Raw genomic sequence first — 72089 nt, forward strand, 5'->3', positions numbered from 1 at the left:
TTGCGTTTGATATAAAGCGAATTATAAAACATAAAGAATGAAATGTGAAAGGAATACACAAGACTGAACAAGAGCAGTGCCAGAGGCAGTCAAGGATCTACTTACAGTCACACTTCCAAGTTTCACAGCATCCATCCGAGACTTTTGTGAGCTGTTGTCTTGGGCATTGGGGAATTGTCAGTTCTGGGCAAAACACTGGAGTCATCTTTATTGTCCCATTTTCACAGACCTTAGTGAAACAGTCTTCTGTCCACATGTCATTGCAAAACCAGCTTATTTTCCTCTTCAGGTCTTTACACTCACACACTAGTTTGATAAACACAAAATAAATCAAGGAGCAAGGACAGTGGTTGTATTACAGAACCAAAACATGATTCCGTTAATTCATTGAAATTCAAAATAACTATATAAAATAAATATAGTAAACGTGTAATGAATACATGGGGTTGTCCTATTTAAAAAAACAACTCAGAGATTTGAAACTACTCTCTCCTTATCTGTTGGAGCTGGGGTGTGGGTTTTTTTTTTACCGTCAATAGTTGTAGAAGACGCAGTTGTTTCAGGAGTAGTTGACATTGTAGAAGGCACAAATGTTTCAGCAGTCATTGATGTTGTTGTAGAAGGCACAGTTGTTTCAGCAGTAGTAAATGTTGTTGTAGAAGGCACAGATGTTTCAGCAGTAGTTGACGTTGTAGAAGGCACAGATGTTTCAGCAGTAGTGAATGTTGTTGTAGAAGGCACAGATGTTTCAGCAGTCATTGATGTTGTTGTAGAAGGCACAGTTGTTTCAGCAGTAGTGAATGTTGTAGAAGGCACAGATGTTTCAGCAGTAGTGAATGTTGTTGTAGAAGGCACAGATGTTTCAGCAGTAGTTGACGTTGTAGAAGGCACAGATGTTTCAGCAGTAGTGAATGTTGTTGTAGAAGGCACAGATGTTTCAGCAGTAGTTGACGTTGTAGAAGGCACAGATGTTTCAGCAGTAGTGAATGTTGTTGTTGAAGGCACAGATGTTTCAGCAGTAGTTGACGTTGTAGAAGACACAGATGTTTCAGCAGTAGTGAATGTTGTTGTAGAAGGCACAGATGTTTCAGCAGTCATTGATGTTGTTGTAGAAGGCCCAGATGTTTCAGCAGTGGTTGACGTTGTAGAAGGCACAGTTGTTTCAGCAGTAGTGAATGTTGTTGAAGGCACAGATGTTTCAGCAGTAGTGAATGTTGTTGAAGGCACAGATGTTTCAGCAGTAGTGAATGTTGTTGTAGAAGGCCCAGATGTTTCAGCAGTAGTGAATGTTGTTGTAGAAGGCACAGATGTTTCAGCAGTAGTGAATGTTGTTGTAGAAGGCCCAGATGTTTCAGCAGTGGTTGACGTTGTAGAAGGCACAGTTGTTTCAGCAGTAGTGAATGTTGTTGAAGGCACAGATGTTTCAGCAGTAGTTGACGTTGTAGAAGGCACAGATGTTTCAGCAGTAGTTTGTGGTGGTGTTGTTGTTGTTGTTGTTGTAGAAGGCACAGTTGTTTCAGCAGTAGTGAATGTTGTTGTAGAAGGCACAGATGTTTCAGCAGTAGTGAATGTTGTTGTAGAAGGCACAGATGTTTCAGCAGTAGTGAATGTTGTTGTAGAAGGCACAGATGTTTCAGCAGTAGTGAATGTTGTTGTAGAAGGCACAGATGTTTCAGCAGTAGTGAATGTTGTTGTAGAAGGCCCAGATGTTTCAGCAGTGGTTGACGTTGTAGAAGGCACAGTTGTTTCAGCAGTAGTGAATGTTGTTGAAGGCACAGATGTTTCAGCAGTAGTGAATGTTGTAGAAGGCACAGATGTTTCAGCAGTAGTTTGTGGTGTTGTTGTTGTTGTTGGTATTGTAGAAGGCACAGTTGTGTCAGCAGTAGTTGATGTTGTAGAAGGCACAGATGTTTCAGCAGTAGTTGATGTTGTAGAAGGCACAGTTGTTTCAGCAGTAGTTGATGTTGTAGAAGGCACAGTTGTTTCAGCAGTAGTTGATGTTGTAGAAGGCACAGTTGTTTCAGCAGTAGTTGATGTTGTAGAAGGCACAGTTGTTTCAGCAGAAGTTGATGTTGTAGAAGGCACAGTTTTTTCAGCAGTAGTTTGTGGTGTTGTTGTTGTTGTTGTTGTTGTTGGTGTTGGTGTTGTAGAAGGCACAGTTGTTTCAGCAGTAGTTAGTGGTGTTGTTGTTGTTGTTGGTGTTGGTGTTGTAGAAGGCACAGTTTTTTCAGCAGTAGTTTGTGGTGTTGTTGTTGTTGTTGGTGGTGTTGGTGTTGTAGAAGGCACAGTTGTTTCAGCAGTAGTTAGTGGTGTTGTTGTTGTTGTTGGTGTTGGTGTTGGTGTTGTAGAGGGCACAGTTGTTTCAGCAGTAGTTAGTGGTGTTGTTGTTGTTGTTGTTGGTGTTGTAGAAGGCACAGTTGTTTCAGCAGTAGTTTGTGGTGTTGTTGTTGTTGTTGTTGGTGTTGGTGTTGTAGAAGGCACAGTTGTTTCAACAGTAGTTAGTGGTGTTGTTGTTGTTGTTGTTGTTGGTGGTGTTGTAGAAGGCACAGTTGTTTCAGCAGTAGTTAGTGTTGTCGTGGGAGTTGTGGTAGTCGTAGTTGGGGTGGGCACTGGTAAAAAATGGAATGAATTAGGGTCTGGTGTATTTTAAAACAGGTCCCATGAATACAAAGCAACACAAACCAAACAGCCTTGAAATGTATTTCATAAATCTGTAAACCGAGAAATAGGCACATGTCAATGCGAATCATTTGTACTTACAACAGTGAATTGCGCCATCTATACATAGGCTGTCAAGAATGATAAAAAAAAGATGTTATTTCCTCTTGACAATACTACACATAATACAAACTGCACAATGTTTACTATTACTGTTATCTGATTATGTATGTATTAAGGCATTAAATGGCCATTCTTACCATGATCTAGAATCTATCAGTACCACAGTATCCGGCTGAATGACAGTGTCATTGAAATAACAGGTGCAGTTTTTCAATTTGGTGCATTCACCAACATTTTCATCATAGTATGGTGTATCCTTTGAACATCTTGGGTAACAACCTATTCCAAGACAAAAAGATTTGTTAAACTGTTGATAAATGGATAATAGCTTTTGAAAGCATTGATATGGTTAAAACATTTACCATTGGTTTACATTAAGATTTGTTTTGCTCTTTACAAATATCACTAGTATATCAAACAAAAAATAAGCTAGTTGGCATACTTAAATAAAAGTCTGTCTACCTTCCAGCTTGTGAGTTAAGCTGCTTCTTCCACAGGTGACCATCTGACCACAGGCTTCATAGTGCCAGATACATTGGCTCTTCTCATTGTAGTAGTCACAATAGACAGCTATGTTAGAAATAGTCACAGATTGAATTATTACAGATTAAGTTATAGGTTATATTTTGCAAACATTCAATAATGACAAGTACTGAATGTGACATAATATTTTAAAAGAACAACGAGTAAAACTAGAAATGATACATCCTACTGATCTTTGAAATTGTTCTAATGTTCGTCCTTATTTGCAAGTGTTTGGCTACAAATGCTCATAACTTACGACACAAATCAGGTGTTCTCCAGTTTACACACACATCGTGGTCACTGCAGGCCTCTGCATAGGCTGCCACAGCAGTGCAGAATCCCAGAAACTTCCCTTCAAACTCACAAGAGCAGGACTCCTGCACACATGCATGGAAGTAGGGCTCTGGATCCACCTATACATTTTAGGGCATTGTCACAAGAGCAAATATTAATCCCATTAATCAAAATAGACACACAGTATGATATGTCAATAGGATATTACTTTATTGATCCAGGACTTCCAAATAGACTTCCAAATATTCGCATATATATACAATATACATATTCAAGACCTGAAATAAAAACCCTTACATTGGAGTTAGAGATATAATTATTACATACTTTGTAATGGCATTCTTTGAAAATATCTCCAGTAATAATCATACAGCGTCGTTCAGCCCAGGCTGCGCAGTAAGAGTTGCGTTCGCACGGAAATATTTCAGTTGTCACATCAGAGCAAGGAGGAGCTGCAGCCTTCCAGCTGTTGCCAAACACCACAGGACTGGACATCACTAAATACAAATTAAAAGTTGTATTTTGACCACTGTTCTAAAAGTAGTTTGGTACAGAAGAGGATTAGGGCCACTAAAAAAAAATTGAATTTTTTTTTTCAGAGCCAGAATTCTGAGAAAAAAGTCAGAAACATTTTTTTTTTAGTGGCCCAAATCATCTTCTGTGAATGTGCTTTAAAAGATGAGAAAATTTATTATTTTTTACCCTCTGAGCCGATTATCTGTAGGTCATTCATCTCATTGGAGTCAAAATTCCCACAGAGGCCGCATACCTTGTTCTGTTGGAGAGGTGGATAAAAAAAAAATACATTACATTCAATAAATAAAGGAAACCTTGAAGTATGATTCTATGAATAATGGTTAATGCTTAAATAAGGTGTTCCTATCTTTTCAATAAAAGTCATGAACGTTAAAAATAGGGGTGCCTCTAGGGTCTGTTATTTTCACAGCAATAAGGCATGTGACACTTCGCAGGACACTGAGAGGAAGTGCTGTCAGATGTGACCCAATTAGGGAGGTTTTCAACAGTCATTGCAAAATTTGCACATTTGATGCAATGCTGTGATTTTGTCAGTCGTTGGGGGGTCCCTCCTATTGACCTAAGGCCCCAAGCAGTTGCCTAACTTGCCTGTTGACAAGCAGGTCTGTTCAAAACCAGAACTTATTATATTTATAGAAGCTTGTTGAACGAATGAAATACCAAGGTAAGCGATCATACACATGTTGAACAGAAAATGTAATACTTCTTTTTTACAATATTTTTAACAAGAAAGAGTATTAAAAGAGTAAAGGTTGTGTGTTATGATAAATATATATAAATGAAAGTACTTCACAATCTCCATATCTCACCTTCCAGTATGCACTCAGCTTTACAGTAATTCGGGTGTGTTTGTCCCAGATGAGAGTGATCCCTTTGCTAGGAACTGAGATTATGATGTAAAGTCCCACAGTGTGTATGGAGTAAAGAAAGCCTTCCTGAGTTCCACTAACATGATGTTGTCGGGTCACCCTCATGTCGCTCAGCGTCAAGGTGACTTTGCCCTTAGCAGCACAGCACAGGGACAAGGTTAATTGCATATGAAGATATTAAGTAAATAGCCTTGTTTCACTCCTAAGCATTCAATGACTGCTTTACGCATGTGAAAAGTTGTTGATTTGTAGACATTTTAGACAAAAACACAGCAGAAATCAAGTATATCCTTTGTAAATGTCTCTTTGAGTAATTTTTCCTAATATGAGGGACAGATGCCCATAAAGAAAAAGTTGATTAAAGATATAGAGTTCAATATCATTTAGACATTTTTAAAACGTATAGCAAAACAGTCATCCACCTGCAGGTCAATTTTGATGGAGCGAGAGCAGGTGAGCGCCTCATCACAACAAGGCACACTCTCTACTCTCACAGAGAAGGTACCATTTCTCTTTCCGCAGTCATCCTGAAGGGAAAACAATATTTTATTTCAAAAACATGTAATAGAAAAAAGGCAAACCATAGCCAATTTATGTGGATACCCTTATATGGATGTAGCACATCCTTTGAAGGAAATGCATTGGAAACCTACAATGTGGATGAAAGAATTATGAGCATGGATTTAATTCCAACTTTTATTTTACCTCTACAAGTGTGTACTCGCAATTTCCATCAAAGCGGTACCATTTGGAGTCAAAGGTCTGGTAGTGGCCATTTCCATAAACCTGACACGTCCCAGAACAAGGCTGATCTTTGCAGTGCCACTGACCCTGACGACAGATGCTGTAAAACATGTTGATTTAAACCTCATATCAAGCTTTGCAATTTCTTTTTTTGTCTGAATTGCAGAACAAATGCAGGTATTACCATGTTTTGCAGTTTGTTTTGACACTTTGTCCTTCACTGAATACTTTGCTGCTATACACACAAGTGCATTTATCCAGAGAAACACAGTTTCCACGGTGATCCTCATACTGGTCATTAGGGCAGTAACAGCCACTCTCACAGGTCATACTGCCCTCCTAGAAACAACATTAAAAGAAAAGTCCTTTAGCTGAAGGTCTGTGAAATCACAATATAAAATCTTATGACAAAATGTTAAAGTAACTGATGCAGTAAGAGAAACTAAAGTAAATGACACAGTGCAGTTGATGCTGCCCTCATAGCGTTAGAAACAAAGCTTATATAATTTACCTTTAAACAGGAAGTAAGCTCCTGCTTCAACACTATAATTACAACCCTATCAATCATATGATCTCTTCACCTACCATCGGCTTGCTGAGACTGTCACAGGTTTTCTGAGCTGTTTTTATTCGGTCCTCTGAGCAGTGAACACAAACTTTCCCATTTCTGCACCCTGACGTAAACAATCATTGAGGACAAATCACATTGCGTTTTCCAAAATTGTAAACATTGTCGAGTACTTCCTTTGTTTTAAGTGTTACATTCCAAAGTTGTACAAATGTTGTGACTAAAATTCCGCTATTAATGGAGAATGAACAACATAGCAAATGGAACAGAAATAGAACATTAAACTGGCATATTATGAAATGGAAATGATCAAAGCAAAGAGATTTTACCACAGTCCTTGGAGCAGTGCAGCTTTCCATTGTTACAGGAGCTGCAAACAACAAAGTGCTTGGTTTGGGATTTGACGTTTTTGGACATCACTGAATACAAATTAAAAGTTTTATTTTGACCACTGTCCTAAAAGTAGTTTGGTACAGCTTGTGAGGTGAGTTTGGGATTTGACACTTTAATGATGTACAGTATATGTTGAGGAGTTGTCACACATTAGAGAAAGGGGGAAATATTCATTTAAAAGAGGGGATACATTTGTTTCTACTCTTCAATAAAAATAATTTAAAAAGTTATACGTTAGAAATTGTCATTAAGCCAGTATTAAAGGCTTTTCATACTCGGATGATTGACTCACCACATTCGTCCGTCGATAATGACAGACCCAGGTGGGATTGAACCACCATTCAAATGGCAGTGACATTCTTCCTTTGGGGTGCAGGTATGTCCTTGGTTCAGATGAGTTCCCTCTGGGCAGCCACAGCCCTCAACAAGTGCTTCACCCAGCTCACAGCGAGGGTCAGGGCCAGACAGGGAACCGCATGTACGGTTGCAGGCAGGGATGTTGTAGGAAAATTCTTGGTTGTTTTGACATTCAACAGCTGCAACAGAACATTGACATGTGAAGTAGCTACACCACAATAACAAAACAGCACTTTTTAAAGTAGAAAGTAGAAGTAATATTAGGCATATTTATACATGTAAATGTCATGTTAAAACCTATTGATATTAACACAAAGTGTCTTAAAGGTTTTTAAGTATCATTTTATAAATATTACAAAACAATAATATTACATCTTGCTAATTACCAACAAAAATGATTTGGACTTTTTTTTGCTCTATTTGGTCTTTCAAAATATATTGTAACAGTGCAGAGAGGACAAAACCTTTTGAACTTACTGCAGTTGGTATCTTTCCTCCAGTCACCAACTTCAACACCCAGGCTGGCACAGGCTTTAACATAACTGCCCAGAGCGACACACAAGCACTGCTGCAGACTGCTACCACAGTTACAGGTTCTTAGGATGCAGGCCTAAATTAAAAAGCAGCTTCATGTTTACAGGAGCTGTGATAAATGTATTATTGACAGACAATTGCTGGTAAGCATCTTCAAGTCTAATTTATCATTATTATTATGACAAAACAATGACATATCTCATATCATGCAAAAGATTTCTTACCTTATAGAAGTGATCAGTTGGGATATGAGCATGGCACTTAGAAAAAATTCCATTTGGTAAGTTCAACGCGGAACACTTGTCATCAGCAAATATCTCTAAAAAAACACACAAGATGATGAATTATGTTTTTAAAACCTTTTACAGTGGGAGGCATCATATGAGCAAATTATAAATTTGTGTACTTGAATGTAGCTAGAAAAGCCTATGTATGTGAATCACAGTCACAGAGAGGCTGTAAAAGGCTGAGTGTGGGGAAGCCCTTTCAATTCTTGTTATGTCAGGACAAACATTAAAACATCTGCTCAGGAACCCTCAGTCTGATCTCAATAAATTTAATTCTTTAAATACACGTGAGTGTTTTCTGGTTTATATAATAATCATAAGATAGAAAGTGACTGTTTCATCTGATTTCGATTTTGATACGAACTTTAATGTATGAATTAGAAAAGAGCTGCTTTAAATGAATTTTTAAGCTGGAGCGGTACTGCCATCCAGTGGTTATGATCTGGCATGTGCAGATATGTTATAACCACATTAATTGTTATTGGCTATAGAATGTGTAACATAAGTATACAATCTCTGCATGTTTTGATATACGAGTGTCAGTGTTGCAGATTTTTAAATGCATTGTTTTCTTGAATTACAGATTGAACAAGTGTAATATTGTCTTAATTGTTAGCGATTATTCTCAGATTATTGAAAGTCAGAATGCTCATTTTTAGTTGAGGTATGGTGACATTATAAGTTTTTATTCTTTGTTTTATTAAAGGATAATTCACCTGTTGTAACAGGAATCTGTATTGACATTGGGTCAGGTCATATATGTCGTATAAATGTGAAATAAATTTTGAAGTTGGAGCCTTCTTCAAAAGGCAGAAAATGTCTTTTTGGCTCATGTGGATGAAAGACAACTCCCAGAAAGGGAGGCCACTCAAACTGAAGCAAGGCTTCTGTATTTACAGTCTGTCTACAACACATGAGTAGCTAATTTTGCAAGTGTTTTCATGTTTTTAGGTCAGGACGTGACTAAAGGAACAAGTCTTGTCAGATGCTAACCAACCATGTCTCCCAATGCCCCAATTCCTGATTAGGAATATCAAACATCTATCCTCATAATCTAAATGAAATTCAACAACAATGTAGGAGGATACATCAACAATTATGTATAAGCTAATATATATTATATTAATGATAATATTGTCAGAATTGGTACCGTAGTCTGTTTTGATGCAGGAGGAGGGTATGTTAACTGCACAAGCACCAACACTCCAAGATTGAGCAAAGAGTTGAGGTGAGTTCTCTGCAATTCCGCTGCTGGTTGTGAAGTCATCTGTAGTGTCATTGTTGTTATTGCCACAGAGACCTGAAAGTCCAAAAAAATACGACAAAAGATTCTGCATTGTGTTGATTTCTATTCTTAGGAGCTTGTGAAATTATACTAAAAGTAAATGCAATTCTATTCCTGGTATCCTAACCTGACATCTGGTCCATGTGGTTTCCCGTTGGCGTGATGTATAGCTGGATTTCAGGAAACATCTGGACTTGAATGTTAATTCCTAAGGTTGTGTGCACCTGGACATACATTGATGATTGCCAGAAAACCAGAGCATGATCTGACAGGGGGCAGAGGTAGGTAAGTAATAGCTTACTAGCTTAACAGACTTTCACATTCAAGATGCGTACACAGATGCAGCAGCCTGTAATTCTAGTTTGTATTTACCCGTCTGATGAAGCTCAGGGATCTCCTCTTCTCCAACTTTTACCATGTTGTGTGAGAATGTATACGTTTCCTGCAAATTAGAGGAAATTCATTATCAAATTCTGGAAACTTCTCCTGCTTTCGACTTGTGATATAGTGTATAATGTTTTAAATTGAGCTGAGACAATGCTCATACCTGAAATATGTGCAGTTTAGCGGTTTTCAAAGAGGGTGCTTTTGCTGAAAACTCAATAACAATTGTCCAGTTGAGACCCTTTAAAATGATTTTAAAAGAGCCATCAATATCAAGAAAAGACAAAAAGGATTAACTGTGAATTCTGGGGTATGGTGAAAACTCACTTGTGAGGCCACATATGTACATTTACCAGGCAGGACATATTGTTTGCCATCAAATGTTGTCACAAAATGCCCTTCAATTAAACATCTGGAAGGGCACCCATTTTCGGAGCATTGCCATTTCCCATTGGCACATGCACTGTGAAGAGAAATTAAAAAGGAGTTCCTGGATATTCCCTAGTAAGAATATTTCCATTTACAATAGATACTTACCATGACTGGCACTTAGTGCTGCGTAGCTCTCCAGATGTGTAGCTTTTGCCAGCAAACTCACAGGGACAACTGGACACACTTACACACTGGAAGCCTTCTGTGTGATCATTGAGTACCTTACCTACAAGATAAATTAGAAAAACTGAATTAACAACCGAGTCAGATAAGTAAAGTGGCAAGTTTTCAGAGACAGATAATACTCACTCTTCGGACAGACACATGAGCTGGTGAGATCTTGGTAGGAAGTTGTTGGATTTGGGTTGGTGCAGGTTGGAACAAAGGCCGCACCCTCTTCTACATATTCCAAGTCTCCCGGACAATTTGGTTTTTCTAGATAAACCACCAGAAACATAACATAGCATCGTTTATCTATCAAATCTGAGCTATCAAAAAGGTCAAACAATGTATTGCGCTTAAAAATCTAGTTTTAAAATGCACATACCACATTGAGTAACAGCTCTCCAAATGTTCCAGATATAGCTGGCGTTTCCACAATGGGTGGCTATTTCTTTGAAGAAAGCACAGCTGATGCATTTGTTTTTTTCAAAGCCATAAATGTTGTCTTCACAGAGCTGCATATAACGAAGCAACTCTTCTTGAAGACAATCCAATGTGAAGGAAAGGAAATTTCGGCACTCCTTCAAAAGTAATCAGAAAACCACTTCAACATCTGGATCTTTGTATCCACTTTGAATTCAAAATATGAATAAATAAAAAACACTATCTTCAATACATTATACCATATTTGTCTTCTAAATCAGATCATTGTTTGGATATAAGTCTAGACAGGGCAACAGGCTTATAGAAAATACACCATGATCAACAACATACAGTTTGTTGGGTTTAATTGGTAACATTCAGCTTTTGCAATTGTGAACTTACTGTATTCATAGCAGAGTCAGTATCTCTGATTTGACATGTATCATCAGCAATGACGCTCTCCGTGATAGACTGCCGTTTGTTGCCTGTTTCCATTTGACAAAGTGTCAAAAATCAACAGAGGACTCACACTTTTCAAGAATAAGTTATTTCCAACAAACAAGTTAAGATGAAACAACTGACTGACACTCCATCTAGACCCTGACCCTTTGTTTTTTTTTCCTTTCATTATTTCATTTGTTTCTTACCCTTGTCTCTGTTTTCCTGATTCTGCTCTTCATGGTTCCCGTTGAGTGTGTCAGCTCCGCCCTGAATGACCTCACCTGTGTCTTGTTGTCTCCTACTTGTTTGTGTATTTAATCCCTGTGTGCCCTCTCTCATGTTGCCCGTTTGACACGTTTTCTTCAGTGTTACCTCATCCTAAAATGTTTCTGAGTTAGTATTTTGTGTATAACCCTCTCTTTTTCTGGCTTTTCTGAATTTGTTTGCTGGTGTTTCTGACTGCCTGTGAATCCAACCAGACTGAAAAGATCCTCCACTGAAATCTTGCAATTGAATCCATGTTTGAGTGTGTCTTTGATTGATCCTTTAAGAAACACCTACATGTGTTTGATAATCCAACTTAATTAAATTTAAAATGTTATTTCTCATGCACTCTTTTACACATAGTTGTTTTTTTTATTTGAAATATTTAAGGCTTATAAAATGTTCATACCTCGTACACTGGATTTGCCACACAATCCAGTCATGTCGATGCTCAGCTCTTGATCTAGCTCCACCTTAATAAAATGTAGGACTTTAGTGCTCTAAATGGCCACACTACATGTGAATGTATAAATGAACTTAAAATAGTCTGTCTTGTTAAACCTAATGCAGGTAGTCAATTTAGAAAAGTAAGTGGTGATTTCTCACCCACAGAGTGTCTATTCCTCCAAGTACATTGTGCCAGGTGACAGACAGGGGAAGCAGTGAGCTTCTCAGTTTGGTATAGATGCCGTACTGAAAGATGTGTTGATAGGTGTGATCATATGGAAGAGAAACCCTGTAAACACATAAACATAGACAAAAGTTCAAACAGATACAAAAATAGGAGCTGTAATTTTCTACTTAAGTATTATGTATTCTTTTTTTCTTCAGTAAATTGAACAAAACTTTCTTTCTACTTTGATCAATCCTCAATCTCCTTACTCAAGTTCATACATAAATTAGAATTATAAGAGAAAATGATAAAACCAGTGAAGTATGAAACAGCTCCAAGTCACCTTGCAGAATGTTAAAAAAAACTCAGTATGTTTTTTTTAACCAAAGAGACTAACCATTAAAATACAGTTTCTAAGACTCAGAAGCTAATAATCAACCAATATCAATGACATAGCAAACAAACGGTGTTGCTGTGCACCCATGCCATTAGAGTGAATGAGTTGTATATATTTGTATGTATTTGAACAAAACATTTCCTGCTGCATTTTTACAGTTACTACAGTTAACGTGACATTGTTTTGTTTTTCTGTATTTCTGCAAACATGTATCAGGATATGCTGAGGTAAGACTCAAACCTATTCTTCTCCACCCAAATGCTTCCATTCCGCACAACAGTCCTGATTTTGTTGATGATGATCTCCACCTGGACCACAAGCCCGCTGTCATCTCTCAGTATTGTGATATCACATTCCACCCGGTTGTGGGTGAAGCGGGTGAGGGTGAAGGGACAGTTGGACCGCACATAGAAATCTGAACCGTAAAAAGGCTGGACCACCCCACTGCCAAACGTCCTGCAAGTGTCTGATCATAAAAAAAATGATCAGGCATTCAAAACAGTACTTGCAGTCTAATTCAAGTTAGTAATGAATGTAATGTAACATACTGTATATATATATATATATGTGTGTGTGTGTGTGTGTGTGTGTGTGTGTGTGTGTGTGTGTGTGTGTGTGTGTGTGTGTGTGTGTGCGTGTTTTAATGATGCTGAATTTAAGGATTTTTATATTTTATCAAATGTAACCTTTTATGGCAAAGTCGTAAAAAAAATCACTGTCATGCAGGTTGAAAATCAAAGTAGGAAGACCCCATTGCATAAACCAAAATAACTTATTTAAACAATAGAAAAGATTAAATCACTTCTTACATCCAAAACTAACAAACTACAGGAACATACACCAGCACATACCAAATAAGACAATGAACTGACAAATAGGGCAAGAAACACAGACTAAATAGACATGGGGCAATCAAACACAGGTGAGACTAATAAGACACAGGTGAACACAATGAGGGCAATCAACACTGGAGGGAAACTCACAGACAGGAATTAAGACAAAACTTAGAACTACAAAGTAAAGCATGGAACACTGAAGGCCCACAGAACATAACAAGACACACGAGAACATAGAGAAACACAAGTATACAAAGTTACACAATATCAAACTACAAAAACACAAGGGGACCAAAACTACTAAAACAAGAAATAAACATCTCAACTCTTAAAATATACAACTAAACAAGACCAAATCACGACACTTTGTATAAACCTGCCTTGCAATTATTCCAAGAAGAGCTATTGTTTCAAGTTTTTGAAATAAAATCTTTAAAACAAATTTTTCAATTTTAATTGTAATAAATGATACTTACATTTCTGACTTTCTGCTGTTACAACTGATTCCACTGTCCCTAAAACTAGAGGAGAAACTGTAAGTTAAACATTTAAGAAAATGAAAATTGGAAAAAAAGAGTTTGGATATGGTAGGGAAAAGGTATTTCCATTTCAATTCTATTAAAACGTACAAAAGTATGTACCTTAAAAGTTTTTAAGAGTACCAAAAATATCCATAATTAAAAATAGCATGTTTCAGGATAATGCAGAGAACTATATATCTAATGATTGTATGTATAAGTAGCACTTTATAGAAGTAAATAATTAGTGTGAATTATAAAAAAAAAGAAGAAGAAAGGAATTTAAGATCCCAGATTACTGTAACACAGGTAAAAAAAAACATTCATAAAAAAATGTAATGGAAATTTAAATAATTACCGTCAAATGTGAAGTTTATTACAAAAATTGTGTCAACAATAACTTAATAAAACATTGATCCGAGTTACTCATCATAATTTATCGATGTTGATAAACAGCACAAGTAAAAACTAGTTAAACACCATTACAATACAATACAATGTATTCTGCAATATCCTTGCAGAATAAAGGAATAAATGGAAAGGCAAGAGTTTATAATACCTGAGGCCAAAGAAAAGCACACAGCTAGAAGTTGTGGCTGTAAAGTCATGCTGCCTGGTGCCCTGTTGTGCAGCAGAGCTGGTGAAACAAGGAGGAACTGCACAAACAACCCTCTACATGGCTTTTATATGCTGTGTCCTTGCACACACACACCAACCACAAACAGATGTGTGTGTGTGTGTGTGTATGTGTGTGTGTGTGTGTGTGTGTGTGTGTGTGTGTGTGGTGGGGGGGGGGGGGGGGGGGGGGTGTTGGACTGGTGTGGCATTCAGAGACATGCACATCAACACATGACCTTGACGCTGTTCAAATAAAAATACCAGGAAACTAGAAATAAAAAACTAAAATCCTTCAACTAAATGGTAATCAGGCATAAACATATAGAAATGATTACACAGATCAAATCATCTCCTACTTCTCAGGTTACATTTAAAGTTATGAATGTGCAGGATTTCAAGGCAACAATTCCCATGATATATACTCAAGTGGTAAATTGTGAGTGTGAAATGGAGATCTTAATCTTCGGGGCTTGGTAACTGTCCAAACACAGTCGGTAAGTAACTGCAAAAGAGGAGTTTGAAACTTGAGCTGGTTCTTTTATTCTTTTAAACATGTTTCCTTCCCCATATAACGACACCTGGTCAATAGCAGGGTCACCAACATAATGGGCAAAATATTCAGTCACTTCTTTGAACAAAAAGGGATGCCTACCTTTAGTAAATATTAGGAAAGCAGACAACGTTAACAGAGGACAAGTTGACCAATGATACAATGAAAAGTGAGTCTAGGGAAATGGCCAAGGTGCATGAACCAGGATCTAGTCAGTTAATTTTCAATTTGAGCTGAGGGAAAGTACCTCAAGATGTCTTGTGCAACTACTCAGATTTCTTTTCCTGCAAAGATTAGTCTACTTAAAGCAGCAGATCGAGGCAAACCCTAAGATTAAATCAGTGAGGTGATCAAAAGAATTAAGAGGCTTATCAACATACCAGCAGTCAAAATGAAACTTGATATTTCCCCTCTTACAACCCCTTCTTTATTACTTACCGAAAATGAATTGTTTGTAGAATTTTTTAACAGGAGTATTTTTACTTCATATAACTTAACCTTAAACTCCCATTTTTATGACAAAAATAAATCTTAAACAAGTTGAGGAAAACCAGTAACCATGTGTATAAATAATCCAGGTCCAGGAACTCAGAATGTTTGAAGAGACAGATTAGATTTACACCAACGAGTATCGGCTTGCGCCTTCTTCAGGGTGCTGACTGCATCGGTGTCTTTTAAAGTGTAGAGCACAAATATGGTAAGGTTGGCTGTGGAAACACAATTAGGATCAGGCCTTACCAAAACAAACCATACCAAACTGTACTGATCCATCCCGGAGCACTTGGTGGAAACGGGGCTTAAGGGTGTGGCTCAAGCCAATTCTGGAATAGATATACATGAAGCTGCATATGAAGTTATGCTGCTGTCAATGCTTAAGACATTGCCATCAATTATAAGGAAATGTAAAAGAGGTACCATTGGGATATGAACCCAGGCTCTCCTGTTTAGTAGACAGGAACTTTGACCAACTAAGCCACAGCACCATCAGATGTTTAGTGCTACCAAAGTTTCAAATTTAGTGTGTGATTGAATTGAAATTGAAATCAGCTTGTTAACATTTTTCAATCGGGAGAGACTTAATTGAGAATCTATGATGAGGAGTGGGTTTCCTGGACCTGGACTCTGCTGAGCTGGATGGAGGTGAATGGGGCGGAGGAGGGTTGCAGTGTTTGCACTGAAATGACAGAAGTACTGTGGGAGAAAAAGACTGTTTTTAGTGTTTGACAGCAGAAGGTTGATTGGTTGAGAAAGGTCGTGGCAGAGTCTGGTTGGTTAAATCCGGGATGATACCCATGATCAGCTGATCACCAGAACGAGATTCAGGTAGTAGTAGGGGGCGTGGTTTGAGAATGAATGAGGAGATGAATGAATGAAAAAAAGAACACCACTCTTCCTGTCTGAGCTGAGCTGAGCTGGCTGAGCTTCATTTCAATCAGGACAGACTTGAGATTGAGAATGATCAATAATTTATTAACCATGAAATGTGCGACAATTATAGAATGAAATGTGCAAAGTCTTTTGGGGGCTAGACTCCATCATGACGACTTCATATACTCTGGGGTATTGAAGCAGACCTGATCATGCACCAGAGTAGGTTATTGACCTGACGTGGCTTGCATGCCTCGCTAAACTGCCCTATAATCGTGTGGCCCGGCACGACTACTGAAGACTGACCTATAGCCATCAGGCCCGGCGTGACCAGAGCTTCATGAGCGAGGCAGCATAGCCCAGAAATCATTTTCTAAGTGCTACCATGGCAACAAGCGTAGAAGTAATAACTGCAGAATGTTAAAGTCGTAATCATTGATGATGTTGAAATAAACGAATACAAGAGGCATTAAAATAGGAGTCAGACCTTGGTGCTCAAGGAACCTGCATGACCAGGTTGAGATGCTGCAGAAATGTGAACCGTGTTAGTAGCGTCTTTGGCACATAAGTAGCCTCTGATATGAAGTTTGCAGGTCCAGACTGGTCTGAACGAATTGGTGACCAAGATACATGATTTTAAGTACATGGTTGAGTAGAATTGGACATTTCTGGAGAAATTTCAGTGTGAGAGCTGCACATGCTGGTACGATTTATGAGCATCATACAACAAGTCAAGCACATTCTCATTTGCAGCTTTAATAACATTAGTTCCCATCAGGATTTCAACTTGCTACCTTCTGCTTACCTGACTGACATTTTAACAAGCTGAGCTATAGATCTGTTGAGACAACAAGGAAGTATCTCACATTTTAAATACTATTAAAATTGAATGCAGCTTGCAGCTCAGCACACAATCAGCAATATTACTTTCCTAAGGCTAATGGTAAACGAGTTATAAGCCTTAACCACAAAACTCTTGATGACTGACCAGATGGTGGCGCCACAGGACCATTTATGAGTGTATTGAGCATAGTACGACCAGTAAACGTGACCAAGTTTGAAAACCTTGAACACAAAACAATTAATGACTGAACACATGGTGACGCTACAGGATCAGTTACACTGAGCAGACAACCAGTAACCATGTGGCCAAGTTTGAAAACTGTAGCACATTCAGTTTTTGAGATATCAGCTTTCAAGACCTGCTCCAATAGATATTTAATATTTTAAAAGTTCATTTGGAATCATTCAAACATTTTTTAAGTGTTTAGTAAAGCAAAAGCCCTCACAACACACAACCAGGAGGTTGCGAGTTAGTGAGCAGCTTGTGCATTTTACTCGGGAAATTAACCCAGTGTCTTCGAATTAGGTGGACTTGCCATCGGCCTAAGCCACAGTTAAGACAAAGACTCGGCATGTACTTTCACTAGATGAGGCTATGACATCACATGGAGCTTGCAGCTTAGAACTTCAAATTCTTCAAATTATCAAAATTTCATTGTAAAATTCTGAAAATAATCATACAGTATCCTCATACTTTCCTGAGGGCTGTTGACAAATTTGGTAAAGTTTGATCAAACATTTAGTGATATAATAAATGTTTTGCCTACAGTACCAATTACAGTAAAACGTTTACCGTTGTCACGGCCACACCGTTTAACCGATCTTTACGAAATTTGACCTGTGGGTTTTGGAGTATCTCAGCAATTTCTCAGCAATTTTAGTATGCTTTGAGTAAATGCACGATGAGTTACAGTAGTTAATTTAATATGCACATTTTGAATTGACCATAGGTTCTTATTATTAGTGTGAGAGCTGTAGCTCTCACTAATAATAAGATATAAAGAGCGAAGATAACATAAGTGTGAGAACTGCAGCTAATTATTAGGATTGTGTAAGACAAGAATTATAGCAATGAATGACAGTCCTGCTGCCACAATGACTGATAATCTTGTTGTCATAGTGACGATGATTAAGATGGCAGTATTTAAATGAATAGTTTTGACTGATTTATGACAGAACAGGGGAGTTCATCAAAAAGTGGTTACCTGGATTAAATGACAGGATACAAAGATGCGGTCCATACTGAAGCCTTGACAGAATTGACTGAGGACAGAATTTGTGTAGCGGGTCCCGGCTAGGTCTCCGCTGGCAAATATATAGATAAAGGAGTGCTCTGGAAATATTGGTAATATTACAAAGAAATCAGCGACACAGGACAACAGTTGCTCATTCTCCATTTATCCGGATTATGGTTTATTTACATACTCAATTTAACTTTGTAACTGCATTCATGGTGTAGTTTCTCAAGTCCTCCTCCTTTGACGATGATGTGTAGATGATGAAGAAATATCCGCTGACACTGACTTGCATGTAATATAAGACATTTATTTACAAAAACAAGAAACAGCATCAGTCCAGGTTAGCCATGTTAACTGGGACAGTCACCAGCCGGGTTGACTTTTATTATCTCTTCCTCAGGATCAACACCTGTTTACTCCTGTTTAGACCCAAATGTTATCCTACTCAGTCTTAAGGAAACAACCCTTAATAAACCACTTCATTCACTTTGGTGTTAAACCAAACTCTTCTTGAGACCACTAATTGCTTTAACATAAGTTCACATTTTAACAGCACACTTACAATTCACATAACTGTTCATATAACATTGTGTCACATGTAAAATACACTACAATGGCTTTTCTGTTATTTTGTCTGCTTTACATTGAAGCACAGTTAATATCCACATTTGGACAGCATTTAGAAGCACAATTAGAAGTTCTGTTCAATGTCTCCTGACATATTTCTCAAATATAAACCTCGCAAAAGTTGTATGAAACCAAAACAAACATTTCCCCTTTAAATCACATTTTCTGTCTATCATCAATCATGTCCCTTAAAACACTTTTAATATCTTTTTCCTCTCATCAAAAAAGTATTGTTGTATAAGCTGTACATTTTCCAAGTTTTCACTTTAAAAAACAGAATACATCTTATTTGTGGTCACACTGTATTACATTCACACTATATAAACAACTATAATCGTGTCTTAAACAATCATAAACATGACCATATTGTAACTTGGCGCCAAATCCCATGACCTGAACCTGTATCATTGTCTAATATTAATGTGTGAGCCACTAAACGAAGCTGCAGCCGTAACTAATCTTAACCTGTACATTAGCATTAACTTGTTACTCTTCAAATGTTTTACTACACACACAGCTGCTCTCCACACACAAAGAAGTAACCTGCAAATGCCCAGGAACCACAAGATACAAAATAAATAAAACAGTCGATGCGGATTTCCTCGACTACGTACCGTCAAACTTAATGTTTACACATTTACCATGCTTTTAGCTTACAGACCCCATATCACCGGGGATTCATATTCGCTCATAAGCATCTGTCAACAAATAAAAAGCATGCAACCAACCTGGAAATATTGGATATATTACAAAGAAATCAGCGACGCAGGACAACAGTTGCTCTTTCTCCATTCATCTGGATTATGAGCTCACTTTGCTCTGCATCACTAAGGGTCCCCGAGTGATGCTGCTGGAGGGTGCTGCCTCCACCATGGAGTTAGATTAAATCTAATTCCATACTATAGAGTTAGATTTGTGTCTTGTTTCAAAACTGTTGTCTTGTGTCTTGTTTTCAAAACATTTTTATTCTCAAATATTATTTTTTGCTATCAGTGTGATATGTTTTTCTTCTTACAAATCTAACTCCATAGCAGCCACCCTGTGTCTATTTTGTGAAATAACACGTCATTATCTGTTATCTCAGTCAGTCAGAATGAAATAAAATACAATTGTAGTAGAAGGAAAGGAAACAAAGAGTACAAAGTACAAAGTTCTTTTAAGTGTGCGCAGACTCATCGAGCCATACGAGTTGCATTGCGATTAATCGATTATTCAAATGCTTGTAGTCTGCCATGCAGTTCCCCCCAAAACCTAGGGATGTATGCATCTCATTGAAAATATGACGAATGGTTTCGCATTGACTTGGCTGAAACATGCCGGCTGGAATTTAAAGAGACACGCGATCGTGATGTGAAATCGCTGAATGAGGTCAAATCACCATGATTAGTATGAAGAGGCTATAAGACCTTATGCTTAAATAGTAATAGTATAGTTGTGCTAGTCTGTTGAAGTTGCTTCTATCTATGCACAAAATAATGTAACTTGACAGGACCATCGCCTACTGGTCGTACTTTGCAAGTCTTATAGTTGTGATACTGGTTGATTTTGAGTTGCCAGTAAGGGTGGACCATAAGTGGCGCTGTTTTGAATTATCATGATAGCCTGGCCATACATGGTAGTGATGTGTCGGTCGCGAACGTAACGGCTCTAAGACTTGGCTCTTTGAAGTGAACGACAGGAGCCGGCTCGTCATCGGGAGCCAGATGGGAGCCGATTAGTTTTTTTATTGTCTTTTTTCTGTTAAAGCCGGATATCATTGGTGAAGATGTGCGGTTGCGTCTGAGTCCTCACTGAGCAGGGGGAGGGGAGGGGTTATACACACAGCAGACGAACATGAGAGAGAGAGAGACAGAGACAGAGGTTGACACCTCTGTTGTGTCCTCCTCCTATTTTTCTTTAAGTTTTGTTTCATTAAAACCGAAAGTAAACACGGTCGCGAGTCTCGTGACGTGACTGCAGGTCTATTTTTTAGAAGGGCATTTAAATGAATCGGAGCAACGATGTAACGTAGTTTTAAGAGGCAGCGTCAATCAAGTTATCATTTGTTGCAGCAAGAAAGGCAGGGGATGATTAGGCAAAGAGGAGAGGAGAACTTTTTATTTTAAACTTTTTAGAAAGAGCTAAGAGAATGAGAATCAGTGAATGAGCCTATAGATGCAACAGATAGACAATAAAGATGTAAATTTAGCCTGGGCTGAAAAATGAAAGGACATGAATCAGAATATTTGAAGTTCATGTTCAAGGCTGAACAGCATTTTATAATATTATTTGGATGTTTGGATGGATAAGTAATACTGTGACTAAACATGGCATTACAATTGTAATAATCATGACTCAGTCTACTGAGGCTTTTCATTTTCAAAATTTAACAGAGGATGAGACAGGAGGAGAGGAGAGAGAAAGAGCAGGAGAAGGAACCAGTGAGATGAATGTGGAGTCAGGTCCTGGAAGCCCATTATCAGCCCAGGACCCAGTTACATACAAAGACCAGGACCCAGCTTCATATAAAGACCAGGACCCAGCTACATAGAAAGACCAGAGTCTCTCTATATCACTCAGTCAATCACCATATCCTATACCAAACACTTAATATACAGTTAAAGATCACCTCAGTTATTTATTGTGAGGCAGCAACACCACACACACGAATACTTCCGTTATAGTTTTATATATTTTATGATTGCAGCAACACACTCATACAAAGACTCATACAAATTTGGGTATTTTCCTTCAAGATGCAACTCTGCAGAGTGCATAAATTAAAGTGTTTATATCATAAACATTTGATATAATGCATATTTTTACAAAAAATCTGAAGAGCCATTTGGGAGCCGAAAAGAGCCGGAATTCCCATCACTAATAAATGGTTGACAGAGCAACAGAGTACATATAGCAGAGACAGAGTATATCCGAGAATCATACCCCTAGACCAACGAGCCACATCTTTTGGACTTCAAATCTAAACAAAAAAAAATGAGGACAGATCTCTCTAACTGAAAGCTTTCATTTCCAGTAACTGTTAGGGTGTGGTTCAAGCCATCAGATAGAGCAAAAACATGGCACTGTACCTCCGAAATCTGACAGTTCAGAGTACAGCATGTCACACTAGAACTCAACAAATGTAGCCCTGATAGAGGTTTCTGGAAACCAGGCATTTTTGAAACGTTTCAACCTATCACAAGGATGTTTCATTATAATGGGCTCGTCCGGGATTTGAACCCGGGACCTCTCGCACCCGAAGCGAGAATCATACCCCTAGACCAACGAGCCATATCATTTGGCTTTCAAATCAGAAAAAAAAAGAAAAAAGAATGAGGACACATCTCAAACTAAAAGCTTTCTTCATTTCCAGTAACTGTTGGAGTGTGGTTCATGCCATCACAGGCTCATCCGGGATTTGAGCCCGGGACCTCTCGCACCCAAAGCAAGAATCATACCCCTAGACCAGTGGTTCCCAACCTTTTCCAACTCAGGGCCCACTTTTAAGTCTCAAAAATCTTCGCGGCCCACCTCCAACCCCATAAATACAAAGGCATTATAATGCGTTCTCAGAGCACTTTATTTTATTGAAGATTGAACATAAAGGCCTGAAATCAATACAGGAGAAACATATTGGAAGCTCCACAGTCACTAACACAGCATCTGTAACATCACCTCAACATAACCTTCAGTATTAGACGCACGCATAGACACGTACATCAATCAGCACCACATATATCACTGACATATAAATGACAAGTAAAGGTCTGTCTGTAACAGGCTAATAAACAATTGATTCATAAATAACGGAATCCTTTAACAATGTAGAAATGCATTGCATTCTCATAACAAATTGCAACGAAACAAAATTAAAACTTTTATAAAGCTACAGTGGATCAGTCCAACAACAGGCCAACAAGATGCTGACTCACCTAATGAGACGGCTGGTGTTGCATGGCAGCAACCAGATGCTTGATGTCTGGGACAATGGATGAAAGTTTCAGTCGAAGATCTGGCTCAACATTCAGTTTGTTTCTGTACTTAGTTTTTAATGCCACGAGTGCAGAAAATCCAGTCTCACAGAGGTACGTGGTCGGGAAAGGCATCAGGAATCTCACAGCTCTGTTGGCCAGATCAGGATACTCAGAAGCAACGTGAAGCCAAAAGTTTGTAAGGTGCTTCTGTGAGAAGACCAGCCTCAGCGCAGTGTCACATGAAAGATCCAGGAGACTATCTTGCTCTTTTGAATTCAGAGCGGCGAGGACCTCGTCACTGTGGCTGGCGATTGGGTTTTCTATCCAGTTACATTGCACGTCTGGGATGGGGAAGTAGACGCGCAGCTGGGTCCCCAAACCTTGCAGGTGCTCTCTGACAGCGTTGCTCACGATGATGGGAAGCTGACTCTGTTCCTTTGTCAGAAAATCGGCCAGATTTTCAAACGAGTCATAGTTTGACTTGTCGACACACTTGGCCCACAGTTTTTTTATGGTCGCTTCCACTTTAATCTGGACATTGAACGTGTTCACTGCTGTCCCTTGAAGAGCGAGGTTCAGTCCATTTAAGTGGCTGAAAATATCAGCCAGGTAACCCAACTTAGCCAATCACTCAAAATCACTGAAGCGGTGTGCGAGTTCAAACTTTGTGTCGAGAAAAAACACACGCACTTCATCTCGTAACTCAAACAGTCGCGTCAGTACCTTGCCCCGGGACAGCCACCGCACTTCTGTGTGCAATAGCAGCTGGTGATGATCACTGCCCATCTCTCCACATAGCACCGCAAATAACCGACTTTGCAGTGGACGGCTCTTGATGAAGTTCACAGCTTTGATCGCCTCATCTAAAACATTCTGCAGATCCTGGGGCATTTTCTTTGTAGCCAGTGCTTCACGGTGTATGCTGCAGTGGACAGCTTTTTGACAGCAGGGAGATCAGCGGTCGATTCACCATCAGTTTCGTGTCTATTTTTCCTTTTAATTATTCCTGTTGCTAGCCAGCTATCCATCTTTTGTAAACTCCAGTTTTTTTCTATCGTCGTCAAACGTAAACAAGTCAAGTACAATGCGGTCCCGCTGCAAAGTGGTCCGGCCGATAACAACAAAAGTTCCTATCTCTCATTTCCTTGTCACATGTATAATACTTGAAGAAAAAACAATATAATGAAAATAATATTTGAAATTCTTTAATATCCTTTTAACAAGTTTTAACATTTAAAACATTATTATTTTTGATTTCGCGGCCGACTTGCAATACTGGCCCACAGGTTGGGAATCACTGCCCTAGACCAAAGAGCCACATCTTTCAGACTTCAAATCAAAAAAGAACAAATGAGGACAGATCAATCTAACTGAAAGCTTTCTTCATTTCCAGTAACTGTTAGGGTGTGGCTCAAGCCATCAGATAGAGCAAAAAGGTGGCACTGTACCTCCAAAATCTGACAGTTCAGAGTACAGCACTAGAACTCAACAAATGTTGCCCTGATACTGAGTTCTGGAAACCAGGCGTTTTAACCCATGATATCACAAGAAGGTTGTACAACAATGGGCTCATCCGGGATTTGAACCCGGGACCTCTCGCACCCTAAGCGAGAATCATACCCCTAGACCAACGAGCCATATTGTTTGGCCTTCAAATCAAAAAAAATAAATAAATGAGGACAGATCTCTCAAACTAAAAGCTTTCTTCATTTCCAGTAACTGTTAGAGTGTGGTTCAAGCCATCAGATAGAGCAAAAACACAACACTTCACCTCCGAAATCTGACAGTTAGGAATACAGCACTAGAACTCAACAAATGCTGCCCTGATACTGAGTTCTGGAAAGTGAAGGATAAAAGTTGGTATTGAAGGATAAAAGTTGCTATTTCATCCTTTTCCTAAATGTTGTTAATATAAATCTGACTCCTCTAAATAATTACCTCAAATCTCTGCGCATTCTTTTGATGGGATGAGAGGAATGACTGGAGGCGTCGCTTTCAGGTTAACAGAGTTTATTAACCCGATGAATCAAGAATAGAAGTTACAGAGTCTCTGGGTTCAACACTACGCGTCCCTGACAACAGACAGATGCTGGATCAGTTCACGAAGTCTGAGCCCCGACTATCTTTCCCTGAACCCTTTTATACACTAGACAGAGAATATCTAACCAAATAATGCATTCAAGAATGTGCGGTTTCCTTCCTGCGATTGGGGCAACTTCCAAATTATGCGTCTTCGGATGAGTGGTTCCCCATCTCTCATTGGTCCATCTACTCCCGAATCCTTTCACCATCTGTAGGGGAAGACACTTCCTACCTGTTTCTTATCACAACCTGACATCTAGTCTAGTAACTAATTCTTTTTAAGGAGAAGACAATTTAGGTAATTAAGAATCCAGACTCACTCAACCTATATAAAAGTGGGTGAGTGATTAACTGTTCAGGGCCTTAAACTAAACCTATGTTTCAGTTGGTGAGTGATTCAGTTTAAAGGGCCACATCAAACACGTGTTGGAATGTGCATTCACTCCGACAAGCCCTCTTCACACAAACACCTTACTGAAAAGTATGACAATTTTATTAACACACACAAACCTAGAATAAAACATGATAAAATAACTGGTATAATATAAATGTAAGCGAACATCATTCAAACTGTAAATATCAAACCTTTCCTTTGGATCGGGTGATGAAACTTTATTGCAGTAAACACATTGATTATAAGCAGAAAAAGGCCTAATATTCTATCAACTCCCCCTTTTGACCTCATTAAACATGAGGTCAATATAAAAGAGTCTTCTTCATAAGCATCAATGTAAAGTTCCTGAATAACAAGGCCTGAGCATTAACATGCAATCAAAGGCAATAAGCCCTGATAAACTGAATAAGGTAAAATAAGATAATCCTTTATTCATCTGCAAACTGAGTTTTTTACAATGGTGGGCTTCATTTTATGACCACTCACATCCTGGGGTTGTGTAGTCCAGTCATCTGGTCTGGTAGTGGTGAAATCTACCTGCATTAAAGGAATTAATCATTTACGTCTGTTAAACACATGTTGCCATTGAAGTCTAGGAGAGTGGTGTTGGAGAGGTGAAGATATTGAGAACTTGCGAGATCACTGCGCCTGCCTCTGAATCCTAAGAGAAAGATAGCACAAGAGAAAAGGAGAACAAAAAGAGAAAAAATACAACACAAAACTGTCCTGGTCCATTCTTAAACATGTCAATAATAATCATTAAACAAAAAATGAGTATTAATGTATTATTATTATCATATACATATAGAAAGAGAAGCTACAAGTCCAATTAGAGCCCCCATAATAAAATCCATATTCAAGTCTGGTGAGATCCAGGGGCGTCCCCCTTAGACCCACTGTCACTGAATATGAATATATTACAGGAATGATGAATGAAAATACTCACCAAAAAAATGTGAAGTTTCATGTGGCTTAAAGTTAAAAATACAAAAACATCTTGAGAGAAGTAATCAGAGCAGCAGATCTTAGTGTGCTACCATCAGTCTTTCACACCATCTCCACAGGCCATTTAAATGTCAAATGACCCTCAGTCAGAGGTATAAAAAGAACTAAAGTATTCTTACAAATAAAGGTACTATTTTTTACTAATGTTTTACTAAAATACTCAAAGTCAGTCTAAACATGCACTCAAATGAAAATAAAAACTAGCTCATTGAAAATCTACTGTAAGTAAAAGTTACTTATTACTGTCTCTTTTTTTATTCATTGAAGGAAAATGTTTACAGAGATGTAACCTGCAAACATATTCTTTTGTACCCCATTTACAAAAACCAAATATAAATAGACATTAAATCTCCTCTCAATCTCTCTGTCTCAAACTCTCACCCTCATCTTTCTCCTCACTTCCTGAACTCTTTCTAATCACTTACTTAATTCCTTCTTTCTGCACTTTCTCTTCCTCACATCCACCAACAGGTTCATCTGAACCACTTTTACTTTCTGTCACCTTCTTTCACTATTACCTTTAAATTCTTCCTTCAGGATCATTAAAGTGTCTATCTATGTCACCTTTTGCTGCTTTCAATGCTATATCTAGTTTTACTTCTTGTGATGAAGGAATCTTCTACTTTTCTAGTTTACTCAGTGATAAGTGTAACAATTTCTCTGGATGTCTAAAACAACAGACATCTGTAAAAAACGTTCTCACCTCTAAAAGAGCAATAAATACATTTGACAAATTAGCCCTTAGTTTGACATATTTCTGGACTTGTTCTTCACAGATGTGAGAAGTAAAGGTTCATTTAGTCAGCTATGTTGATGCTTTCTGCAGTGTAAATAATGTGTGGATGGAACAAAACTATTTACAACTTTGTTTGTCTGAGATTTGTCACAGTGAATGCTTTAGATAAGGATAAAGAAAGTCACACTATGTGTTGTCTTTACAAGAGCTTTTACTACAGCAACTACATATATTATTATGCATCAATACCCGTCTATATCCCCCTTTTTTCTGAAAAAGGGCCGCATTAACAACACCCCCTTTTTCAGAAACATCTAAGAAGAATGGAGTGAAGTAATCTGAGAATTAAAACCATTCTATCTGTTAGAGGTCAAATGAACAGCAGCTACAACACGCTCTAGGCCCATAAGAATACAGAGAGAGGTAACACACCAGTGAGAGTTAACAACATGCTTCAAAAGCATCATGATACTCAAAGTTGGGAGTACGAATGTAATTTAAAGTGACGTGGTACAGGTCTTTTGGAGGGACTAAAGGCTGGATGGACTGCACCCAAGTTTCCCCAAAAGTTGTAAAAAGCAAGAATGTCCCCTTTTTCAAGTGTCTCTGGGAATGGTCGTTGGTGTACCCGTGAACTCCACTACTGGAACCCATTGCGATGAAGATTGAAGGTTGTGAAACATCACCAGTGAGAGTGGAGTAACAGTCCTGTGTCAACCACAGAGCTGCATGAATTCTACAGTCATTGTGAGGAGGGGCTCTGCCAAACCCTCTCCCTTAAAGCACTCTGGATGACCCTTGACATTTAACCAGGCTGCTGTCACACCTGGTTGGCTCCTTGTCCATTAGGAGTCCGGTACTGATAAGAACCATGCTGCTTGCTGCTTCTGAGGGCCCTGTGAGGGAGGGCCGGAGCAGCCCACTGTCCTGGGTGGTGTCTGGCCCAGTGGTCGAGTGTCCCACAATAAAAACATCCTTAATTCTGTGGACCTGGAGCAAACCCACACCAGCCAAGTCCACCATATCCCCTGTAACCACGCCTGTACAGATTGAAATTGTACCCTGTACTCCTCCCATAAGAGTGATATGGCTGCTGTACATATGGTTGCTCTAGATTAAACACCGGAGCTTATTTGGTTGCATCATAAAGTAGCCTCTGCCTCTTGAAGCTGCATCTTTAAGAGGTGCAGCTCTAAGTCTTATTAACTCTATCATCTGCTGTTTGCTGTTGTTTATGTGAGCGTAAGTGATGTAAGACGTGTATCTCCCATATGGGGAGCGATACACTATTAAAACCAGGCATTTCAACTAGTTTTGCTTTTACTCATTCTGCTAGGCCTGCTACTAGGACTGCTTGTTTGAATTAAAGCTATGCCCCCCCAGTACAACCTTATATTTAGAACATGCCAACAAGTGTAGCACCATCTAAGTTGACTTCACTTTTGTGTACAGTTTGTCATTGATGTCAGTAAAATTTCCAGTCTAATTCTTTAAACATCACTCGTAAACAGTCTAGAAATAGTTGAAATGTCAGCAAGGTGAACATAATTACGAAGTTTAAATTATTGTCTAAGCTATGGGGCCAAAATAAAGTAATTTTTGGTTTTCTATTTTAAGAATGTAAAAAACAAAGTCAGAATGGGTTGTTTGCATAATCAATGCATGCAAATAAGTACTAAGTACTAATAAGTGATCTACAACAGCTAACTCATTTCCTGCGCTCCTTGAATTAATCAATGCTTAAATTTAGCTATATAATATGTCTATATAACAACAAGAGAAACACTATAAAACATGAACACATTTAACTACATAAAAACAAAGTAACAACAGTGAGGACTGTGGGGTGATACTGAATGGGCTAAGAAAGGATGGGGCCTTCTTCTCTCCTGTAAAACACCCTATCTAATCTCTCCTTTAAAGATACTGATCAACCCAGTGCACAGAGTCAACAAGCACACAGACCAGAGCCCCACTCTTCCAATCAACAGCCAAAACCCAAAATAAATCTTCCAGCAGTTAGAAAGGAACTCCTCCTTTAAACTATGCAAATGTATAGTTCATCTGTTTTAAACCTTTAGAAGAATTTTAAAAGATTTTCCCCTCTCCTTCAGTAAATGTTCCACTATTATTGCCTATTTAATAACACTAAAATTCTATTGATCAATCACACTCAAACAAAATAATTAATAATTATAATAATTAATAATTAATTGTTGCTCAAAATACCGGTAACAGGGTAGAAGAAAAAGCCCCTACCTTTCCCCTTTCCACTCTCTGAACCAGTGAGAGAAAAGAGAAAGGAGGTGCAATGGACGGAAAAAAATATATATTTCTAAATATTTGTACTCAAGGAGCAGAACTTGAGTTCAAATTAACACACAGCAGAAAACACTATACACATGAACAGCAGAAAATGAATAGACGCAATGCTCTATTTGGAGTCCTCACTGGCAAGCTTCTACAGCAGTCCTAATGACAACTGCGGCCAGTGACTGGGGGTTCTATCCCAGACTCACAAACAGTTTTAATTCACTTCTGCTGAATCACCGCCTCCCCAATAATCCCACACACAGTTCTCTGTCAACTGAAATGACCAGCGCTCAACCTGTTGCTTTCTCTACGTTGTCATTCAGTGTCAAAAGAAAAGACCCAGCCCAACATTTATCCCAGCCAGTCTCTCGCCCCTGGCTTTCTAACCAGTCTCTCGCCCCTGGTTTCCTAGTCAGTCTCTCGCCCCTGACATTACAACCAGTCTCTCGCCACTGGATTCACAGTCAGTCTCTCGTCCCTGACTTCTCTTCGTACGGCCTTCTGTTCGATCGCTTACTTGAATTCTTGATTCAATTTTCTAAATTTAGACATTAACACCGTCTATACCAGTGGTGTCCAAACTTTTTTTCTTGCGGGCCAAAATTGTCGCGTTAGAATCACTCACGGGCCACAGGGTTTTTTTGTTTGTTTTTTTTAAATATTGGAAGGAACTTTTTGTATTTTGACCTCTTCAAAAAATAATGTAAATACACAATAATTAATAAGAAATAACTAATTTGAATCTAACTTGAATTTCCCTCGGGATCAATAAAGTATCTATCTATCTATCTATCTATCTATCTATCTAATTGCAGTGGGAAACTGTTGTGTTCTAATTTTTTGGAAAGAATAGTCAGGCTTTTATAGGTCTCCCTCGCTAACATGAAAAAGAAAAAAAGAACGAAATACGATATCTGATGAGGCCTGGGGCCAAAATCTTCTGATTCTTCGATTTGAAGTCAAGGGCCACAAAAAATCCACTCAAGGGCCACAAATGGCCCCCGGGCCGCACTTTGGACACCCCTGGTCTATACCCAAACCAGACAACGATAATTTAGGTTTTCCAATGTGCACAATTTTATGGAAAAGGTTTGTGTTCACCTTTGGTTTTTGTGAGGCCTCTCGATGTCTGGATAGGTCTGGACGTTGTACCATAGACTTCAATGCAGTCGTTCTACTACCTTAAGAAATTAATACATTTGAATTAAACATATTTCAAAAAATGTTATAAATTAATCAATACTTACGTCCTCCATCAAACCTCATCCCCCATCGTCGGGGTCACCAAGTGAAGGATAAAAGTTGGTATTGAAGGATAAAAGTTGCTATTTCATCCTTTTCCTAAATGTTGTTTATAACAAATAAACAACATAATAAATCTGACTCCTCTAAATAATTACCTCAAATCTCTGCGCATTCTTTTGATGGGATGAGAGGAATGACTGGAGGCGTCGCTTTCAGGTTAACAGAGTTTATTAACCCGATGAATCAAGAATAGAAGTTACAGAGTCTCTGGGTTCAACACTACGCGTCCCTGACAACAGACAGATGCTGGATCAGTTCACGAAGTCTGAGCCCCGACTATCTTTCCCTGAACCCTTTTATACACTAGACAGAGAATATCTAACCAAATAATGCATTCAAGAATGTGCGGTTTCCTTCCTGCGATTGGGGCAACTTCCAAATTATGCGTCTTCGGATGAGTGGTTCCCCATCTCTCATTGGTCCATCTACTACCGAATCCTTTCACCATCTGTAGGGGAAGACACTTCCTACCTGTTTCTTATCACAACCTGACATCTAGTCTAGTAACTAATTCTTTTTAAGGAGAAGACAATTTAGGTAATTAAGAATCCAGACTCACTCAACCTATATAAAAGTGGGTGAGTGATTAACTGTTCAGGGCCTTAAACTAAACCTATGTTTCAGTTGGTGAGTGATTCAGTTTAAAGGGCCACATCAAACACGTGTTGGAATGTGCATTCACTCCGACAAGCCCTCTTCACACAAACACCTTACTGAAAAGTATGACAATTTTATTAACACACACAAACCTAGAATAAAACATGATAAAATAACTGGTATAATATAAATGTAAGCGAACATCATTCAAACTGTAAATATCAAACCTTTCCTTTGGATCGGGTGATGAAACTTTATTGCAGTAAACACATTGATTATAAGCAGAAAAAGGCCTAATATTCTATCAAAACCAGGCCTGGTTTGTCACACTAGAACCCAACAATTGTAGCCCTGATAGAGGCTTCTGGAAACCAGGCCTTTTGTAAATGTTTTAACCTATGACAAGGATGTTTCATATCACAGGCTCGTCCAGGATTTGAGCCCGGGACTTCTCGCACCCAAAGCGAGAATCATACCCCTAGACCAAAGAGCCACATCTTTCAGACTTCAAATCAAAAAAGAACAAATGAGGACAGATCAATCTGAAAGCTTTCTTCATTTCCAGTAACTGTTAGAGTGTGGCTCAAGCCATCAGATAGAGCAAAAACATGGCACTGTACCTCCTAAATCTGACAGTTAGGAATGCAGCACTAGAACTCAACAAATGTTGTTCTGATAGAGGCTTCTGGAAACCAGGCATTTTTGAAACGTTTCAACCTATCACAAGGATGTTTCATTATAATGGGCTCGTCCGGGATTTGAACCAGGGACGTCTCGCACCCTAAGCGAGAATCATACCCCTAGACCAACAAGCCATATCATTTGGCCTTCAAATCAGTACAGTACAGTACATTGAGCAAGTCTGTGCATGTCAGGGAGCATGGTGTATGCAATGTAAGCAGGAGAGCTGGAGCATTGATACTCTATGTAAACAGACTTTCAAGGGTTTCTCTGACCTCTGAACATTCTCTAAACCATAGCTTTTTGCGTCTGTGCATTGCTGTATTCATGGGATTGACATAGTGTTCTGGGACTTGCCAGTGCTTTATTCTTTGAACTGAATACATGTGTAAGCCAGCCAGCAAAGGTTGCTTTCTCTGTGGCAATGGCATTTCTTCTTGTCCAAATCCCTATTTCTTTCTATTCAAATCCCTGCACTTTGACAGCCACAAGTCGCTGGCACCATACAAATTCTTTCACTGCTCTCCCAGGGAGCTCTGTAGTGGTTCCATGGTGTAATGGTCAGCACTCTGGACTTTGACTCCAGCGAGCTGAGTTCAAATCTCGGTGGGACCCGCTTTTGAAGCATTCCATGTTCATGACCGGTAATCCCTTGAACAACTAAGGTGTCAGGGGCTCAAGTCAATCCATCTCTAAGAGCCCGTGATCTTCATATCTTTGCTCACACAGTTGTTGTTACACTTGCTTGGCTTCCCAAAGAGTTCATTAAAAATGTGCTGTACTTGTAAGACATTTGTTGCGCTGCAAAATAAAAGATTCCAACGTCAACCACAAGTGTTTTGAAAGCACTGATTTCGCCAGGCAAAAAAAGACAAGCTACATGGCAATTGTCAGTAAGACCCTGCCGTGGCCAATAGAAGGTCACACTGTTCTGCACCTTGTGAGTAGGTCTCACCGAGATCTGAAGTGGGATCACTGGAATTCAATGTCCAGATTGCTGCACAATACACAATGGAATGGGACTCCAGTCGATGGTCGGATAACAGACCATAACAACAGTGTCTCCCAAGTCAATTGAGATGGCTTCACTCGTCCCTGGGTGGGCTCGAACCACCATCCTCTCGGTTAACAGCCGAGCGCGCTAGCCGATTGCGCCACAGAGACTGGCTATCCAGCACTGCCTGTCGTTGGCCAATTGCGACACACTGTACTCTGAGTCCAACATCAGTTACGTGACGGGTAAAACGAACAGAGCTTTGGGGATGAAATCAATGTGTCCCTCCAATAAGACTGATCCACAGTGAAGTAGATATCTGTCAGACCTACCTGTAACAACAAATGACTTTTCTATGTACTTTGGAAGGGGTTGCTTTGATTTGACTCTGTCAAGCTTGTCTGGCAAAGTTGCTTTTTGGGGAAATGTAATAAAAAGTGCTGCTCCCAGGCCCTACAACACTTCAAGCATTAATTGAGCAGTGAATGTGTGAAGGCACTGCTGGGAGTTGAACCCAGGATCTCCTGTTTACAAGACAGGCGCTTTCACCAGCTAAGCCACAGCACCCATCTGTAATGCACAGTTTGGTGCAATAGCTCCTTGCATCAAGTCTTCCAAAGTCCACAAGGTGGGTGGCTTTATTGTATCTCCATTGCCTTTTACCTGAAGCTGCATATGAAGTTACGCTGCTGTCAATGCTGAGGACATTGCCACCAATTATAAGGAAATGCAAAAGAGGCACTGCTGGGATTCGAACCCAGGATCTCCTGTTTACTAGACAGGCACTTTGACCAACTAAGCCACAGTGCCACCAGTTGGCTTGTGCTGCTAAAGTTTGAAATTTTGTGTGTGATTGAACCGAAGCAGCTTCTTAACGCCTGTACTCCCCGTTGCTGAGAAGGCTGAGTGGTTTAAGGTGCAGAGTTCAGGTCGCGCTCTCTCCAGGAGGACGGATCTCATGCAGTCAGGATGACCGAGTGGTCTAAGGCGCTGCGTTCAGGTCGCAGTCTCCCCTGGAGGCGTGGGTTCGAATCCCACTTCTGACACAGATAAGCTTTTTCATGTTACTGCTGTCTGTAACATGACAGTGGCAATGACGATTGAGCAAGTCTTTGCATGTCAGCGAGCATGATGTCAATAATATGCAATGTAAGCAGGAGAGCTGGAGCATTGATACTCTATGGGTACGTCTCACTTTGCTTATTTGCAGTCTCCTCGGTCCTCGGTCCTCGGCCGAACCGGAAGTAGTTCCAAAACCGCCATGTTGAGGATTGTCCCAAAGCTCTTATAGCGAACGGAGGAGAGAGGATCGAGGAGAGAGGAGGCTGATCCGAGGAGCGATGACCGAGGAGACACGAGAGCTGACTTCACGGAAGTCTTTTCACTGACAGACACGCCCCCTTCTCGTATGTCACTCACTGATTGGACGCTGCGCAGGATCAGACTTCAGTGAAACTTCTCAACTTGAGCAGAGTTTAATACGGGAGAAAAGACGGACATTAAAAAGACGCTAAACGGAGCGTCGGACATTTGAACAGATGATGAACATCAGTGAGTTTGTAAAGAGTCGCTCTGTGATGAGCTGGGATTAAAAAGAGTCTGACATGAAGAGGAGTCCTTTTTATATTCTCACTTATTTATCTTCTGAACGTTTCATCATTTAGATTCTAATCAATCATTTTCAGTATCCTGACACATAAATATCTGTGTTTATAAAATACAGAGTTGGTTGTCTAAATACAGGCTAGGTTAAGTCCAAACTGTTTAATAATAATCAATAATTATAGACAATTCAAAATGAAATCTTTTAGTCAGTAGAAACTGTCCTTTTGGTTTGAAACAGACTGCAGGTTGTTCTTCAGGTGTTTTTTTAATCAGGTAAAGACACTAAACACTGTAACTGTGTTTGATGAGAAATAATACAGTGCATGTTTGTGTGGACATAAACAGCTGTTCGGCTGATTGACAGCTGAACGCGATCAGCTGATGTCGCGTCATGTGACGCTGTCGAGGAAACGACGTCTCATGAGTCTTAAAGCTGATTTCCTCGGTCCTCTCTCCTCGGCTTCGTTTCCTCCGTGCATCTCTGGTGGGCGGGACTAAGACGCAAGTGGAGGAGACAACTCGGAGGACACTCGGTGCAAATAAGGGAACTGAGAAAGGCCCTATGTCAACAGACTTTCAAGGGTTTCTCGGACCTCTGACCATTCTCTAGACCATAGCTTTTTGCGTCTGTGCATTGCTGTATTCATGGGATTGACAGTGTTCTGGGACTTGCCAGTGCTTTATTCTTTGAACTGAATACATGTGTAAGCCAGCCACAAGTCGCTGCACCATACAAATTCTTTCACTGCTCTCCCAGGGAGCTCTGTAGTGGTTCCATGGTGTAATGGTCAGCACTCTGGACTTTGACTCCAGCGATCCGAGTTCAAATCTCAGTGGGACCTGCTTTTGAAGCACTCCATGTTCATGGCCTGTCATTGGGGCTGTGGTCTTCCAGGCACCGGTAATCCCTTGAACAACTAAGGTGTCAGGGGCTCAAGTCAATCCATCTCTAAGAGCCCGTGATCTTCATATCTTTGCTCACACAGTTGTTGTTACACTTGCTTGGCTTCCCAAAGAGTTCATTAAAAATGTGCTGTACTTGTAAGACATTTGTTGCGCTGCAAAATAAAAGATTCCAACGCCAACCACAAGTGTTTTGAAAGCACTGATTTCGCCAGGCAAAAAAAGACAAGCTACATGGCAATTGTCAGTAAGACCCTGCCGTGGCCAATAGAAGGTCACACTGTTCTGCACCTTGTGAGTAGGTCTCACCGAGATCTGAAGTGGGACCACTGGAATTCAATGTCCAGATTGCTGCACAATACACAATGGAATGGGACTCCAGTCGATGTTCGGATAACAGACCATAAGAACAGTGTCTCCCAAGTCAATTGAGATGGCTTCACTCGTCCCTGGGTGGGCTCGAACCACCATCCTCTCAGTTAACAGCAGAGCGCGCTAGCCGATTGCGCCACAGAGTCTGGCTATCCAGCACTGCCTGTCGTTGGCCAATTGCGACACACTGTACTCTGAGTCCAACATCAGTTACGTGACGGGTAAAACGAACAGAGCTTTGGGGATGAAATCAATGTGTCCCTCCAATAAGACTGATCCACAGTGAAGTAGATATCTGTCAGACCTACCTGTAACAACAAATGACTTTTCTATGTACTTTGGAAGGGGTTGCTTTGATTTGACTCTGTCAAGCTTGTCTGGCAAAGTTGCTTTTTGGGGAAATGTAATAAAAAGTGCTGCTCCCAGGCCCTACAACACTTCAAGCATTAATTGAGCAGTGAATGTGTGAAGGCACTGCTGGGAGTTGAACCCAGGATCTCCTGTTTACAAGACAGGCGCTTTCACCAGCTAAGCCACAGCACCCATCTGTAATGCACAGTTTGGTGCAATAGCTCCTTGCATCAAGTCTTCCAAAGTCCACAAGGTGGGTGGCTTTATTGTATCTCCATTGCCTTTTACCTGAAGCTGCATATGAAGTTACGCTGCTGTCAATGCTGAGGACATTGCCACCAATTATAAGGAAATGCGAAAGAGGCACTGCTGGGATTCGAACCCAGGATCTCCTGTTTACTAGACAGGCACTTTGACCAACTAAGCCACAGTGCCACCAGTTGGCTTGTGCTGCTAAAGTTTGAAATTTTGTGTGTGATTGAACCGAAGCAGCTTCTTAACGCCTGTACTCCCCGTTGCTGAGAAGGCTGAGTGGTTTAATGTGCAGAGTTCAGGTCGTGCTCTCTCCAGGAGGACGGATCTCATGCAGTCAGGATGGCCGAGCGGTCTAAGGCGCTGCGTTCAGGTCGCAGTCTCCCCTGGAGGCGTGGGTTCAAATCCCACTTCTGACACAGATAAGCTTTTTCATGTTACTGCTGTCTGTAACATGACAGTGGCAATGACGATTGAGCAAGTCTTTGCATGTCAGGGAGCATGATGTCAATAATATGCAATGTAAGCAGGAGAGCTGGAGCATTGATACTCTATGGGTACGTCTCACTTTGCTTATTTGCAGTCTCCTCGGTCCTCGGTCCTCGGCCGAACCGGAAGTAGTTCCAAAGCCGCCATGTTGAGGATCGTCCCAAAGCTCTTATAGCGAACGGAGGAGAGAGGATCGAGGAGAGAGGAGGCTGATCCGAGGAGCGATGACCGAGGAGACACGAGAGCTGACTTCACGGAAGTCTTTTCACTGACAGACACGCCCCCTTCTCGTATGTCACTCACTGATTGGACGCTGCGCAGGATCAGACTTCAGTGAAACTTCTCAACATGAGCAGAGTTTAATACGGGAGAAAAGACGGACATTAAAAAGACGCTAAATGGAGCGTCGGACATTTGAACAGATGATGAACATCAGTGAGTTTGTAAAGAGTCGCTCTGTGATGAGCTGGGATTAAAAAGAGTCTGACATGAAGAGGAGTCCTTTTTATATTCTCACTTATTTATCTTCTGAACGTTTCATCATTTAGATTCTAATCAATCATTTTCAGTATCCTGACACATAAATATCTGTGTTTATAAAATACAGAGTTGGTTGTCTAAATACAGGCTAGGTTAAGTCCAAACTGTTTAATAATAATCAATAATTATAGACAATTCAAAATGAAATCTTTTAGTCAGTAGAAACTGTCCTTTTGGTTTGAAACAGACTGCAGGTTGTTCTTCAGGTGTTTTTTTAATCAGGTAAAGACACTAAACACTGTAACTGTGTTTGATGAGAAATAATACAGTGCGTGTTTGTGTGGACATAAACAGCTGTTCGGCTGATTGACAGCTGAACGCGATCAGCTGATGTCGCGTCATGTGACGCTGTCGAGGAAACGACGTCTCATGAGTCTTAAAGCTGATTTCCTCGGTCCTCTCTCCTCGGCTTCGTTTCCTCCGTGCATCTCTGGTGGGCGGGACTAAGACGCAAGTGGAGGAGACAACTCGGAGGACACTCGGTGCAAATAAGGGAACTGAGAAAGGCCCTATGTCAACAGACTTTCAAGGGTTTCTCGGACCTCTGACCATTCTCTAGACCATAGCTTTTTGCGTCTGTGCATTGCTGTATTCATGGGATTGACAGTGTTCTGGGACTTGCCAGTGCTTTATTCTTTGAACTGAATACATGTGTAAGCCAGCCACAAGTCGCTGGCACCATACAAATTCTTTCACTGCTCTCCCAGGGAGCTCTGTAGTGGTTCCATGGTGTAATGGTCAGCACTCTGGACTTTGACTCCAGCGATCCGAGTTCAAATCTCGGTGGGACCTGCTTTTGAAGCACTCCATGTTCATGGCCTGTCATTGGGGCTGTGGTCTTCCAGGCACCGGTAATCCCTTGAACAACTAAGGTGTCAGGGGCTCAAGTCAACCCATCTCTAAGAGCCCGTGATCTTCATATCTTTGCTCACACAGTTGTTGTTACACTTGCTTGGCTTCCCAAAGAGTTCATTAAAAATGTGCTGTACTTGTAAGACATTTGTTGCGCTGCAAAATAAAAGATTCCAACGCCAACCACAAGTGTTTTGAAAGCACTGATTTCGCCAGGCAAAAAAAGACAAGCTACATGGCAATTGTCAGTAAGACCCTGCCGTGGCCAATAGAAGGTCACACTGTTCTGCACCTTGTGAGTAAGTCTCACCGAGATCTGAAGTGGGACCACTGGAATTCAATGTCCAGATTGCTGCACAATACACAATGGAATGGGACTCCAGTCGATGGTCGGATAACAGACCATAAGAACAGTGTCTCCCAAGTCAATTGAGATGGCTTCACTCGTCCCTGGGTGGGCTCGAACCACCATCCTCTCGGTTAACAGCAGAGCGCGCTAGCCGATTGCGCCACAGAGACTGGCTATCCAGCACTGCCTGTCGTTGGCCAATTGCGACACACTGTACTCTGAGTCCAACATCAGTTACGTGACGGGTAAAACGAACAGAGCTTTGGGGATGAAATCAATGTGTCCCTCCAATAAGACTGATCCACAGTGAAGTAGATATCTGTCAGACCTACCTGTAACAACAAATGACTTTTCTATGTACTTTGGAAGGGGTTGCTTTGATTTGACTCTGTCAAGCTTGTCTGGCAAAGTTGCTTTTTGGGGAAATGTAATAAAAAGTGCTGCTCCCAGGCCCTACAACACTTCAAGCATTAATTGAGCAGTGAATGTGTGAAGGCACTGCTGGGAGTTGAACCCAGGATCTCCTGTTTACAAGACAGGCGCTTTCACCAGCTAAGCCACAGCACCCTTCTGTAATGCACAGTTTGGTGCAATAGCTCCTTGCATCAAGTCTTCCAAAGTCCACAAGGTGGGTGGCTTTATTGTATCTCCATTGCCTTTTACCTGAAGCTGCATATGAAGTTACGCTGCTGTCAATGCTGAGGACATTGCCACCAATTATAAGGAAATGCAAAAGAGGCACTGCTGGGATTCGAACCCAGGATCTCCTGTTTACTAGACAGGCACTTTGACCAACTAAGCCACAGTGCCACCAGTTGGCTTGTGCTGCTAAAGTTTGAAATTTTGTGTGTGATTGAACCGAAGCAGCTTCTTAACGCCTGTACTCCCCGTTGCTGAGAAGGCTGAGTGGTTTAATGTGCAGAGTTCAGGTCGTGCTCTCTCCAGGAGGACGGATCTCATGCAGTCAGGATGGCCGAGCGGTCTAAGGCGCTGCGTTCAGGTCGCAGTCTCCCCTGGAGGCGTGGGTTCAAATCCCACTTCTGACACAGATAAGCTTTTTCATGTTACTGCTGTCTGTAACATGACAGTGGCAATGACGATTGAGCAAGTCTTTGCATGTCAGGGAGCATGATGTCAATAATATGCAATGTAAGCAGGAGAGCTGGAGCATTGATACTCTATGGGTACGTCTCACTTTGCTTATTTGCAGTCTCCTCGGTCCTCGGTCCTCGGCCGAACCGGAAGTAGTTCCAAAGCCGCCATGTTGAGGATCGTCCCAAAGCTCTTATAGCGAACGGAGGAGAGAGGATCGAGGAGAGAGGAGGCTGATCCGAGGAGCGATGACCGAGGAGACACGAGAGCTGACTTCACGGAAGTCTTTTCACTGACAGACACGCCCCCTTCTCGTATGTCACTCACTGATTGGACGCTGCGCAGGATCAGACTTCAGTGAAACTTCTCAACATGAGCAGAGTTTAATACGGGAGAAAAGACGGACATTAAAAAGACGCTAAACGGAGCGTCGGACATTTGAACAGATGATGAACATCAGTGAGTTTGTAAAGAGTCGCTCTGTGATGAGCTGGGATTAAAAAGAGTCTGACATGAAGAGGAGTCCTTTTTATATTCTCACTTATTTATCTTCTGAACGTTTCATCATTTAGATTCTAATCAATCATTTTCAGTATCCTGACACATAAATATCTGTGTTTATAAAATACAGAGTTGGTTGTCTAAATACAGGCTAGGTTAAGTCCAAACTGTTTAATAATAATCAATAATTATAGACAATTCAAAATGAAATCTTTTAGTCAGTAGAAACTGTCCTTTTGGTTTGAAACAGACTGCAGGTTGTTCTTCAGGTGTTTTTTTAATCAGGTAAAGACACTAAACACTGTAACTGTGTTTGATGAGAAATAATACAGTGCGTGTTTGTGTGGACATAAACAGCTGTTCGGCTGATTGACAGCTGAACGCGATCAGCTGATGTCGCGTCATGTGACGCTGTCGAGGAAACGACGTCTCATGAGTCTTAAAGCTGATTTCCTCGGTCCTCTCTCCTCGGCTTCGTTTCCTCCGTGCATCTCTGGTGGGCGGGACTAAGACGCAAGTGGAGGAGACAACTCGGAGGACACTCGGTGCAAATAAGGGAACTGAGAAAGGCCCTATGTCAACAGACTTTCAAGGGTTTCTCGGACCTCTGACCATTCTCTAGACCATAGCTTTTTGCGTCTGTGCATTGCTGTATTCATGGGATTGACAGTGTTCTGGGACTTGCCAGTGCTTTATTCTTTGAACTGAATACATGTGTAAGCCAGCCACAAGTCGCTGGCACCATACAAATTCTTTCACTGCTCTCCCAGGGAGCTCTGTAGTGGTTCCATGGTGTAATGGTCAGCACTCTGGACTTTGACTCCAGCGATCCGAGTTCAAATCTCGGTGGGACCTGCTTTTGAAGCACTCCATGTTCATGGCCTGTCATTGGGGCTGTGGTCTTCCAGGCACCGGTAATCCCTTGAACAACTAAGGTGTCAGGGGCTCAAGTCAATCCATCTCTAAGAGCCCGTGATCTTCATATCTTTGCTCACACAGTTGTTGTTACACTTGCTTGGCTTCCCAAAGAGTTCATTAAAAATGTGCTGTACTTGTAAGACATTTGTTGCGCTGCAAAATAAAAGATTCCAACGCCAACCACAAGTGTTTTGAAAGCACTGATTTCGCCAGGCAAAAAAAGACAAGCTACATGGCAATTGTCAGTAAGACCCTGCCGTGGCCAATAGAAGGTCACACTGTTCTGCACCTTGTGAGTAGGTCTCACCGAGATCTGAAGTGGGACCACTGGAATTCAATGTCCAGATTGCTGCACAATACACAATGGAATGGGACTCCAGTCGATGGTCGGATAACAGACCATAACAACAGTGTCTCCCAAGTCAATTGAGATGGCTTCACTCGTCCCTGGGTGGGCTCGAACTACCATCCTCTCGGTTAACAGCAGAGCGCGCTAGCCGATTGCGCCACAGAAACTGGCTATCCAGCACTGCCTGTCGTTGGCCAATTGCGACACACTGTACTCTGAGTCCAACATCAGTTACGTGACGGGTAAAACGAACAGAGCTTTGGGGATGAAATCAATGTGTCCCTCCAATAAGACTGATCCACAGTGAAGTAGATATCTGTCAGACCTACCTGTAACAACAAATGACTTTTCTATGTACTTTGGAAGGGGTTGCTTTGATTTGACTCTGTCAAGCTTGTCTGGCAAAGTTGCTTTTTGGGGAAATGTAATAAAAAGTGCTGCTCCCAGGCCCTACAACACTTCAAGCATTAATTGAGCAGTGAATGTGTGAAGGCACTGCTGGGAGTTGAACCCAGGATCTCCTGTTTACAAGACAGGCGCTTTCACCAGCTAAGCCACAGCACCCATCTGTAATGCACAGTTTGGTGCAATAGCTCCTTGCATCAAGTCTTCCAAAGTCCACAAGGTGGGTGGCTTTATTGTATCTCCATTGCCTTTTACCTGAAGCTGCATATGAAGTTACGCTGCTGTCAATGCTGAGGACATTGCCACCAATTATAAGGAAATGCAAAAGAGGCACTGCTGGGATTCGAACCCAGGATCTCCTGTTTACTAGACAGGCACTTTGACCAACTAAGCCACAGTGCCACCAGTTGGCTTGTGCTGCTAAAGTTTGAAATTTTGTGTGTGATTGAACCGAAGCAGCTTCTTAACGCCTGTACTCCCCGTTGCTGAGAAGGCTGAGTGGTTTAATGTGCAGAGTTCAGGTCGTGCTCTCTCCAGGAGGACAGATCTCATGCAGTCAGGATGGCCGAGCGGTCTAAGGCGCTGCGTTCAGGTCGCAGTCTCCCCTGGAGGCGTGGGTTCAAATCCCACTTCTGACACAGATAAGCTTTTTCATGTTACTGCTGTCTGTAACATGACAGTGGCAATGACGATTGAGCAAGTCTTTGCATGTCAGGGAGCATGATGTCAATAATATGCAATGTAAGCAGGAGAGCTGGAGCATTGATACTCTATACAGGAAGAAAAGGGCATTCAAGGAGGGAGACCAGGCAGAGCTGAAGCGGGTGCAGGGGGAACTCAAGGTCAGACTCCGAGAGGCAAAGGAGGAGTACAGAAGGAAGGTAGAACAGAAGCTTCAGCAGAATAACATGAGGGAGGTCTGGGAGGGCATGAAGACCATCACAGGCTGCAGGAAGAAAAACAACAACGCAGAAGACGGGGACCCTGAGAGAGCAAACCAGCTCAACTTGTTTTTTAACAGGTTCGACAGCCCCGTCGCTGCAGCCAGTGCCTGTCCCCCCAGCACCCCTCTACACACCCCCTCCCCCCCTCCACACACCCCCTCCCCCCCTCTCACTCCTCCCCCCCCAGCACCCCCCCCCCCCCCAGCACCCCTCTACACACCCCCTCCCCCCCTCTCACTCCCCCCAACACCTCCACCAGAACAGATACAACCTCCAGTGACAATCCACCCCCCCTCCCCCCCACCATCACCAGAGACCAGGTGAGCAAGGAGCTGAAGAGACTCCGCCCCAGGAAGGCAGCAGGCCCAGACAAGGTGTGTCCCAGGATGCTAAAGGCCTGCTCTGCTGAGCTGGGGGAGCCACTTCAGCATATCTTCAACATGAGCCTGCGGCTCGGGAAGGTTCCTGTGCTCTGGAAGACCTCGTGCCTCACCCCTGTCCCCAAGAAGAAGAACCCCAGTGAACCAGGCGACTTCAGACCAATCGCTCTGACATCCCACGTTATGAAGACCTTTGAACGGCTGCTGCTCCAACACCTCAGACCCCAGGTACAACACGCACAGGATCCCCTGCAGTTTGCATACCAGGCAAAGGTGGGCGTGGACGATGCCATCCTCTATCTTCTACACAGGGCTTACTCTCATCTGGACAAAGGGAGCAGCGTGATGAGAATCATGTTCTTTGATTTCTCAAGCGCTTTCGACACCATCCATCCCCTCCTACTGAGAGACAAGCTGACCGAGATGAGGGTGGACTCGCACCTGGTGAGGTGGATCACGGACTACCTCACAGAGAGCCCACAGTACGTCAGACTGAAGGACTGCACATCTGACACTGTGGTCAGCAGCACCGGAGCACCACAGGGGACCGTGCTCTCCCCCGTCCTGTTCACCCTGTACACCTCGGACTTCCAGTATAACTCTGAGCTCTGCCACATGCAGAAATACTCGGACGACACTGCGATAGTTGCTTGTGTCAGGGATGGACAGGAGGAGGAGTACAGGAGCCTGATCGAGGACTTTGTGACGTGGTGCAGTGCCAACCATCTGCAGCTAAACACCTCCAAGACCAAGGAGATGGTGGTGGACTTCCGAAGGAAGAAACCACATCTTGAACCTGTTTCCATCGGCGGGGTCAACGTGGAGGTGGTCAGGACCTACGGGTATCTGGGGCTGCAGCTGGATGACAAGCTGGACTGGTCGCCTAACATGGACACTACCTGCAGGAAGGGACAGAGCCGTCTGTACTTCCTGAGAAGGCTGGGGTCCTTCAACATCTGCAAAAAGCTGCTGCAGATGTTCTACCAGTCTGTGGTGTCCAGCGTCCTCTTCTACGCCGTGGTGTGCTGGGGAGGAAGCTGCAAGAAGAGGGACGCAGCACGCCTGGACAGACTGGTGAGGAGGGCCGGCTCTGTGGTGGGTACAGAGCTGGACTCACTGGTGACAGTGGTAGAGAGGAGGTCTCTGGACAAAATGCTCTCCATCATGGACAACACACACCACCCTCTGCACAGCACCTTCACCGGGCAGAGGAGCATGTTCAGCGAAAGACTGCTGTCACAGTCGTGCTCCACGGACAGACTCAAGAACTCTTTTGTCCCCCTGGCCATAAGACTGTATAACACTTCACTGTCACGGCAGGGAAGAAGCGCACGGTGATCCCTGGAATCTTTTTTCACTTTTTTCTCACTCCTCACCTGCACTGCTGACCTCAGAGTCAGCCCCCAGTTGGACACTGTAATGCATATTGATAGTCACCTTACTGAGCACAGGTCACTTTAAAGATAATCACCCTAGTCATGTCTGGTTTCATCCTACTGTTGTGTTATGCTACATCTGTAAGGGTTGACATGATCACCCTAATTAGGTCAAGTTTCACTCTATTGCCTCCAACACTTAATGCTAATCTGCCCCTCAATAGTTGGGTACTTAACGATAATTACCCTAACCACTCCTGGTTTCACCATATTGTCTAGGACACTTAATGCAAATCACTGCTCCTTTAAGTTGGTGAGCCAATTTACATTCCTGCATTGACTGTTTAACGACTGTACTCACACCTCTGGCAATACCTCCAACACCTCTGTACATGCACATGGAACTAGTTTCTAAAGGTCAGCACTTTGTTTCTAAGGCTCTTTAACTGTTTACAGGTCTCTTTTAACCAACACATGTTTTTCTCTCCTCACAGGTTATGCACATTATGCTATATTAGTTTTAAGTCTAACTGCTAATGCTAACTGCACAGGTTTAACATATAATTATGTTTATTCTTAGTCACATAGGGGCTGCTAAATCTGTTTGGGGGACTTGTATACAGAGGGGAGGGGGGACAGCGGGTGTGTATTGTAACTAATGTCTGTGTCCTGCCTGTCTGTATACTGCTACTGGATGCCTTGAATTTCCCTCGGGATCAATAAAGTATCTATCTATCTATCTATCTATCTATCTATCTCTATGTCAACAGACTTTCAAGGGTTTCTCGGACCTCTGACCATTCTCTAGACCATAGCTTTTTGCGTCTGTGCATTGCTGTATTCATGGGATTGACAGTGTTCTGGGACTTGCCAGTGCTTTATTCTTTGAACTGAATACATGTGTAAGCCAGCCACAAGTCGCTGGCACCATACAAATTCTTTCACTGCTCTCCCAGGGAGCTCTGTAGTGGTTCCATGGTGTAATGGTCAGCACTCTGGACTTTGACTCCAGCGATCCGAGTTCAAATCTCGGTGGGACCTGCTTTTGAAGCACTCCATGTTCATGGCCTGTCATTGGGGCTGTGGTCCTCCAGGCACCGGTAATCCCTTGAACAACTAAGGTGTCAGGGGCTCAAGTCAATCCATCTCTAAGAGCCCGTGATCTTCATATCTTTGCTCACACAGTTGTTGTTACACTTGCTTGGCTTCCCAAAGAGTTCATTAAAAATGTGCTGTACTGGTAAGACATTTGTTGCGCTGCAAAATAAAAGATTCCAACGCCAACCACAAGTGTTTTGAAAGCACTGATTTCGCCATGGCAAAAATAGACAAGCTACATGGCAATTGTCAGAAAGACCCTGCCGTGGCCAATAGAAGGTCACACTGTTCTGCACCTTGTGAGTAGGTCTCACCGAGATCTGAAGTGGGATCACTGGAATTCAATGTCCAGATTGCTGAACAATACACAATGGAATGGGACTCCAGTCGATGGTCGGATAACAGACCATAACAACAGTGTCTCCCAAGTCAATTGAGATGGCTTCACTCGTCCCTGGGTGGGCTCGAACCACCATCCTCTCGGTTAACAGCCGAGCGCGCTAGCCGATTGCGCCACAGAGACTGGCTATCCAGCACTGCCTGTCGTTGGCCAATTGCGACACACTGTACTCTGAGTCCAACATCAGTTACGTGATGGGTAAAACGAACAGAGCTTTGGGGATGAAATCAATGTGTCCCTCCAATAAGACTGATCCACAGTGAAGTAGATATCTGTCAGACCTACCTGTAACAACAAATGACTTTTCTATGTACTTTGGAAGGGGTTGCTTTGATTTGACTCTGTCAAGCTTGTCTGGCAAAGTTGCTTTTTGGGGAAATGTAATAAAAAGTGCTGCTCCCAGGCCCTACAACACTTCAAGCATTAATTGAGCAGTGAATGTGTGAAGGCACTGCTGGGAGTTGAACCCAGGATCTCCTGTTTACAAGACAGGCGCTTTCACCAGCTAAGCCACAGCGCCCATCTGTAATGCACAGTTTAGTGCAATAGCTCCTTGCATCAAGTCTTCCAAAGTCCACAAGGTGGGTGGCTTTATTGTATCTCCATTGCCTTTTACCTGAAGCTGCATATGAAGTTACGCTGCTGTCAATGCTGAGGACATTGCCACCAATTATAAGGAAATGCAAAAGAGGCACTGCTGGGATTCGAACCCAGGATCTCCTGTTTACTAGACAGGCACTTTGACCAACTAAGCCACAGCGCCACCAGTTGGCTTGTGCTAAAGTTTGAAATTTTGTGTGTGATTGAACCGAAGCAGCTTCTTAACGCCTGTACTCCCCGTTGCTGAGAAGGCTGAGTGGTTTAAGGTGCAGAGTTCAGGTTGCGCTCTCTCCAGGAGGACGGATCTCACGCAGTCAGGATGGCCGAGCGGTCTAAGGCGCTGCGTTCAGGTCGCAGTCTCCTCTGGAGGCGTGGGTTCAAATCCCACTTCTGACACAGATAAGCTTTTTCATGTTACTGCTGTCTGTAACATGACAGTGGCAATGACGATTGAGCAAGTCTTTGCATGTCAGGGAGCATGATATCAGTAATATGCAATGTAAGCAGGAGAGCTGGAGCATTGATACTCTATGTCAACAGACTTTCAAGGGTTTCTCGCACCTCTGACCATTCTCTAGACCGTAGCTTTTTGCGTCTGTGCATTGCTGTATTCATGGGATTGACAGTGTTCTGGGACTTGCCAGTGCTTTATTCTTTGAACTGAATACATGTGTAAGCCAGCCACAAGTCGCTGGCACCATACAAATTCTTTCACTGCTCTCCCAGGGAGCTCTGTAGTGGTTCCATGGTGTAATGGTCAGCACTCTGGACTCTGAATCCAGCGATCCGAGTTCAAATCTCGGTGGGACCTGCTTTTGAAGCATTCCATGTTCATGGCCTGTCATTGGGGCTGTGGTCCTCCAGGCACCGGTAATCCCTTGAACAACTAAGGTGTCAGGGGCTCAAGTCAATCCATCTCTAAGAGCCCGTGATCTTCATATCTTTGCTCACACAGTTGTTGTTACACTTGCTTGGCTTCCCAAAGAGTTCATGAAAAATGTGCTGTACTTGTAAGACATTTGTTGCGCTGCAAAATAAAAGATTCCAACGCCAACCACAAGTGTTTTGAAAGCACTGATTTCGCCAGGCAAAAAAAGACAAGCTACATGGCAATTGTCAGTAACACCCTGCCGTGGCCAATAGAAGGTCACACTGTTCTGCACCTTGTGAGTAGGTCTCACCGAGATCTGAAGTGGGATCACTGGAATTCAATGTCCAGATTGCTGAACAATACACAATGGAATGGGACTCCAGTCGATGGTCGGATAACAGACCATAACAACAGTGTCTCCCAAGTCAATTGAGATGGCTTCACTCGTCCCTGGGTGGGCTCGAACCACCATCCTCTCGGTTAACAGCCGAGCGCGCTAGCCGATTGCGCCACAGAGACTGGCTATCCAGCACTGCCTGTCGTTGGCCAATTGCGACACACTGTACTCTGAGTCCAACATCAGTTACGTGATGGGTAAAACGAACAGAGCTTTGGGGATGAAATCAATGTGTCCCTCCAATAAGACTGATCCACAGTGAAGTAGATATCTGTAAGACCTACCTGTAACAACAAATGACTTTTCTATGTACTTTGGAAGGGGTTGCTTTGATTTGACTCTGTCAAGCTTGTCTGGCAAAGTTGCTTTTTGGGGAAATGTAATAAACAGTGCTGCTCCCAGGCCCTACAACACTTCAAGCATTAATTGAGCAGTGAATGTGTGAAGACACTGCTGGGAGTTGAATCCAGGATCTCCTTTTTACAAGACAGGCGCTTTCACCAGCTAAGCCACAGCGCCCATCCGTAATGCACAGTTTGGTGCAATAGCTCCTTGCATCAAGTCTTCCAAAGTCCACAAGGTGGGTGGCTTTATTGTCTCTCCATTGCCTTTTACCTGAAGCTGCATATGAAGTTACGCTGCTGTCAATGCTGAGGACATTGCCACCAATTATAAGGAAATGCAAACGAGGCACTGCTGGGATTCGAACCCAGGATCTCCTGTTTACTAGACAGGCACTTTGACCAACTAAGCCACAGCGCCACCAGTTGGCTTGTGCTGCTAAAGTTTGAAATTTTGTGTGTGAGTGAACCGAAGCAGCTTCTCCCCGTTGCTGAGAAGGCTGAGTGGTTTAAGGTGCAGAGTTCAAGTCGCACTCTCTCCAGGAGGACTGATCTCACGCAGTCAGGATGGCCGAGCGGTCTAAGGCGCTGCGTTCAGGTCGCAGTCTCCCCTGGAGGCGTGGGTTCAAATCCCACTTCTGACACAGATAAGCTTCTTCATGTTACTGCTGTCTGTAACATGACAGTGCCAATGACGATTGAGCAAGTCTTTGCATGTCAGGGAGCATGATGTCAATAATATGCAATGTAAGCAGGAGAGCTGGAGCATTGATACTCTATGTCAACAGACTTTCAAGGGTTTCTCGGACCTCTGACCATTCTCTAGACCGTAGCTTTTTGCGTCTGTGCATTGCTGTATTCATGGGATTGACAGTGTTCTGGGACTTGCCAGTGCTTTATTCTTTGAACTGAATACATGTGTAAGCCAGCCACAAGTCGCTGGCACCATACAAATTCTTTCACTGCTCTCCCAGGGAGCTCTGTAGTGGTTCCATGGTGTAATGGTCAGCACTCTGGACTCTGAATCCAGCGATCGGAGTTCAAATCTCGGTGGGACCTGCTTTTGAAGCATTCCATGTTCATGGCCTGTCATTGGGGCTGTGGTCCTCCAGGCACCGGTAATCCCTTGAACAACTAAGGTGTCAGGGGCTCAAGTCAATCCATCTCTAAGAGCCCGTGATCTTCATATCTTTGCTCACACAGTTGTTGTTACACTTGCTTGGCTTCCCAAAGAGTTCATTAAAAATGTGCTGTACTTGTAAGACATTTGTTGCGCTGCAAAATAAAAGATTCCAACGCCAACCACAAGTGTTTTGAAAGCACTGATTTCGCCAGGCAAAAAAAGACAAGCTACATGGCAATTGTCAGTAAGACCCTGCCGTGGCCAAAAGAAGGTCACACTGTTCTGCACCTTGTGAGTAGGTCTCACCGAGATCTGAAGTGGGATCACTGGAATTCAATGTCCAGATTGCTGAACAATACACAATGGAATGGGACTCCAGTCGATGGTCGGATAACAGACCATAACAACAGTGTCTCCCAAGTCAATTGAGATGGCTTCACTCGTCCCTGGGTGGGCTCGAACCACCATCCTCTCGGTTAACAGCCGAGCGCGCTAGCCGATTGCGCCACAGAGACTGGCTATCCAGCACTGCCTGTCTTTGGCCAATTGCGACACACTGTACTCTGAGTCCAACATCAGTTACGTGATGGGTAAAACGAACAGAGCTTTGGGGATGAAATCAATGTGTCCCTCCAATAAGACTGATCCACAGTGAAGTAGATATCTGTCAGACCTACCTGTAACAACAAATGACTTTTCTATGTACTTTGGAAGGGGTTGCTTTGATTTGACTCTGTCAAGCTTGTCTGGCAAAGTTGCTTTTTGGGGAAATGTAATAAAAAGTGCTGCTCCCAGGCCCTACAACACTTCAAGCATTAATTGAGCAGTGAATGTGTGAAGGCACTGCTGGGAGTTGAACCCAGGATCTCCTGTTTACAAGACAGGCGCTTTCACCAGCTAAGCCACAGCGCCCATCTGTAATGCACAGTTTGGTGCAATAGCTCCTTGCATCAAGTCTTCCAAAGTCCACACGGTGGGTGGCTTTATTGTATCTCCATTGCCTTTTACCTGAAGCTGCATATGAAGTTACGCTACTGTCAATGCTGAGGACATTGCCACCAATTATAAGGAAATGCAAAAGAGGCACTGCTGGGATTCGAACCCAGGATCTCCTGTTTACTAGACAGGCACTTTGACCAACTAAGCCACAGCGCCACCAGTTGGCTTGTGCTGCTACAGTTTGAAATTTTGTGTGATTGAACCGAAGCAGCTTCTTAACGCCTGTACTCCCCGTTGCTGAGAAGGCTGAGTGGTTTAAGGTGCAGAGTTCAGGTCGCGCTCTCTCCAGGAGGACGGATCTCACGCAGTCAGGATGGCCGAGCGGTCTAAGGCGCTGCGTTCAGGTCGCAGTCTCCCCTGGAGGCGTGGGTTCGAATCCCACTTCTGACACAGATAAGCTTTTTCATGTTACTGCTGTCTGTAACATGACAGTGGCAATGACGATTGAGCAAGTCTTTGCATGTCAGGGAGCATGATATCAGTAATATGCAATGTAAGCAGGAGAGCTGGAGCATTGATACTCTATGTCAACAGACTTTCAAGGGTTTCTCGCACCTCTGACCATTCTCTAGACCGTAGCTTTTTGCGTCTGTGCATTGCTGTATTCATGGGATTGACAGTGTTCTGGGACTTGCCAGTGCTTTATTCTTTGAACTGAATACATGTGTAAGCCAGCCACAAGTCGCTGGCACCATACAAATTCTTTCACTGCTCTCCCAGGGAGCTCTGTAGTGGTTCCATGGTGTAATGGTCAGCACTCTGGACTCTGAATCCAGCGATCCGAGTTCAAATCTCGGTGGGACCTGCTTTTGAAGCATTCCATGTTCATGGCCTGTCATTGGGGCTGTGGTCCTCCAGGCACCGGTAATCCCTTGAACAACTAAGGTGTCAGGGGCTCAAGTCAATCCATCTCTAAGAGCCCGTGATCTTCATATCTTTGCTCACACAGTTGTTGTTACACTTGCTTGGCTTCCCAAAGAGTTCATGAAAAATGTGCTGTACTTGTAAGACATTTGTTGCGCTGCAAAATAAAAGATTCCAACGCCAACCACAAGTGTTTTGAAAGCACTGATTTCGCCAGGCAAAAAAAGACAAGCTACATGGCAATTGTCAGTAACACCCTGCCGTGGCCAATAGAAGGTCACACTGTTCTGCACCTTGTGAGTAGGTCTCACCGAGATCTGAAGTGGGATCACTGGAATTCAATGTCCAGATTGCTGAACAATACACAATGGAATGGGACTCCAGTCGATGGTCGGATAACAGACCATAACAACAGTGTCTCCCAAGTCAATTGAGATGGCTTCACTCGTCCCTGGGTGGGCTCGAACCACCATCCTCTCGGTTAACAGCCGAGCGCGCTAGCCGATTGCGCCACAGAGACTGGCTATCCAGCACTGCCTGTCGTTGGCCAATTGCGACACACTGTACTCTGAGTCCAACATCAGTTACGTGATGGGTAAAACGAACAGAGCTTTGGGGATGAAATCAATGTGTCCCTCCAATAAGACTGATCCACAGTGAAGTAGATATCTGTAAGACCTACCTGTAACAACAAATGACTTTTCTATGTACTTTGGAAGGGGTTGCTTTGATTTGACTCTGTCAAGCTTGTCTGGCAAAGTTGCTTTTTGGGGAAATGTAATAAACAGTGCTGCTCCCAGGCCCTACAACACTTCAAGCATTAATTGAGCAGTGAATGTGTGAAGACACTGCTGGGAGTTGAATCCAGGATCTCCTTTTTACAAGACAGGCGCTTTCACCAGCTAAGCCACAGCGCCCATCCGTAATGCACAGTTTGGTGCAATAGCTCCTTGCATCAAGTCTTCCAAAGTCCACAAGGTGGGTGGCTTTATTGTCTCTCCATTGCCTTTTACCTGAAGCTGCATATGAAGTTACGCTGCTGTCAATGCTGAGGACATTGCCACCAATTATAAGGAAATGCAAACGAGGCACTGCTGGGATTCGAACCCAGGATCTCCTGTTTACTAGACAGGCACTTTGACCAACTAAGCCACAGCGCCACCAGTTGGCTTGTGCTGCTAAAGTTTGAAATTTTGTGTGTGAGTGAACCGAAGCAGCTTCTCCCCGTTGCTGAGAAGGCTGAGTGGTTTAAGGTGCAGAGTTCAAGTCGCACTCTCTCCAGGAGGACTGATCTCACGCAGTCAGGATGGCCGAGCGGTCTAAGGCGCTGCGTTCAGGTCGCAGTCTCCCCTGGAGGCGTGGGTTCAAATCCCACTTCTGACACAGATAAGCTTCTTCATGTTACTGCTGTCTGTAACATGACAGTGCCAATGACGATTGAGCAAGTCTTTGCATGTCAGGGAGCATGATGTCAATAATATGCAATGTAAGCAGGAGAGCTGGAGCATTGATACTCTATGTCAACAGACTTTCAAGGGTTTCTCGGACCTCTGACCATTCTCTAGACCGTAGCTTTTTGCGTCTGTGCATTGCTGTATTCATGGGATTGACAGTGTTCTGGGACTTGCCAGTGCTTTATTCTTTGAACTGAATACATGTGTAAGCCAGCCACAAGTCGCTGGCACCATACAAATTCTTTCACTGCTCTCCCAGGGAGCTCTGTAGTGGTTCCATGGTGTAATGGTCAGCACTCTGGACTCTGAATCCAGCGATCGGAGTTCAAATCTCGGTGGGACCTGCTTTTGAAGCATTCCATGTTCATGGCCTGTCATTGGGGCTGTGGTCCTCCAGGCACCGGTAATCCCTTGAACAACTAAGGTGTCAGGGGCTCAAGTCAATCCATCTCTAAGAGCCCGTGATCTTCATATCTTTGCTCACACAGTTGTTGTTACACTTGCTTGGCTTCCCAAAGAGTTCATTAAAAATGTGCTGTACTTGTAAGACATTTGTTGCGCTGCAAAATAAAAGATTCCAACGCCAACCACAAGTGTTTTGAAAGCACTGATTTCGCCAGGCAAAAAAAGACAAGCTACATGGCAATTGTCAGTAAGACCCTGCCGTGGCCAAAAGAAGGTCACACTGTTCTGCACCTTGTGAGTAGGTCTCACCGAGATCTGAAGTGGGATCACTGGAATTCAATGTCCAGATTGCTGAACAATACACAATGGAATGGGACTCCAGTCGATGGTCGGATAACAGACCATAACAACAGTGTCTCCCAAGTCAATTGAGATGGCTTCACTCGTCCCTGGGTGGGCTCGAACCACCATCCTCTCGGTTAACAGCCGAGCGCGCTAGCCGATTGCGCCACAGAGACTGGCTATCCAGCACTGCCTGTCTTTGGCCAATTGCGACACACTGTACTCTGAGTCCAACATCAGTTACGTGATGGGTAAAACGAACAGAGCTTTGGGGATGAAATCAATGTGTCCCTCCAATAAGACTGATCCACAGTGAAGTAGATATCTGTCAGACCTACCTGTAACAACAAATGACTTTTCTATGTACTTTGGAAGGGGTTGCTTTGATTTGACTCTGTCAAGCTTGTCTGGCAAAGTTGCTTTTTGGGGAAATGTAATAAAAAGTGCTGCTCCCAGGCCCTACAACACTTCAAGCATTAATTGAGCAGTGAATGTGTGAAGGCACTGCTGGGAGTTGAACCCAGGATCTCCTGTTTACAAGACAGGCGCTTTCACCAGCTAAGCCACAGCGCCCATCTGTAATGCACAGTTTGGTGCAATAGCTCCTTGCATCAAGTCTTCCAAAGTCCACACGGTGGGTGGCTTTATTGTATCTCCATTGCCTTTTACCTGAAGCTGCATATGAAGTTACGCTACTGTCAATGCTGAGGACATTGCCACCAATTATAAGGAAATGCAAAAGAGGCACTGCTGGGATTCGAACCCAGGATCTCCTGTTTACTAGACAGGCACTTTGACCAACTAAGCCACAGCGCCACCAGTTGGCTTGTGCTGCTACAGTTTGAAATTTTGTGTGATTGAACCGAAGCAGCTTCTTAACGCCTGTACTCCCCGTTGCTGAGAAGGCTGAGTGGTTTAAGGTGCAGAGTTCAGGTCGCGCTCTCTCCAGGAGGACGGATCTCACGCAGTCAGGATGGCCGAGCGGTCTAAGGCGCTGCGTTCAGGTCGCAGTCTCCCCTGGAGGCGTGGGTTCGAATCCCACTTCTGACACAGATAAGCTTTTTCATGTTACTGCTGTCTGTAACATGACAGTGGCAATGACGATTGAGCAAGTCTTTGCATGTCAGGGAGCATGATATCAGTAATATGCAATGTAAGCAGGAGAGCTGGAGCATTGATACTCTATGTCAACAGACTTTCAAGGGTTTCTCGCACCTCTGACCATTCTCTAGACCGTAGCTTTTTGCGTCTGTGCATTGCTGTATTCATGGGATTGACAGTGTTCTGGGACTTGCCAGTGCTTTATTCTTTGAACTGAATACATGTGTAAGCCAGCCACAAGTCGCTGGCACCATACAAATTCTTTCACTGCTCTCCCAGGGAGCTCTGTAGTGGTTCCATGGTGTAATGGTCAGCACTCTGGACTCTGAATCCAGCGATCCGAGTTCAAATCTCGGTGGGACCTGCTTTTGAAGCATTCCATGTTCATGGCCTGTCATTGGGGCTGTGGTCCTCCAGGCACCGGTAATCCCTTGAACAACTAAGGTGTCAGGGGCTCAAGTCAATCCATCTCTAAGAGCCCGTGATCTTCATATCTTTGCTCACACAGTTGTTGTTACACTTGCTTGGCTTCCCAAAGAGTTCATGAAAAATGTGCTGTACTTGTAAGACATTTGTTGCGCTGCAAAATAAAAGATTCCAACGCCAACCACAAGTGTTTTGAAAGCACTGATTTCGCCAGGCAAAAAAAGACAAGCTACATGGCAATTGTCAGTAACACCCTGCCGTGGCCAATAGAAGGTCACACTGTTCTGCACCTTGTGAGTAGGTCTCACCGAGATCTGAAGTGGGATCACTGGAATTCAATGTCCAGATTGCTGAACAATACACAATGGAATGGGACTCCAGTCGATGGTCGGATAACAGACCATAACAACAGTGTCTCCCAAGTCAATTGAGATGGCTTCACTCGTCCCTGGGTGGGCTCGAACCACCATCCTCTCGGTTAACAGCCGAGCGCGCTAGCCGATTGCGCCACAGAGACTGGCTATCCAGCACTGCCTGTCGTTGGCCAATTGCGACACACTGTACTCTGAGTCCAACATCAGTTACGTGATGGGTAAAACGAACAGAGCTTTGGGGATGAAATCAATGTGTCCCTCCAATAAGACTGATCCACAGTGAAGTAGATATCTGTAAGACCTACCTGTAACAACAAATGACTTTTCTATGTACTTTGGAAGGGGTTGCTTTGATTTGACTCTGTCAAGCTTGTCTGGCAAAGTTGCTTTTTGGGGAAATGTAATAAACAGTGCTGCTCCCAGGCCCTACAACACTTCAAGCATTAATTGAGCAGTGAATGTGTGAAGACACTGCTGGGAGTTGAATCCAGGATCTCCTTTTTACAAGACAGGCGCTTTCACCAGCTAAGCCACAGCGCCCATCCGTAATGCACAGTTTGGTGCAATAGCTCCTTGCATCAAGTCTTCCAAAGTCCACAAGGTGGGTGGCTTTATTGTCTCTCCATTGCCTTTTACCTGAAGCTGCATATGAAGTTACGCTGCTGTCAATGCTGAGGACATTGCCACCAATTATAAGGAAATGCAAACGAGGCACTGCTGGGATTCGAACCCAGGATCTCCTGTTTACTAGACAGGCACTTTGACCAACTAAGCCACAGCGCCACCAGTTGGCTTGTGCTGCTAAAGTTTGAAATTTTGTGTGTGAGTGAACCGAAGCAGCTTCTCCCCGTTGCTGAGAAGGCTGAGTGGTTTAAGGTGCAGAGTTCAAGTCGCACTCTCTCCAGGAGGACTGATCTCACGCAGTCAGGATGGCCGAGCGGTCTAAGGCGCTGCGTTCAGGTCGCAGTCTCCCCTGGAGGCGTGGGTTCAAATCCCACTTCTGACACAGATAAGCTTCTTCATGTTACTGCTGTCTGTAACATGACAGTGCCAATGACGATTGAGCAAGTCTTTGCATGTCAGGGAGCATGATGTCAATAATATGCAATGTAAGCAGGAGAGCTGGAGCATTGATACTCTATGTCAACAGACTTTCAAGGGTTTCTCGGACCTCTGACCATTCTCTAGACCGTAGCTTTTTGCGTCTGTGCATTGCTGTATTCATGGGATTGACAGTGTTCTGGGACTTGCCAGTGCTTTATTCTTTGAACTGAATACATGTGTAAGCCAGCCACAAGTCGCTGGCACCATACAAATTCTTTCACTGCTCTCCCAGGGAGCTCTGTAGTGGTTCCATGGTGTAATGGTCAGCACTCTGGACTCTGAATCCAGCGATCGGAGTTCAAATCTCGGTGGGACCTGCTTTTGAAGCATTCCATGTTCATGGCCTGTCATTGGGGCTGTGGTCCTCCAGGCACCGGTAATCCCTTGAACAACTAAGGTGTCAGGGGCTCAAGTCAATCCATCTCTAAGAGCCCGTGATCTTCATATCTTTGCTCACACAGTTGTTGTTACACTTGCTTGGCTTCCCAAAGAGTTCATTAAAAATGTGCTGTACTTGTAAGACATTTGTTGCGCTGCAAAATAAAAGATTCCAACGCCAACCACAAGTGTTTTGAAAGCACTGATTTCGCCAGGCAAAAAAAGACAAGCTACATGGCAATTGTCAGTAAGACCCTGCCGTGGCCAAAAGAAGGTCACACTGTTCTGCACCTTGTGAGTAGGTCTCACCGAGATCTGAAGTGGGATCACTGGAATTCAATGTCCAGATTGCTGAACAATACACAATGGAATGGGACTCCAGTCGATGGTCGGATAACAGACCATAACAACAGTGTCTCCCAAGTCAATTGAGATGGCTTCACTCGTCCCTGGGTGGGCTCGAACCACCATCCTCTCGGTTAACAGCCGAGCGCGCTAGCCGATTGCGCCACAGAGACTGGCTATCCAGCACTGCCTGTCTTTGGCCAATTGCGACACACTGTACTCTGAGTCCAACATCAGTTACGTGATGGGTAAAACGAACAGAGCTTTGGGGATGAAATCAATGTGTCCCTCCAATAAGACTGATCCACAGTGAAGTAGATATCTGTCAGACCTACCTGTAACAACAAATGACTTTTCTATGTACTTTGGAAGGGGTTGCTTTGATTTGACTCTGTCAAGCTTGTCTGGCAAAGTTGCTTTTTGGGGAAATGTAATAAACAGTGCTGCTCCCAGGCCCTACAACACTTCAAGCATTAATTGAGCAGTGAATGTGTGAAGACACTGCTGGGAGTTGAACCCAGGATCTCCTTTTTACAAGACAGGCGCTTTCACCAGCTAAGCCACAGCGCCCATCCGTAATGCACAGTTTGGTGCAATAGCTCCTTGCATCAAGTCTTCCAAAGTCCACAAGGTGGGTGGCTTTATTGTCTCTCCATTGCCTTTTACCTGAAGCTGCATATGAAGTTACGCTGCTGTCAATGCTGAGGACATTGCCACCAATTATAAGGAAATGCAAACGAGGCACTGCTGGGATTCGAACCCAGGATCTCCTGTTTACTAGACAGGCACTTTGACCAACTAAGCCACAGCGCCACCAGTTGGCTTGTGCTGCTAAAGTTTGAAATTTTGTGTGTGAGTGAACCGAAGCAGCTTCTCCCCGTTGCTGAGAAGGCTGAGTGGTTTAAGGTGCAGAGTTCAAGTCGCACTCTCTCCAGGAGGACTGATCTCACGCAGTCAGGATGGCCGAGCGGTCTAAGGCGCTGCGTTCAGGTCGCAGTCTCCCCTGGAGGCGTGGGTTCAAATCCCACTTCTGACACAGATAAGCTTCTTCATGTTACTGCTGTCTGTAACATGACAGTGCCAATGACGATTGAGCAAGTCTTTGCATGTCAGGGAGCATGATGTCAATAATATGCAATGTAAGCAGGAGAGCTGGAGCATTGATACTCTATGTCAACAGACTTTCAAGGGTTTCTCGGACCTCTGACCATTCTCTAGACCGTAGCTTTTTGCGTCTGTGCATTGCTGTATTCATGGGATTGACAGTGTTCTGGGACTTGCCAGTGCTTTATTCTTTGAACTGAATACATGTGTAAGCCAGCCACAAGTCGCTGGCACCATACAAATTCTTTCACTGCTCTCCCAGGGAGCTCTGTAGTGGTTCCATGGTGTAATGGTCAGCACTCTGGACTCTGAATCCAGCGATCTGAGTTCAAATCTCGGTGGGACCTGCTTTTGAAGCATTCCATGTTCATGGCCTGTCATTGGGGCTGTGGTCCTCCAGGCACCGGTAATCCCTTGAACAACTAAGGTGTCAGGGGCTCAAGTCAATCCATCTCTAAGAGCCCGTGATCTTCATATCTTTGCTCACACAGTTGTTGTTACACTTGCTTGGCTTCCCAAAGAGTTCATTAAAAATGTGCTGTACTTGTAAGACATTTGTTGCGCTGCAAAATAAAAGATTCCAACGCCAACCACAAGTGTTTTGAAAGCACTGATTTCGCCAGGCAAAAAAAGACAAGCTACATGGCAATTGTCAGTAAGACCCTGCCGTGGCCAAAAGAAGGTCACACTGTTCTGCACCTTGTGAGTAGGTCTCACCGAGATCTGAAGTGGGATCACTGGAATTCAATGTCCAGATTGCTGAACAATACACAATGGAATGGGACTCCAGTCGATGGTCGGATAACAGACCATAAGAACAGTGTCTCCCAAGTCAATTGAGATGGCTTCACTCGTCCCTGGGTGGGCTCGAACCACCATCCTCTCGGTTAACAGCCGAGCGCGCTAGCCGATTGCGCCACAGAGACTGGCTATCCAGCACTGCCTGTCTTTGGCCAATTGCGACACACTGTACTCTGAGTCCAACATCAGTTACGTGATGGGTAAAACGAACAGAGCTTTGGGGATGAAATCAATGTGTCCCTCCAATAAGACTGATCCACAGTGAAGTAGATATCTGTCAGACCTACCTGTAACAACAAATGACTTTTCTATGTACTTTGGAAGGGGTTGCTTTGATTTGACTCTGTCAAGCTTGTCTGGCAAAGTTGCTTTTTGGGGAAATGTAATAAAAAGCGCTGCTACCAGGCCCTACAACACTTCAAGCATTAATTGAGCAGTGAATGTGTGAAGGCACTGCTGGGAGTTGAACCCAGGATCTCCTGTTTACAAGACAGGCGCTTTCACCAGCTAAGCCACAGCGCCCATCTGTAATGCACAGTTTGGTGCAATAGCTCCTTGCATCAAGTCTTCCAAAGTCCACACGGTGGGTGGCTTTATTGTATCTCCATTGCCATTTACCTGAAGCTGCATATGAAGTTACGCTACTGTCAATGCTGAGGACATTGCCACCAATTATAAGGAAATGCAAAAGAGGCACTGCTGGGATTCGACCCCAGGATCTCCTGTTTACTAGACAGGCACTTTGACCAACTAAGCCACAGTGCCACCAGTTGGCTTGTGCTGCTAAAGTTTGAAATTTTGTGTGTGATTGAACCGAAGCAGCTTCTTAACGCCTGTACTCCCCGTTGCTGAGAAGGCTGAGTGGTTTAAGGTGCAGAGTTCAGGTCGCGCTCTCTCCAGGAGGACGGATCTCACGCAGTCAGGATGGCCGAGCGGTCTAAGGCGCTGCGTTCAGGTCGCAGTCTCCCCTGGAGGTGTGGGTTCAAATCCCACTTCTGACACAGATAAGCTTTTTCATGTTACTGCTGTCTGTAACATGACAGTGGCAATGACGATTGAGCAAGTCTTTGCATGTCAGGGAGCATGATGTCAATAATATGCAATGTAAGCAGGAGAGCTGGAGCATTGATACTCTATGTCAACAGACTTTCAAGGGTTTCTCGGACCTCTGACCATTCTCTAGACCGTAGCTTTTTGCGTCTGTGCATTGCTGTATTCATGGGATTGACAGTGTTCTGGGACTTGCCAGTGCTTTATTCTTTGAACTGAATACATGTGTAAGCCAGCCACAAGTCGCTGGCACCATACAAATTCTTTCACTGCTCTCCCAGGGAGCTCTGTAGTTGTTCCATGGTGTAATGGTCAGCACTCTGGACTCTGAATCCAGCGATCCGAGTTCAAATCTCGGTGGGACCTGCTTTTGAAGCATTCCATGTTCATGGCCTGTCATTGGGGCTGTGGTCCTCCAGGCACCGGTAATCCCTTGAACAACTAAGGTGTCAGGGGCTCAAGTCAATCCATCTCTAAGAGCCCGTGATCTTCATATCTTTGCTCACACAGTTGTTGTTACACTTGCTTGGCTTCCCAAAGACTTCATGAAAAATGTGCTGTACTTGTAAGACATTTGTTGCGCTGCAAAATAAAAGATTCCAACGCCAACCACAAGTGTTTTGAAAGCACTGATTTCGCCAGGCAAAAAAAGACAAGCTACATGGCAATTGTCAGTAAGACCCTGCCGTGGCCAATAGAAGGTCACACTGTTCTGCACCTTGTGAGTAGGTCTCGCCGAGATCTGAAGTGGGATCACTGGAATTCAATGTCCAGATTGCTGAACAATACACAATGGAATGGGACTCCAGTCGATGGTCGGATAACAGACCATAACAACAGTGTCTCCCAAGTCAATTGAGATGGCTTCACTCGTCCCTGGGTGGGCTCGAACCACCATCCTCTCGGTTAATAGCCAAGCACGCTAGCCGATTGCGCCACAGAGACTGGCTATCCAGCACTGCCTGTCTTTGGCCAATTGCGACACACTGTACTCTGAGTCCAACATCAGTTACGTGATGGGTAAAACGAACAGAGCTTTGGGGATGAAATCAATGTGTCCCTCCAATAAGACTGATCCACAGTGAAGTAGATATCTGTCAGACCTACCTGTAACAACAAATGACTTTTCTATGTACTTTGGAAGGGGTTGCTTTGATTTGACTCTGTCAAGCTTGTCTGGCAAAGTTGCTTTTTGGGGAAATGTAATAAAAAGTGCTGCTCCCAGGCCCTACAACACTTCAAGCATTAATTGAGCAGTGAATGTGTGAAGGCGCTGCTGGGAGTTGAACCCAGGATCTCCTGTTTACAAGACAGGCGCTTTCACCAGCTAAGCCACAGCACCCATCTGTAATGCACAGTTTGGTGCAATAGCTCCTTGCATCAAGTCTTCCAAAGTCCACAAGGTGGGTGGCTTTATTGTATCTCCATTGCCTTTTACCTGAAGCTGCATATGAAGTTACGCTGCTGTCAATGCTGAGGACATTGCCACCAATTATAAGGAAATGCAAAAGAGGCACTTCTGGGATTCGAACCCAGGACCTCCTGTTTACTAGACAGGCACTTTGACCAACTAAGCCACAGCGCCACCAGTTGGCTTGTGCTGCTAAAGTTTGAAATTTTGTGTGATTGAACCGAAGCAGCTTCTTAACGCCTGTACTCCCCGTTGCTGAGAAGGCTGAGTGGTTTAAGGTGCAGAGTTCAGGTCGCGCTCTCTCCAGGAGGACGGATCTCACGCAGTCAGGATGGCCGAGCGGTCTAAGGCGCTGCGTTCAGGTCGCAGTCTCCCCTGGAGGCGTGCGTTCGAATCCCACTTCTGACACAGATAAGCTTTTTCATGTTACTGCTGTCTGTAACATGACAGTGGCAATGACGATTGAGCAAGTCTTTGCATGTCAGGGAGCATGATGTCAATAATATGCAATGTAAGCAGGAGAGCTGGAGCATTGATACTCTATGTCAACAGACTTTCAAGGGTTTCTCGGACCTCTGACCATTCTCTAGACCGTAGCTTTTTGCGTCTGTGCATTGCTGTATTCATGGGATTGACAGTGTTCTGGGACTTGCCAGTGCTTTATTCTTTGAACTGAATACATGTGTAAGCCAGCCACAAGTCGCTGGCACCATACAAATTCTTTCACTGCTCTCCCAGGGAGCTCTGTAGTGGTTCCATGGTGTAATGGTCAGCACTCTGGACTCTGAATCCAGCGATCCGAGTTCAAATCTCGGTGGGACCTGCTTTTGAAGCATTCCATGTTCATGGCCTGTCATTGGGGCTGTGGTCCTCCAGGCACCGGTAATCCCTTGAACAACTAAGGTGTCAGGGGCTCAAGTCAATCCATCTCTAAGAGCCCGTGATCTTCATATCTTTGCTCACACAGTTGTTGTTACACTTGCTTGGCTTCCCAAAGAGTTCATTAAAAATGTGCTGTACTTGTAAGACATTTGTTGCGCTGCAAAATAAAAGATTCCAACGCCAACCACAAGTGTTTTGAAAGCACTGATTTCGCCAGGCAAAAAAAGACAAGCTACATGGCAATTGTCAGTAAGACCCTGCCGTGGCCAATAGAAGGTCACACTGTTCTGCACCTTGTGAGTAGGTCTCACCGAGATCTGAAGTGGGATCACTGGAATTCAATGTCCAGATTGCTGAACAATACACAATGGAATGGGACTCCAGTCGATGGTCGGATAACAGACCATAACAACAGTGTCTCCCAAGTCAATTGAGATGGCTTCACTCGTCCCTGGGTGGGCTCGAACCACCATCCTCTCGGTTAACAGCCGAGCGCGCTAGCCGATTGCGCCACAGAGACTGGCTATCCAGCACTGCCTGTCGTTGGCCAATTGCGACACACTGTACTCTGAGTCCAACATCAGTTACGTGATGGGTAAAACGAACAGAGCTTTGGGGATGAAATCAATGTGTCCCTCCAATAAGACTGATCCACAGTGAAGTAGATATCTGTAAGACCTACCTGTAACAACAAATGACTTTTCTATGTACTTTGGAAGGGGTTGCTTTGATTTGACTCTGTCAAGCTTGTCTGGCAAAGTTGCTTTTTGGGGAAATGTAATAAACAGTGCTGCTCCCAGGCCCTACAACACTTCAAGCATTAATTGAGCAGTGAATGTGTGAAGACACTGCTGGGAGTTGAACCCAGGATCTCCTTTTTACAAGACAGGCGCTTTCACCAGCTAAGCCACAGCGCCCATCTGTAATGCACAGTTTGGTGCAATAGCTCCTTGCATCAAGTCTTCCAAAGTCCACAAGGTGGGTGGCTTTATTGTCTCTCCATTGCCTTTTACCTGAAGCTGCATATGAAGTTATGCTGCTGTCAATGCTGAGGACATTGCCACCAATTATAAGGAAATGCAAACGAGGCACTGCTGGGATTCGAACCCAGGATCTCCTGTTTACTAGACAGGCACTTTGACCAACTAAGCCACAGCGCCACCAGTTGGCTTGTGCTGCTAAAGTTTGAAATTTTGTGTGTGAGTGAACCGAAGCAGCTTCTCCCCGTTGCTGAGAAGGCTGAGTGGTTTAAGGTGCAGAGTTCAAGTCGCACTCTCTCCAGGAGGACTGATCTCACGCAGTCAGGATGGCCGAGCGGTCTAAGGCGCTGCGTTCAGGTCGCAGTCTCCCCTGGAGGCGTGGGTTCAAATCCCACTTCTGACACAGATAAGCTTCTTCATGTTACTGCTGTCTGTAACATGACAGTGCCAATGACGATTGAGCAAGTCTTTGCATGTCAGGGAGCATGATGTCAATAATATGCAATGTAAGCAGGAGAGCTGGAGCATTGATACTCTATGTCAACAGACTTTCAAGGGTTTCTCGGACCTCTGACCATTCTCTAGACCGTAGCTTTTTGCGTCTGTGCATTGCTGTATTCATGGGATTGACAGTGTTCTGGGACTTGCCAGTGCTTTATTCTTTGAACTGAATACATGTGTAAGCCAGCCACAAGTCGCTGGCACCATACAAATTCTTTCACTGCTCTCCCAGGGAGCTCTGTAGTGGTTCCATGGTGTAATGGTCAGCACTCTGGACTCTGAATCCAGCGATCTGAGTTCAAATCTCGGTGGGACCTGCTTTTGAAGCATTCCATGTTCATGGCCTGTCATTGGGGCTGTGGTCCTCCAGGCACCGGTAATCCCTTGAACAACTAAGGTGTCAGGGGCTCAAGTCAATCCATCTCTAAGAGCCCGTGATCTTCATATCTTTGCTCACACAGTTGTTGTTACACTTGCTTGGCTTCCCAAAGAGTTCATTAAAAATGTGCTGTACTTGTAAGACATTTGTTGCGCTGCAAAATAAAAGATTCCAACGCCAACCACAAGTGTTTTGAAAGCACTGATTTCGCCAGGCAAAAAAAGACAAGCTACATGGCAATTGTCAGTAAGACCCTGCCGTGGCCAAAAGAAGGTCACACTGTTCTGCACCTTGTGAGTAGGTCTCACCGAGATCTGAAGTGGGATCACTGGAATTCAATGTCCAGATTGCTGAACAATACACAATGGAATGGGACTCCAGTCGATGGTCGGATAACAGACCATAAGAACAGTGTCTCCCAAGTCAATTGAGATGGCTTCACTCGTCCCTGGGTGGGCTCGAACCACCATCCTCTCGGTTAACAGCCGAGCGCGCTAGCCGATTGCGCCACAGAGACTGGCTATCCAGCACTGCCTGTCTTTGGCCAATTGCGACACACTGTACTCTGAGTCCAACATCAGTTACGTGATGGGTAAAACGAACAGAGCTTTGGGGATGAAATCAATGTGTCCCTCCAATAAGACTGATCCACAGTGAAGTAGATATCTGTCAGACCTACCTGTAACAACAAATGACTTTTCTATGTACTTTGGAAGGGGTTGCTTTGATTTGACTCTGTCAAGCTTGTCTGGCAAAGTTGCTTTTTGGGGAAATGTAATAAAAAGTGCTGCTCCCAGGCCCTACAACACTTCAAGCATTAATTGAGCAGTGAATGTGTGAAGGCACTGCTGGGAGTTGAACCCAGAATCTCCTGTTTACAAGACAGGCGCTTTCACCAGCTAAGCCACAGCGCCCATCTGTAATGCACAGTTTGGTGCAATAGCTCCTTGCATCAAGTCTTCCAAAGTCCACACGGTGGGTGGCTTTATTGTATCTCCATTGCCTTTTACCTGAAGCTGCATATGAAGTTACGCTACTGTCAATGCTGAGGACATTGCCACCAATTATAAGGAAATGCAAAAGAGGCACTGCTGGGATTCGACCCCAGGATCTCCTGTTTACTAGACAGGCACTTTGACCAACTAAGCCACAGTGCCACCAGTTGGCTTGTGCTGCTAAAGTTTGAAATTTTGTGTGTGATTGAACCGAAGCAGCTTCTTAACGCCTGTACTCCCCGTTGCTGAGAAGGCTGAGTGGTTTAAGTTGCAGAGTTCAGGTCGCGCTCTCTCCAGGAGGACGGATCTCACGCAGTCAGGATGGCCGAGCGGTCTAAGGCGCTGCGTTCAGGTCGCAGTCTCCCCTGGAGGTGTGGGTTCAAATCCCACTTCTGACACAGATAAGCTTTTTCATGTTACTGCTGTCTGTAACATGACAGTGGCAATGACGATTGAGCAAGTCTTTGCATGTCAGGGAGCATGATGTCAATAATATGCAATGTAAGCAGGAGAGCTGGAGCATTGATACTCTATGTCAACAGACTTTCAAGGGTTTCTCGGACCTCTGACCATTCTCTAGACCGTAGCTTTTTGCGTCTGTGCATTGCTGTATTCATGGGATTGACAGTGTTCTGGGACTTGCCAGTGCTTTATTCTTTGAACTGAATACATGTGTAAGCCAGCCACAAGTCGCTGGCACCATACAAATTCTTTCACTGCTCTCCCAGGGAGCTCTGTAGTTGTTCCATGGTGTAATGGTCAGCACTCTGGACTCTGAATCCAGCGATCCGAGTTCAAATCTCGGTGGGACCTGCTTTTGAAGCATTCCATGTTCATGGCCTGTCATTGGGGCTGTGGTCCTCCAGGCACCGGTAATCCCTTGAACAACTAAGGTGTCAGGGGCTCAAGTCAATCCATCTCTAAGAGCCCGTGATCTTCATATCTTTGCTCACACAGTTGTTGTTACACTTGCTTGGCTTCCCAAAGACTTCATGAAAAATGTGCTGTACTTGTAAGACATTTGTTGCGCTGCAAAATAAAAGATTCCAACGCCAACCACAAGTGTTTTGAAAGCACTGATTTCGCCAGGCAAAAAAAGACAAGCTACATGGCAATTGTCAGTAAGACCCTGCCGTGGCCAATAGAAGGTCACACTGTTCTGCACCTTGTGAGTAGGTCTCGCCGAGATCTGAAGTGGGATCACTGGAATTCAATGTCCAGATTGCTGAACAATACACAATGGAATGGGACTCCAGTCGATGGTCGGATAACAGACCATAACAACAGTGTCTCCCAAGTCAATTGAGATGGCTTCACTCGTCCCTGGGTGGGCTCGAACCACCATCCTCTCGGTTAATAGCCAAGCACGCTAGCCGATTGCGCCACAGAGACTGGCTATCCAGCACTGCCTGTCTTTGGCCAATTGCGACACACTGTACTCTGAGTCCAACATCAGTTACGTGATGGGTAAAACGAACAGAGCTTTGGGGATGAAATCAATGTGTCCCTCCAATAAGACTGATCCACAGTGAAGTAGATATCTGTCAGACCTACCTGTAACAACAAATGACTTTTCTATGTACTTTGGAAGGGGTTGCTTTGATTTGACTCTGTCAAGCTTGTCTGGCAAAGTTGCTTTTTGGGGAAATGTAATAAAAAGTGCTGCTCCCAGGCCCTACAACACTTCAAGCATTAATTGAGCAGTGAATGTGTGAAGGCACTGCTGGGAGTTGAACCCAGGATCTCCTGTTTACAAGACAGGCGCTTTCACCAGCTAAGCCACAGCACCCATCTGTAATGCACAGTTTGGTGCAATAGCTCCTTGCATCAAGTCTTCCAAAGTCCACACGGTGGGTGGCTTTATTGTATCTCCATTGCCTTTTACCTGAAGCTGCATATGAAGTTACGCTACTGTCAATGCTGAGGACATTGCCACCAATTATAAGGAAATGCAAAAGAGGCACTGCTGGGATTCGAACCCAGGACCTCCTGTTTACTAGACCGGCACTTTGACCAACTAAGCCACAGCGCCACCAGTTGGCTTGTGCTGCTAAAGTTTGAAATTTTGTGTGATTGAACCGAAGCAGCTTCTTAACGCCTGTACTCCCCGTTGCTGAGAAGGCTGAGTGGTTTAAGGTGCAGAGTTCAGGTCGCGCTCTCTCCAGGAGGACGGATCTCACGCAGTCAGGATGGCCGAGCGGTCCAAGGCGCTGCGTTCAGGTCGCAGTCTCCCCTGGAGGCGTGCGTTCGAATCCCACTTCTGACACAGATAAGCTTTTTCATGTTACTGCTGTCTGTAACATGACAGTGGCAATGACGATTGAGCAAGTCTTTGCATGTCAGGGAGCATGATGTCAATAATATGCAATGTAAGCAGGAGAGCTGGAGCATTGATACTCTATGTCAACAGACTTTCAAGGGTTTCTCGGACCTCTGACCATTCTCTAGACCGTAGCTTTTTGCGTCTGTGCATTGCTGTATTCATGGGATTGACAGTGTTCTGGGACTTGCCAGTGCTTTATTCTTTGAACTGAATACATGTGTAAGCCAGCCACAAGTCGCTGGCACCATACAAATTCTTTCACTGCTCTCCCAGGGAGCTCTGTAGTGGTTCCATGGTGTAATGGTCAGCACTCTGGACTCTGAATCCAGCGATCCGAGTTCAAATCTCGGTGGGACCTGCTTTTGAAGCATTCCATGTTCATGGCCTGTCATTGGGGCTGTGGTCCTCCAGGCACCGGTAATCCCTTGAACAACTAAGGTGTCAGGGGCTCAAGTCAATCCATCTCTAAGAGCCCGTGATCTTCATATCTTTGCTCACACAGTTGTTGTTACACTTGCTTGGCTTCCCAAAGACTTCATGAAAAATGTGCTGTACTTGTAAGACATTTGTTGCGCTGCAAAATAAAAGATTCCAACGCCAACCACAAGTGTTTTGAAAGCACTGATTTCGCCAGGCAAAAAAAGACAAGCTACATGGCAATTGTCAGTAAGACCCTGCCGTGGCCAATAGAAGGTCACACTGTTCTGCACCTTGTGAGTAGGTCTCACCGAGATCTGAAGTGGGATCACTGGAATTCAATGTCCAGATTGCTGAACAATACACAATGGAATGGGACTCCAGTCGACGGTCGGATAACAGACCATAACAACAGTGTCTCCCAAGTCAATTGAGATGGCTTCACTCGTCCCTGGGTGGGCTCGAACCACCATCCTCTCGGTTCACAGCCGAGCGCGCTAGCCGATTGCGCCACAGAGACTGGCTATCCAGCACTGCCTGTCGTTGGCCAATTGCGACACACTGTACTCTGAGTCCAACATCAGTTACGTGATGGGTAAAACGAACAGAGCTTTGGGGATGAAATCAATGTGTCCCTCCAATAAGACTGATCCACAGTGAAGTAGATATCTGTCAGACCTACCTGTAACAACAAATGACTTTTCTATGTACTTTGGAAGGGGTTGCTTTGATTTGACTCTGTCAAGCTTGTCTGGCAAAGTTGCTTTTTGGGGAAATGTAATAAAAAGTGCTGCTCCCAGGCCCTACAACACTTCAAGCATTAATTGAGCAGTGAATGTGTGAAGGCACTGCTGGGAGTTGAACCCAGGATCTCCTGTTTACAAGACAGGCGCTTTCACCAGCTAAGCCACAGCACCCATCTGTAATGCACAGTTTGGTGCAATAGCTCCTTGCATCAAGTCTTCCAAAGTCCACAAGGTGGGTGGCTTTATTGTATCTCTATTGCCTTTTACCTGAAGCTGCATATGAAGTTACGCTGCTGTCAATGCTGAGGACATTGCCACCAATTATAAGGAAATGCAAAAGAGGCACTGCTGGGATTCGAACCCAGGATCTCCTGTTTACTAGACAGGCACTTTGACCAACTAAGCCACAGCGCCACCAGTTGGCTTGTGCTGCTAAAGTTTGAAATTTTGTGTGTGATTGAACCGAAGCAGCTTCTTAACGCCTGTACTCCCCGTTGCTGAGAAGGCTGAGTGGTTTAAGGTGCAGAGTTCAGGTTGCGCTCTCTCCAGGAGGACGGATCTCACGCAGTCAGGATGGCCGAGCGGTCTAAGGCGCTGCGTTCAGGTCGCAGTCTCCTCTGGAGGCGTGGGTTCGAATCCCACTTCTGACACAGATAAGCTTTTTCATGTTACTGCTGTCTGTAACATGACAGTGGCAATGACGATTGAGCAAGTCTTTGCATGTCAGGGAGCATGATGTCAATAATATGCAATGTAAGCAGGAGAGCTGGAGCATTGATACTCTATGTCAACAGACTTTCAAGGGTTTCTCGGACCTCTGACCATTCTCTAGACCGTAGCTTTTTGCGTCTGTGCATTGCTGTATTCATGGGATTGACAGTGTTCTGGGACTTGCCAGTGCTTTATTCTTTGAACTGAATACATGTGTAAGCCAGCCACAAGTCGCTGGCACCATACAAATTCTTTCACTGCTCTCCCAGGGAGCTCTGTAGTGGTTCCATGGTGTAATGGTCAGCACTCTGGACTCTGAATCCAGCGATCCGAGTTCAAATCTCGGTGGGACCTGCTTTTGAAGCATTCCATGTTCATGGCCTGTCATTGGGGCTGTGGTCCTCCAGGCACCGGTAATCCCTTGAACAACTAAGGTGTCAGGGGCTCAAGTCAATCCATCTCTAAGAGCCCGTGATCTTCATATCTTTGCTCACACAGTTGTTGTTACACTTGCTTGGCTTCCCAAAGAGTTCATTAAAAATGTGCTGTACTTGTAAGACATTTGTTGCGCTGCAAAATAAAAGATTCCAACGCCAACCACAAGTGTTTTGAAAGCACTGATTTCGCCAGGCAAAAAAAGACAAGCTACATGGCAATTGTCAGTAAGACCCTGCCGTGGCCAATAGAAGGTCACACTGTTCTGCACCTTGTGAGTAGGTCTCACCGAGATCTGAAGTGGGATCACTGGAATTCAATGTCCAGATTGCTGAACAATACACAATGGAATGGGACTCCAGTCGATGGTCGGATAACAGACCATAACAACAGTGTCTCCCAAGTCAATTGAGATGGCTTCACTCGTCCCTGGGTGGGCTCGAACCACCATCCTCTCGGTTAACAGCCGAGCGCGCTAGCCGATTGCGCCACAGAGACTGGCTATCCAGCACTGCCTGTCGTTGGCCAATTGCGACACACTGTACTCTGAGTCCAACATCAGTTACGTGATGGGTAAAACGAACAGAGCTTTGGGGATGAAATCAATGTGTCCCTCCAATAAGACTGATCCACAGTGAAGTAGATATCTGTCAGACCTACCTGTAACAACAAATGACTTTTCTATGTACTTTGGAAGGGGTTGCTTTGATTTGACTCTGTCAAGCTTGTCTGGCAAAGTTGCTTTTTGGGGAAATGTAATAAAAAGTGCTGCTCCCAGGCCCTACAACACTTCAAGCATTAATTGAGCAGTGAATGTGTGAAGGCACTGCTGGGAGTTGAACCCAGGATCTCCTGTTTACAAGACAGGCGCTTTCACCAGCTAAGCCACAGCACCCATCTGTATTGCACAGTTTGGTGCAATAGCTCCTTGCATCAAGTCTTCCAAAGTCCACAAGGTGGGTGGCTTTATTGTATCTCCATTGCCTTTTACCTGAAGCTGCATATGAAGTTACGCTACTGTCAATGCTGAGGACATTGCCACCAATTATAAGGAAATGCAAAAGAGGCACTGCTGGGATTCGAACCCAGGATCTCCTGTTTACTAGACAGGCACTTTGACCAAATAAGCCACAGCGCCACCAGTTGGCTTGTGCTGCTAAAGTTTGAAATTTTGTGTGATTGAACAGAAGCAGCTTCTTAACGCCTGTACTCCCCGTTGCTGAGAAGGCTGAGTGGTTTAAGGTGCAGAGTTCAGGTCGCGCTCTCTCCAGGAGGACGGATCTCACGCAGTCAGGATGGCCGAGCGGTCTAAGGCGCTGCGTTCAGGTCGCAGTCTCCCCTGGAGGCGTGGGTTCGAATCCCACTTCTGACACAGATAAGCGTTTTCATGTTACTGCTGTCTGTAACATGACAGTGGCAATGACGATTGAGCAAGTCTTTGCATGTCAGGGAGCATGATGTCAATAATATGCAATGTAAGCAGGAGAGCTGGAGCATTGATACTCTATGTCAACAGACTTTCAAGGGTTTCTCGCACCTCTGACCATTCTCTAGACCGTAGCTTTTTGCGTCTGTGCATTGCTGTATTCATGGGATTGACAGTGTTCTGGGACTTGCCAGTGCTTTATTCTTTGAACTGAATACATGTGTAAGCCAGCCACAAGTCGCTGGCACCATACAAATTCTTTCACTGCTCTCCCAGGGAGCTCTGTAGTGGTTCCATGGTGTAATGGTCAGCACTCTGGACTTTGACTCCAGCGATCGGAGTTCAAATCTCGGTGGGACCTGCTTTTGAAGCATTCCATGTTCATGGCCTGTCATTGGGGCTGTGGTCCTCCGGGCACCGGTAATCCCTTGAACAACTAAGGTGTCAGGGGCTCAAGTCAATCCATCTCTAAGAGCCTGTGATCTTCATATCTTTGCTCACACAGTTGTTGTTACACTTGCTTGGCTTCCCAAAGAGTTCATTAAAAATGTGCTGTACTTGTAAGACATTTGTTGCGCTGCAAAATAAAAGATTCCAACGCCAACCACAAGTGTTTTGAAAGCACTGATTTCGCCAGGCAAAAAAAGACAAGCTACATGGCAATTGTCAGTAAGACCCTG

General features: G+C 43.6%; 1 protein-coding gene across 1 annotated transcript; it reads right to left on the minus strand.

Moving 5' to 3' along the window:
• Positions 1-2325: 2325 nt before the first annotated feature.
• Positions 2326-23732, minus strand: LOC306818138 (mucin-6; the record flags this gene model as incomplete). The annotated part of the gene is made up of 31 exons (XM_079335513.1): positions 2326-2609; positions 2761-2789; positions 2919-3060; positions 3244-3351; positions 3563-3719; positions 3928-4097; positions 4303-4375; positions 4947-5138; positions 5429-5533; positions 5712-5850; positions 5935-6089; positions 6336-6424; positions 6648-6688; positions 7004-7247; positions 7546-7678; positions 7827-7921; positions 9040-9189; positions 9302-9439; positions 9547-9616; positions 9722-9799; positions 9886-10021; positions 10096-10216; positions 10300-10425; positions 10538-10733; positions 10978-11060; positions 11690-11753; positions 11887-12016; positions 12531-12756; positions 13603-13659; positions 22949-23459; positions 23565-23732. Coding segments are annotated over 31 exons (4410 nt in total), but the record flags the coding sequence as incomplete, so codon positions are not given.
• Between the last annotated feature and the right edge of the window lie 48357 nt (positions 23733-72089).

Source organism: Symphodus melops, assembly GCF_947650265.1.
Source record: "Symphodus melops genome assembly, chromosome: 22".
Classification (NCBI taxonomy): Eukaryota; Metazoa; Chordata; class Actinopteri; order Labriformes; family Labridae; genus Symphodus; species Symphodus melops.